This window comes from Rhodamnia argentea, chromosome 3, assembly GCF_020921035.1.
Source record: "Rhodamnia argentea isolate NSW1041297 chromosome 3, ASM2092103v1, whole genome shotgun sequence".
Classification (NCBI taxonomy): Eukaryota; Viridiplantae; Streptophyta; class Magnoliopsida; order Myrtales; family Myrtaceae; genus Rhodamnia; species Rhodamnia argentea.
The window spans coordinates 10,887,174-10,957,785 of NC_063152.1; the positions used below are offsets into that span (position 1 = coordinate 10,887,174).

At 39.4% G+C, this 70,612-nt stretch overlaps 5 protein-coding genes and 1 pseudogene across 9 annotated transcripts; 2 read left to right on the plus strand and 4 right to left on the minus strand.

Moving 5' to 3' along the window:
• Positions 1-3,407, minus strand: part of LOC125314085 — a 19,898-nt pseudogene extending 16,491 nt beyond the window's left edge.
• An 18,203-nt stretch (positions 3,408-21,610) lies between these two features.
• Positions 21,611-26,044, plus strand: LOC115756624 (transcription factor VOZ1). Of its 4 annotated transcripts, none has more exons than XM_048276099.1 (6): positions 21,611-21,739; positions 21,774-21,801; positions 22,224-22,473; positions 22,938-23,087; positions 24,384-24,906; positions 25,050-26,044. In XM_048276099.1, the coding sequence occupies exons 3-6, from the start codon at positions 22,246-22,248 to the stop codon at positions 25,601-25,603; spliced, it is 1,455 nt and encodes a 484-aa protein (XP_048132056.1). In that variant the 5' UTR covers positions 21,611-21,739; positions 21,774-21,801; positions 22,224-22,245; the 3' UTR covers positions 25,604-26,044. The 4 variants fall into 4 exon arrangements, with proteins under 4 accessions (XP_048132056.1, XP_030552335.1, XP_048132057.1 ...); XM_030696475.2 differs by having other exon boundaries at positions 21,626-21,739; positions 22,221-22,473; XM_048276100.1 differs by lacking the exon at positions 21,611-21,739 and having other exon boundaries at positions 21,789-21,890; positions 22,221-22,473.
• A 2,155-nt stretch (positions 26,045-28,199) lies between these two features.
• Positions 28,200-30,661, minus strand: LOC115756630 (transcription elongation factor 1 homolog). The gene is made up of 5 exons (XM_030696483.2): positions 30,505-30,661; positions 29,594-29,731; positions 28,856-28,926; positions 28,610-28,631; positions 28,200-28,528 (listed from the first exon to the last, which is right to left on the minus strand). Exons 2-5 carry the CDS (start codon positions 29,704-29,706, stop codon positions 28,468-28,470), a joined length of 267 nt encoding a protein of 88 aa, XP_030552343.1. The 5' UTR covers positions 29,707-29,731; positions 30,505-30,661; the 3' UTR covers positions 28,200-28,467.
• A 4,592-nt stretch (positions 30,662-35,253) lies between these two features.
• On the plus strand, positions 35,254-39,296 carry LOC115756629 (28 kDa heat- and acid-stable phosphoprotein). The gene is made up of 8 exons (XM_030696481.2): positions 35,254-35,605; positions 36,530-36,567; positions 36,683-36,760; positions 36,878-36,961; positions 37,050-37,084; positions 37,333-37,418; positions 38,910-38,975; positions 39,062-39,296. The coding sequence occupies exons 1-8, from the start codon at positions 35,539-35,541 to the stop codon at positions 39,094-39,096; spliced, it is 489 nt and encodes a 162-aa protein (XP_030552341.1). The 5' UTR covers positions 35,254-35,538; the 3' UTR covers positions 39,097-39,296.
• Positions 39,297-44,713: 5,417 nt separating this feature from the next.
• LOC125314086 (disease resistance protein RML1A-like) lies at positions 44,714-47,388 on the minus strand. The gene is made up of 3 exons (XM_048275540.1): positions 47,326-47,388; positions 47,155-47,230; positions 44,714-45,204 (listed from the first exon to the last, which is right to left on the minus strand). The coding sequence occupies exons 1-3, from the start codon at positions 47,386-47,388 to the stop codon at positions 44,714-44,716; spliced, it is 630 nt and encodes a 209-aa protein (XP_048131497.1).
• Positions 47,389-62,424: 15,036 nt separating this feature from the next.
• Positions 62,425-69,350, minus strand: LOC115756620 (disease resistance protein RPV1-like). Of its 2 annotated transcripts, none has more exons than XM_030696467.2 (7): positions 68,825-69,350; positions 67,104-68,250; positions 66,712-67,011; positions 64,462-65,066; positions 63,885-64,338; positions 63,389-63,673; positions 62,425-63,302 (listed from the first exon to the last, which is right to left on the minus strand). In XM_030696467.2, the coding sequence occupies exons 1-7, from the start codon at positions 69,292-69,294 to the stop codon at positions 62,451-62,453; spliced, it is 4,113 nt and encodes a 1,370-aa protein (XP_030552327.2). In that variant the 5' UTR covers positions 69,295-69,350; the 3' UTR covers positions 62,425-62,450. The 2 variants fall into 2 exon arrangements, with proteins under 2 accessions (XP_030552327.2, XP_048132054.1); XM_048276097.1 differs by having other exon boundaries at positions 63,885-64,385; positions 64,437-65,066.
• Positions 69,351-70,612: the final 1,262 nt, after the last annotated feature.

Sequence of the window (70,612 nt, forward strand, 5' to 3'; positions counted from 1 at the left end):
AACACCGCTTCTATGATTCAAAAGTTAAATCACAATTCCAATTCACCAAGCCTGCAAAACAAAGGGTTAGCCGATCACTCCTCCCCTTATAACTCCCAATCCGCAAAAACATTTAACACCTAAGAATGAGAATTCAACCAAAGTTTACCAAATCAAGTGATTTCTTTTTCATGAAATTATCTGGCCTAAGTCCTCTTTGAGTCCCCGGTGGAGTCGCCAAGCTGTCGCGACCTAAAAAAAATAAACACGTTAATTTTCGGGCTAATGGATTATCAGGTTAATTAATTAACTAACCTAACTCGGACTCTCCCAAGTCCATACCAAATCGCAACTTATGGTTCATGTGATTATCTTGCAAAAGATTTTTCATTTTTTGGAGCCGCCACTAATCATTTTTGGTAGGTTGATTAGAAACCTAAATAAAATAGCGGGAGAAAACTATCTTATTTCCGCGAACCGGAGATTTTGAATTCGGGGATTTGGTTACGTCAGATTTCTCTAACGCCCTTTCGGTACCATTTTCATGAAAAATATTTGATTTGGCTATTTTGATGGATTTTGCTTGAAATTCAAAGATGCAATTTTTTTGGTTTTTTCTTCTTTTTATGGGGATGTAAAACATTGAACTTTGTACGATATACACCATGGGTGATTTAGAAAGAAAGAAAACGCAGCCGATCACGAGTATTTATAAAAATAAATTAACATGTAATAATGCTAAAATTTGGAACACGTGGCATGTCTAAAATAAACAAACAAATGTTCAAACCAAACGATTACATTTTTGTAGATCGAGATGGAAAGGATTACCTTCTATTACACAAAATCTTACTCACATACACGTTATAGTTCCCTTCAAGATCTCGGAGCTGGAAGAACGCGGCTGTCGTCGAAAATGGCAAGCAATGGCGTTGTTGGGTTGCAAGGGGCGAAATATGTGTCGGGACTCGTCGAAGATGATGCTCGACTAAAACTCTTTTCTTCACTCTCGAATTTTCTCTTCTGATTTTTCTCAAGAACTCTCTTTTTCCTCTCTAAAAATTCCTTTCAAAAACTCTCTCAAAACTCTCTCAATTCTCTTCCACCTCCCTAAAAAACTCTCTCAATTCTCTTCTACTCTCTCTCTCAATTCTCTTCCACTTCCCCCTTCTAAAACTCTTCTCAAGAGCTCTCTCTTTTATAGGCAAAGTTCTTCATCCTTCATTCTTCACCTTCATTTCTTCACCTTCCATTTTCATCTTCTCTTCTTCATCTTCATTTCTTCACCTTCCATTTTCATCTTCCCTTCTTCATCTTCATTTCTTCACCTTCCATTTTCATCTTCCCTTCTTCATCTTCCCTTCATCATCTTCCCTTCTTCATCTTCTTTTCATTATCTTCCCTTCATCATCTTCCCTTCTTCATCTTCTTTTGGTATTTGCAATACAGTCCCTGAAGTTCCAAGTATTTGCAATACGAGTCCCGAAATTTTAAGTATTTGCAATACAGTCCTTGAAGTTTCAAATCTTCTCGGTGTATTTTTCCATCCCGTGCCTAGTCTAGACGCATGCTAAATTAAGTGTTCTGCTTGCCCAATTATATGCCAATGCAATGTACGCTAAAAATAAATATGTGAGATAATTTTTTATAATTTTTATGCAAAAAATAGATTAGTTAAAATTTAGGCGTCAACAATGATGCATGGCTTTGTTCCGAAGGAAAACGTAGTGAAAAATATGGAACGAGCAGAAGGAAGAAAACAAATCGGACACCGGATTTACCAAAACCACTCTATCTCCCCCTCCCTATATAATGCTGAAGGTGCTCCTCTCGACGATTAAAATTATGTGTGAAGGCAAACAAAGCTCACATGCTTTTTGATCTTCCATGCGTGACCATATTCTATGGATCCCTTCATTTAATGCACATATGATTGTGGAGCAAATTGTGGAAGTCCGTCTTTTAAAGAAGTCGGCGCATGAATCCTTCAACGAGAAATGTGGCCAGCGTGATAGATCACACCAACTCGCCACTTGCACATCAAACAAAGGAAAGAAAGGCAAGCTTCTCGTATCCCGAACGTGAAAAAAGTAAGCAAAGAAATAAATAACTCGTGTTTCTCTCTTTTTGGTGCACACCGTCAACACTGGGGTTGGCCCATAATTATGTCGACTTGGCCAACTTCAAAAATGTGATCGACCGTCCGCATGTTCTCATTGTTTCGAGTTTCATCCGGGCTCAAACTCGAAAGATACGTTAATATAAACTTTGATGACCTATCCACGACTTCATTTTGATAATAGTCGGAAAAATCTCCTAGTTGTATCTGGCTGAGTCTACCCTCATGTGAGCTGAATCAAGGTAAATTTTGCGATGCTCCAATCCGAAGGTTGACGTAAGACCGAATGGCTAACAAGACACAAGTTTCAATTAGCAATGTTGGCAAGCTTAGATCTAATAACTAACAAACATTTCAACAACGTTTTTCATGCATAAAGTAGCGAGAGGATAGATTTGTCCCGTGTTGTTGAAGAAGATTGACCTTTTGACCTCTTTATGTTTTCATTTTTGTCTATGATTAGGTATATTAGGTACCGAAAATGTTGACGTGAGTATACCGCAAATTACTTAACATATAAAAGTAATCATTCAATAGACTTATGCAATGCACAACTCTACTATGATCCTTTTATGATTCATGTACGATTCTATTATAGTCAATTGATTGATTTTACCATGAGAACATCTATTTCGATTGGAACAACACCGACCAACAGTTGTCGGTTCACTACGGTTTATTGTAACATACAAAAGTAATGACATTTAATTTGTTTCATAACCGCATTGTGTAATTGTCGATTTGTCTAGTTCATGTTTATGAAGATGATTTAATTTAAAACACTAACTTATGTGCTATACCTTAATGACACGATTCCCTTATTGTTCATACTTTTTTTTATAAGAAACATTAGTTATATACTGTGGGCAATACTATAGTAACAATTTTGATGTCGAATTAAACCGGTATAAGGTTATTTGGATCATAACAGCTTATAAAATCAATTTAACTTTCCCTTTTTGATTTTGATCTAGGGATAAAGGAGGGAGATGTTATGTTTGTACGCGGAAAGTAGCACCATTTTGGTGTGGCAAAACAAGGATAAACCCGGTCTGCAAAGGGCTCAGAGACGCATACGTAAAATAAACTTGAACAAGAAAGAATCTAGAACAACTAGCATATGGCCTAAATAACATAGAAATTAGACCTAAAAAAAGTATAGTGCCCTCAAACATTAACAACTGATTATGAGATTGAAACCATTGCGGACGGGCGATCCCATCCGGCCATAGTAGAGTTCTAGGACCGAGCTTTTGGAAATAGTATAGGGCTAGGAAGCACCAACACTCTGTGGAGGCCTTCGTGTCATGTCTCACACTCTCCAACGTGTAACCGACACATGGTCAATGCTCCAGACACTCTAGCGACACGTGAGCTTAGTATCACAACACGCCGGTTCGACACTCATAGGGGCAATTTTAAGCATTTGTAATAAATTAGGGGTCAAAATGTAAATTTATCAAAAATAAATACTTAAGTCATATACCCAATCACTCCAAAATTAGTATACCCTACCAATCCAAAAAAATCCTAATCATGAATCTCTAACAGAAGAAAAAGAAGAAGAAGAAACTCACCGCTTATACATGATAAATTATCACGTATAATAAAAATACAACGTGTCTCACCTGTGTCGAATTCTCTATTTTTTTTATAAATGATGTGTCGGCTTGTCGTGTTGTATGTCGCGTGTCGATTTCGATGCTATTTAGGTATAGGGTGTATTGAAGATATCACCGCCTACTCTATAATCTTCAATAGCGTGACTCTTCGCATTCTTATGGTTATTGATAGACTTTTCGGTTTCCGACGGACGTCTATCCGACGTGCGTATTTAGTGTCATTATTGTTTTGTAGTTTTTTCAAGAGTCATTATTTGTCGTGTGTCTCGAGAGTTTTTTAGTATTCCGATGTGTAATTCTTACTATGTATCTATACGTGTCTTTTCATGTACCTTGGATATGTCAAGAGTCATGTTTTTAAGCCTATATAAAGGTGAGTCTTGTAATCGTTTGGGTAAGAAAGTGTAATGAGGGTGAAAGTAAGGTGAATAAAGTAAATTACAGAGTCCATCCATCTCCTCCCTTGAAAACTTCTCTTGTGTGAGAATCTTTCACCTTCAATAGTCTTCGATCATCTTGAGGATTGACACGTGCTTCGCGACTCTAAGTTTCAACATGTGGTATCAGAGCACGATTATTAGGGACCGTGAATCCAGTCATCGAAGCGTGGTTCGTGAAGACGGTGGTCGGGGACCATTGTACGTGAGCAAGCGGTCGAGGACCAGAGTACGTCCAAGTTTTGCTAGAGTACGATCGGGGACCGTGATCAATTGATCGAGACCAAGTTGGGCATTTATCTCCAATTAGATGGCAGACGTATCAAGTTCGACGAATGGTATTGAGAAACTCAACAATTCCAATTATAATAATTGGAGTACTCGCATGCAGTTTTATTTGTTGGATCAAGATTTGTGGGATATTGTTGGCGGCAAGAACACCATGGCACCCACAAACGATGGTGAGCGAAGGAGATGGAACATCAAAGCGGGTAAGGCTCTCTATGCCCTTGCTGTGACTGTTGAAGATGACCTGTTGCAGCATATAAAGAGTGCGCAGACTCCCAAGGAGGCATGGGATAACTTGGCAGCATTGTTCGCGAGGTCGAATGATGTCAAGTTGCAAAGGTTGCAGAACGAGCTATTGTTGATGTCACGGTAAAATATGACGGCGAGTCGGTATTTCTCTAAAGTTAAGTCTATTTGTGATGAAATTTCAAAGCTGGATCCGAATAATGTCATCTCCGAAACGAGAATGAGAAGGATTATTATTCATAAGTTAAAGCCGAAGTATAATGATATTGTTCTTGCTACTCGTGGATAGGTAACTCAACCGATGTTGACCGAACTGGAAAATATTTTGGCCAACCAAGAAACTTTAGATAATCAAATGTCTAAGCTTTCGATTAAGGGAGGTGAGAGTGCCATCTTTAGTGATAAAAGAGGGTTCAAGGGCCAGAGGAGAATCGGTGCTGACAATAGATATAACAAGCGGGGAAAAAGTCATGTCGAAAGGTAAACGCAGCCAGCTCATGGAGAATGGAAAAAGCGTCCGGGAGAGACGAACCTTCGATCAGGGGGAGCGTAGCGAAATCGCTATGGCAATGACAAAAGACGATGTTACGCCTGTGGTAAGGAAGGTCATTTCGCCAAAGATTGTCGAGCAAAGAGAGTTGAAGAAAATGTCACAGCATCATCGAAGAAGAGTGATTTCGATGACAATGTGGAATGGGATTTTCATGCGTCTGTTGTGATGGAGGTGCAAGACGAGCTCGCTACCTCGTCCATTGCCGAGTTGAACTATTCGATGGCTTTAATCACTGTAAATGATAAGTCGATTAATTATGATGTTAACTGAATTGTTGATTTAGGGTGTTCGAATCACATAACCGGAGATCAAAGCAAGCTGTCGAATACGCTTGATTATACCGGTGGACATGTAGTTATTATTGCAAACAGCTCGAGGTTGCCAATTTCTCATATTGGTGAGACAGTGATAACTCCTCAATTCAACTCACAGCAGGTTGAATTGAAAAATGCGTATCACGTGCCGGGGATGAAGAAAAATTTATTTTATGTGTCCCAGCTCACGGACTCGGGTAATTATGTTATATTCGGTCCACGAGATGTTAAGGTGTACCGAAGTGTGAAGCCCACTAGTCGACCAATCATGGAGGGACGTCGACTAGAGTCTGTTTACGTAATGTCTGCACAAACGGCATACGAGAACAAAACTCGAAAAAATGATACACCCGACTTATGGCATGCACGGCTTAGGCATGTAAGTTATCATAATTTGAAAGTGATAATGCAGAAGAATATGCTAAAGGGCCTCCTCCAGTTGGAAGTTCAAGAAGATGTAGTTTGTGCCGGATGCCAATATGGAAAGGCAAATCAGCTTCCTTACGAGGAATCATCATTCAAATCTCTACGCCTCTCAAGCTCATTCTCTCGGATGTGTTTGGTCCAATAAAGCAATCGTCTATTGGTGGATCAAAACATATGATCACATTTATCAATAACTTCTTCGGGTATGTTTGGGTTGATTTTATGAAAAATATATTTGAGGCATTTATCAAATTTAAGGAGTTTAAGGAGAAGGTAGAAAGTGAAGTGGGCAAGAAGATTCTTTGCCTTCGTGCTGATAATGGGGGAGAATATACTTCTAATGAATTCACGAAGTATTTGCGAGAGTGCAAGATACGTCGACGGTTTACTTGTCCATATACGCTACAGCAAAATGGAGTTGCCGAAAGGAAGAATCGGCATCTAGCAGAGACATGCGGGAGCATGCTACATGCGAAGAATGTTCCACCAAGATTTGGGCCAAGTGTATGAAGACAACGGCTCATGTGATTAATAGATTACCACAAGCAAGGCTTGGTTCTATGTCACCATACGAAAGGCTATGGATTTGCAAGCCTGTGGTAAGTCATTTCAGAGTTTTTGGATGTGTATGTTATGCATTTGTGCCAGAACACCTTCACAGCAAATTCGACAAGAAGGCGGTTCGATGTATTTTCGTGGGCTATGATGATCAACGAAAATGGTGGAAGTGTTGTGATCCTACAACAGGGAGGTGCTATATTTCGAGTAATGTGGTGTTCGACGAATTGTCATCATGGTGGCCACCTCAAGCTATCGAATTGCCGATTCACAAGCATATCGAAGAAGAGTTTCAAGAAAGGCTAAAAGAATTCGATGAGGATCAGCCTATCGAAAAAGATGTCGAAAAGGATGTCAAAGCACAACCACAAGGTTCAACAAATTCATCCGGTGAGCATCGAATAGTAACAGAAGAATTTTGACCAAGTCGGATAGAGGAACTTGAAGAAGAGGAGCCTCAACTTCGGAGATTATGGAGGCAGAGGAGGCCAAACCCCAAGTATGCTAATGCGGCGTTGACTGAAGACGTTGGCGCGGTGGAGCCGTCGACATATGAGGAAGCATCGAAGGATGCAGAGTGGAGGAAGGCCATGGAGGAAGAGATCCTCGCACTAAAGAAGAATGAGACGTGGGACTTGGTGCCGAAACCCGAAGAGGTACGTCCTATATCTTGCAAATGGGTTTATAAATTGAAAACTCGACCGGATGGGTCGATAGAGAGGTATAAAACATGTCTAGTCACTCTAGGTTTTTTGCAGAAGTATGGCATCGATTATGAAGAAACCTTTAGTCTAGTGGCCAAAGTTACTACTGTTCGAGTTCTATTAGCACTTGCAGCAAGCAAGTTATGGAATTTATGGCGGATGAATGTGAATAATGTCTTTCTTTATGGAGAGCTTGATCGAGCAATATACATGGAGCATTCGGATAGTTTCAAGAGCAAAAATCATCCAGAATATGTCTGCAAGCTAAAGAAAGCGTTGTATAGCTTGAAACAAGCCCCAAGAGCATGGTATGGGAAGATTGCAAAATTCTTATTGAAAAGCGATTATTCTGTAGCCCCAGCAGATTCGAGCTTGTTCGTGAAGGCAGAAGATGGAAAGATAGCAGTTATGTTGGTTTATGTAGATGATCTCATCATTACTAGAGATAATGAAGATGAGATATGTCGAATTAGAGCCAACCTCTCTATCCATTTTCAAATGAAGGAGCTTGGAGAGCTAAAATACTTTCCGGGACTCGAGATTTGTGACATCCCGTATTCCAACTCGTTTTTGAAGCCTTGAATAAATGAAAAATCTCATTGATGTATTTCAGTTTAATCTCACTCAGAAATGGTCCATTTTGAGCGGACTAACCAAATGGGAATGGCTAGTTAGGAAAATCAAATCCGTGAATCTAAGAACTTGATTCTAGGCTGACTCTTTGATCATGAAAATTGTCGAGAGAATATTTTGGACCAATATAGGCCGATCCTAGAATGATTAAGGAAAGATTTGGATAATACCCTATGCTTGGATCACGGGTGATTCCGCTTGACTTCGTATGGGTTCCGAACGTCCCTAAATTATTTTCTAACGATCGTGTCAATCGGGACTAGTGATTGACCATCGCAATTGAATAACAACCAAAGTCGCAATGGCTCGAGAAATTCTTAAACGTGATATTAATCACGGGTCGATATGCGTAACTCCTAAAAGCCGCCCGTTAATTTGAGATACGCTGAAATTTCAATTGATCGAGATTGATCGCGAATTGAGCTTCGGAATTTGACGTCGAACCTTTAGGGGTTTCAATAATTAAATTTTGGACGTTTCCTCATCCAGTGTACGATTTCTTTGTGGTTCGCCTAAAGGGTTCCAGAAAAATAAATTTTGGATTGGAAATGGGAAAAGACCCATTTACCCTTGAAGGATACCCAATTTTTCACCTTGGGTGAAGGGCATTTCGGTCAAAACACCCATTGGCTGAAATTTGACTAGTCTTGGATGGGGGAAATTACCTTTTTACCCTTCTTGACTTTTAGACCAAAATATCCAACCTTTTATTAATCAATTTTCTTAGTCTTCTTCCCCATTAATTCAAGACCACTTTCTCTCTCTTGCTCACTCCCTCTCTTGGCCGAACTCACCATTGCTCACTCTCTCCCTCACCGAAAATTTTCCAAGCAATCACCGGTGTCGCCTTGAACCGCCAGAGCTCAATCCTCCACCATGAACCGCCTTGAACAGCCGAAGTAACTTGAGTTTTAGCCGAGCAAGGGGAGTCGCCGAAGCTGCCAGTTGGAATCAAATTTTCTCTTGACTTTCTCGCCGGAAAATTTGCTAGATTTGTGGTAAGTTGATTCCTAACCTTAGATTAGGTATCTAGGTTGCTAATGGACATTAGGTTGAGAAGATTTGGTGAAAATTTGGTTGAATTTGTGCTAGTTCTTGCTATGGCCGAAAATGAAGAGGAGGAGAGAGAAAAAAGATGTGTTCTTGCATGAATAGTTAATATGCATGATTGATAATGGATAGCTAGGATTTAATCTTACCTTTCATGCTTTAATCCGACGACTTATACTGAATCTTGCTTAGGAAGATTGATCGGACGGCCGAGATTAATTCCCGCTTAGTGTAGAAAAATCGTGTGGTGGAGAATTAATGCACGTGAGAATATTTTAATCGGATGGCCCATATTAATTGCCATGTTTCTATAGTTTATTTCTATGGTACGTATTAAATGTTTGTTAGCGAAATTTTGATCGGATGGTGATTATTAATTGATATGTTAGTATTATTCAGATCGTGTGGCTTAGATTAATTTTTGTAGTGACAAAAATTAATCGTGCGGCCCGATTGGCCAACGACTTGAGTGTGATTTAATCGGGTGGTCCCGATTTATTATTTATTCAACGTGAGTGAATCACGTGGTTCCGATCGAGTATTTATATAGTGCAATTTAATCGAGTGGTCTCGATTGGGCGATTGAGGAAAATTAGAAGGATCGTGTGGTCTCGATCTTTATTTGAAGAAATATTGGTGAGATCGGGTGGTCTCGATCCGCTAATCGGGAAGTTTAGCAAGATCACGTGGCGAAGATTGATCGATCGGAAGGATTTAAGAGATCGTGTGGTATCGGATGAGCGATCGAGGAATTATTGTTGTCATATGGTCTTAAGAGGAGTAATTGAGAGGAAGTGTGGAAATTTTACTCCGAAGCGTTATGACGCGGGGTTCGTATTTTATAAGACCATAAATTGCCCGAGGCATTATGATGTGGGCTCCATTATTATTATTTTACCCCGAGGCGTTAAACGAGGGGTTGTGCTTATTATATTATCCTAAGGTGTTAAACGCGGGATAGTAACTTGAGGCATTATTACGCGGGTCCGGACTATATAATGGCCCGAGGCATTATTACGCGGGTTTGTCCATTTATAATATAGTCTGATGCATTAAACGCGAGCTTTGGATCCATGTGAAATATTTATATTATGGCCTGATGCGTTAAACGCGGGCTTTGGAGTACGTGGAATATTTTTTATGACAATCTGGGGCGTGGAACGCCGATATGAGAGTAACGTGGAATATTTGTGAAGATGTGACAATTTTTGGAGAAAGAATGAAATATTCGGGAATTTATTTGTGGAATTTTTTATTGAAGGAAGAATTGTTAAAAATTGCTCACATAGGACATGTCTGGAGGCACTAGCGCCCTAACCTAGAATTAGGAGCTTTCTTGCTGAGATTTATTCTCACCACGTCGTGGGCTCTCTCTTTTTCGGACCCTCCGCCGCAACAATGAATGACCCACCTCGGAGGTTCAACATTCCGTGGGATATGGAAACGGTAGTGACAGAGTACCCGGTTGGGGAAGATCGGGTGTACTATAGGCACACGACAACTATTTGGGTGGACACCGGAGAGCTCTTTTGGAAGACCCATACATACTTAGCGTGGACGTACCGCTACGGGGATTTGATAGTGGATCCGCTGACCGGCTTCGATATTTCCTACGATGGTATTGGGAAATGGGACCACACTAACGCTGCACCTCCAAATGGCGTAGTAGTGCACCCCGACGCTGGTCCCGATGACGTGGAGGCCCAGCTCGGAGGTCGTGGTGCCCGAAAAGGATGGGGAAGTTGTGGAGCTTTCGGATGCGGAGCAACTACCAGAGATGGACGAGGATGAGCTAGTAGCTATAGATGAGATAGTACCTGATAGCGGGGACGAGGCGTAGGGTAGTTGGCCTCTTGACTTTTGTAGAGTGTTTATTTTGAAGTGTAGTGGGCCTCGACCACGTAATCTTTTTGTTATAGGTGGTCACAGGCTTGTACGGTAGCCTCCAAAGCCCTAGGTTTGAGAGTTGTAACAACATGTATATATGTACATAAGTTTATTTTTTTACCATCCCAAGTTATCGTTTTTGTTGTTGGTTTCTGTACGGGGTTTTGTTTCTGCTTCCGCATATGTTTAATTTTTGTGGCCTTTAGATACCGGAGAACTGTACATAAGTGTGGCCAGGTGAGATGTCGACAGCTCGCAAGGTTCGGGTCGTGACAAGATTGATCGGACAAAGGAAGGATTATTCCTATGTCAACAGAAGTATGCACAAGATCTCTTGGAGAAGTTCGGGATGCTCGATTGCAAGCCTATATCTACTCTGTTGGATGGGAATGCAAAGTCGTGTGCTGATGACGGTCGAGAGTTAGAAGATTCGACCATGTACGAGCAACTGGTAGGTAGTCTAATTTACCTTACTATAACTCAACCTGATATCGCTTTTGCAGTGGGAGTAGTAAGTTGATTTATGGAGATACCACGAAAGCCTCACTTGGATGCAGCCAAGCTTATCTTGAGGTATGTAAAGAAGACGTTTGATTTTGGCCTTTTGTACAAGAAAGCCTCATCAAGTGGGTTGGTCGGTTATTGCAATGCCGACTTTGCTGGAGATCAATACACAAGGCGCTCGATCATCGGATACTCGTTTAATCTTGGATCAGCAGTAGTATCCTGGTGCAGTAAAAGACAACCGATCGTGTCTCTGTTGACCATAGAAGCTAAATACAGAGCAGCAGCAATGGCAGCTCGGGAGAGTTCGTGGCTAGTGCGGTTATTGAATTATCTCCATTAATCGATAGATTTTTTGACAACATTGTTTTGTGATAATCTATCTGCTATAAGTTTGGCAGAAAATCCAGTTTTTCATGCTAGAACAAAGCATGTGGAAGTACACTATCATTTTTTGCGAGAGAAGGTCTTGCGGGACGAGATCAAAATGGAATACGCCAAGACAGGTGATCAAGTTGCTGATATATTCACCAAAGGTCTTGGAGCAGCAAAGTTCGATGAGTTTGGAACTCAGCTTGGTATAGTCGCGAGATCTATCCTAAGAGAGAGTAGTCGGTGAGGGGGAGTATTGAAGATATCACCGCCTACTCTAGAATTTTCAATAGCGTGACTCTTCGTATTCTTATGATTGTCGATAAACTTTTCGGTTTTAGACAGACGTCTATCCGACGCGCGTATTTAATGTCATTATTGTTTTGTAGTTTTTTCAAGAGTCCTTATTTGTCGTGTGTCTAGAGAGTCTTTTAGTATTCCGATATGTAATTCTTGCTATGTATCTAGACGTGTCTTTTCATGTACCTTGGGTATGTCAAGAGTCATGTTTTTAAGCTTATATAAATGTGAGTCCTGTAATCGTTTGGGTAAGAAGGTGTAATGAGGGTGAAAGTAAGGTGAATAAAGTAAATTACAGAGTCCATCCATCTCCTCCCTTCAAAACTTCTCTTGTGTGAGAATCTTTCACCTTCGATAATCTTCGATCATCTTGAGGATCGAGACGTGCTTTGCGACTCCAAGTTTCAACAGGGTGCCGTGACTTTTCTTAGATCAAAGTCATGGTTGTTTTATCGCGCATTGCATGAATTCTTATTCCGGCCAGCCCACTAATCTTTTGCCTATCCCAACGCTCCAGAAAGTCACTAGGAGCCTTGTTCGTGTGATTTATCTGTTGAAAAACCAACATGCAACAAACCGACCTAACACTAAGCTAATTTCATCTACTTACCCATAGAGAAAACTCTAATGCCATCAACAAACCCTAACCCCATCAACTTATCACGATGTCTATAATTATCACGTTACCATGCTCCTTGTTTTTGCCACCAATTGCTTCTTTGCATTTTCTCAGCACCTTCACAGAGTCCTCATCGCTCCAAGTATGTAACATCAACTATGACCAACACTTAAATCCAATTTTTGTGAGAAAACACGCAACAGAAGAAGTCCTTTCCATTATTTAAGTTAACCTAACTTTAATTTCTTGAGATTAACGTCATCAGCCAAAAAAAATGTCATTTGTGAATGCGACGTTCGTCCACAATGGCATACAAGAATTTATGATGGAGGCAAGGTAAATATTTTGTTTTGTCTCGTGACAGTAAAAGATCAAATAATCCATCTCCGAATGACCTGGGACGAAACAACTATAACTATAATTTGCTGGAAGAGATTTACATAATTTATAGAATAAACAAATCAATATATGCGCATGTATAGATAGACCTAATAGTTGGTCTAAAATAGAAGTGATTACAGCACAAACAGTAGATTTTTACATGCAAACGGCGCGGAGTTGCATTTTCAAAACATTAACTCAAAAATATCCATCATTGATAGCGCGGATCATTATCCATAGGAGGTCATTTTCTTATCAATTTTTCAAAAATATTTTTTGTTATTTTTCATGCGCATTCGAATTGATATGATTTGTCAAAAGGTAAATGAAGAAAGGCAAGAAGTAACCCATTTGTAAAATTAGGGTTCCTTTAATTATTTTTAAGTTGTCTATCTTGTCCTAAAAATTCATGGAATTATATGGCCGCGGTTCCTTAAAAATATAGAGCAACATGTAACCATGTTTTCTTTAAGACGTTAACCTATACTTCAGGTGAATATTGTACGTGCCCATGAGATTTTACTGATTTGTGATTCAATTTTGTACGTATATCTTAGTTTGGATCGGAATTTGGAGATCAGGATAAGTCGAGAACGTGTTTGGACGAGCTGGAGGTGCACTGGTGCAGGCTGCTGGGCGTTCGAGAAAAGGCCAGTAAGCCCGGACAGACAAGCCCAGTAGCATTTAGGATCCTTATGTTTACCATCTTTGTTATGGATTCGTTTATTTTTATGTTTAGTTTGGTCAAATAGATTCGTTTATTTATTTATTATTTATAGGTCGAATAGATTCGTTTATTTGAAAAATTATTTTCTTGTTATGTGTTAATTTCTATTTTTCCCCCTTTTTATTTGTTCTTAGCTGGAAATTCGGAAAGGAAAAGCATCCATAATTCATGTGAGCGAAGCAAGGACCCCAGAAATTAAGTTCGGATCGGGGTCCATGCCAAGCTAGCTCATGCCTACCCAGTGATAAGTCTATGCATATCAAACAAAAAGAAGTAATTAGATCTAATCGCATTAGAAATTTGAGTTTATGTCAATCAAATGGAGATGAAAAGAACTTACATTCTTGAATTCAATGACAAATTGTCTTGTACGATTCAGTACTTGCGCTCACCTAACTTTTGTATGGAAAAATAGCTAAATACCCTAGAAAATCTCTAACTTTAGCTCTCATCCCGATTGTATCTTTTGTCCCATAAAAATCTCCAACTTTAGATGCAATCTCAATTCTACTCTCAACTCTTTTTTTGTCTCGTGAAAAACCCCAGTTTTAGGCACAATCCGAATTTTATCCTAAACTTTTTTTGTCTCGTAAAAAATCTTAAATTTTAGATCAAGTACCAATTATACCCTAACTTTTCTTGTCTCATAAAAAAAATCCCATCTTTAGGTCCTATTTCAATTTTACTTTTTTTTTTGTCTCACAATAGACCATAAATTTTTACTTGAGTCATAAATCTGCTCCATTGATCCTCCTTCAAAATTTCCCATAGTGATTTTGTGCTCAATCTTCGACGTCTCGTGCTTGGGAATGTTCTACCTCACGATCGGAGAGCTTGCGCTCGGGTCACTCAAGTAGTTCGTGCTTGGGAGTTTTTCATTTTTTTTTTTGTCAACTAGAAATTTTGGATGGAGGGTTAATGAAGGTAGATTTTTTACTCAAATAAAAGTTTGTGGTTTCTTATGAGGCTGTAAAACTTTTAGGATAAAATTGGGACTAGACAGTAACATTGGGACATGACCTAAAGTTGGGAGTTTTTCATAGAACAAAAATAAAGTTTAGGATAGAATTGGGATAGAACCTAAAGGTGATGATTTTTTATGGGACAAATAAAGTTTCGTGTAGAATTAGGACTAGACTTAAAGTTGGAGGTTTCTTATGAGATAAAATGTAAAATTGAGACAAGAGTTAAAGTGAAAGGGATTTTTTTTATGGTATTAGGCAATGAAAAAATATAGTACGAACCGCCAATAAAATGGAAAAACGAGAAGACAACAAAGAGGGACGAAACAACCAGACAGAAAAACTGAGAAGAAATAGTTTAGGATGCGTGTACCTGCTTTTAGGGGCGAGTTGGAGGAGAAATAGTTCCCACTAGAGTCCGTCTATGTAGATTGAAGTTCTATGAAACGTGAAGTTCAAGTACCTTATAAAGGTCCAAATACTCAATATTGTCGAGTTTATCTACAATTTCAATTGTAGCATGAATAACAATTGTCAATCTGTGGGGCGATCATCATTGCTTAGCGGATCATAATCAATGGCCAAAGATTATGGCTTGTTTGTTTCGTGGAAAATAAATAATTTAGAAAATATTTTTTCTAAAAAGTATCGCTTGTATCGTTTGAAATAATTAAGTTATGAAATTATTTTCATTATCAACAAGAATTTTTGTTAATATTTTCCTCAATAATGAACAAATTTTCTTTCATTCATTTTTGTACCTCTAGAGGTACTTTGGGTTAAAGAACTTTTGCGACATGTAACTAATTTTTTTTCTTTTAAATTTGTCACCTTAGCTTGCCGCCACTAGTCACCGTCGCCGTTGCCCATCGCCACCAGCCACCCACCACCGCCCACCGATCTTCGCCCGACGCCCATTGCTGCCAATCACCACAGACTGCTGTCCATCACCGCCGATTGTTGCCGCGTGACCGCCGCCGGTCGCCTCCGATCGTTGCCAGCCGACAACCGCCAACCGCCGCGCCCGACGACCCCCAACCACAGACGACCGCCACCGCCCACCACCACCGCCAACCGCCGCCACCACCACCCACTAATCGCCACCGCTCGTCAACCGTCGCCGCGGCCCACCATAGATCACCGTCACCAGCCGCCATCGCCGCCACCACAACCAATCTCCGCCGCCTCCTACCACCGCCGACAACCGCTTTTTTTTTTTTTCAAAAAGTAAACATACTTTACGGAATTCATTTTTCACCAAACAACATTTACGTTAAACTTATTTTTCAATATGTTTTTAAAATACACTTTATCAAACACTACTTGTATTTTGAAAAAATCCTTTAGCCCGAAGGTGTTTGCATTTTCTCAAAGTCTCTTGGCCAAATCTTGAACCAAACAGGCCCAAAATCTCATGTCCTATTGAATTTTTTAACCTCGTAATGTTTAATGACATCTTTTCTTTTGGTTGTTAGGATGTTCCCGCTTTCTGAACCAAATCAAGTTAGCTCCTCAATCAATAGTTTCATTTATCCACATTCATTCACATTTGGTACGAAAGGATAGTCTCGAATTAATTTCTTATGCAGAGATAACACTTTTTCCAATCTCACACCGAACATCTTTGAGAAAATTGAAATAAATAACACTCTTTTGATCTCATTCCGAACGGCTTTCAAAAAATATAATTGATTTTGTTGTATACCACGGATACAAGGGTGGTCTTGCCGTCTTCTCCTATCCTTCAACAACTTGTTCACCCTTTACCCATGGAACCATAGTACCTAACTTCCCTTCGCTCATGTCCCCTGTTGGATCGATATCCAGATCTACTGACGGCAGAGATAGTTGGATAGGTACCCCAGAAGTTGCTTCACTGGTAAAGCTACAGCTGCTTTTGCTTCTAAATTTACCGACACCAAACTTTCAAATGACTTGCATATCTCTATCTATTCCAACTAAAATCATAGTCACATCTTGCTCATCCACTTTCAAGAGTTGCCAAAGAGAGTTGCCAAAATCTGGAAATTACGTTTTTAAGAAGTCATTAAAGATGTCGTTTCTAGTCTATATCTTCCTATTTCTATATATGAAAAGTTAAAAAAATCATTGTATAACAACTCAAAAAAAAATCGAAATAGAAAAGAAAACAAAAAAGTAGGTTTGTGATGATTTTGAAATATTTTCTACTAGGTAATCCAATATCTCATATGCGAAGATATTAATTTTGGCCGTTATGATCATACTCTATTGTGGATTTCTGACCACATTCTCCGTAGAGCCATCTTATCTCACTGTATCTATCATCCACTCACCCACTTGGCCATCGCAAGTCATCGTAGGGAGAAACCCAAAAGAGATGTGGAAATGGTATGATACAAATACGTGCCACATTTTCGACCAAAAAAAAATATATATGTCCCATATTTATAGTTAAGTCCCTCTAATTATAATCGTACATCTCCTCTTAATCTAAAGGTGAAAATCCAATATTCTATCTACCAACTACCCCAGTTAGCTACATAAACTCTAGAATACAGGTCTACAGTACCCATAACACCCTTGATATTTTGACATTTGAGTCTCCTTTTGGTTGTGAATACTAGCACTTGAGGTCTTTTTTATGGGGGGTCGTGGGAAATCAATCTGGAAAATGCGTTGGATATTCATAAATCAAGTTGGATTTCCCATATATTAGCATAGAAACACGTCTCTCACAAAATCCTTTTTCTCCTGCGCATCATGCTTTCACGTATTGGGATAGTTGAGACTATATTGGTTTTGGATTTGACAAAATTAGGTTTCCGATGTCCATATGAATGTATTCTGAGTCAAATTTTCATGTCTGTTTTGGAATTCAACCAAAAGGGGTTGCCTATCTTCATGCTCTTGCAGTTGTTTTTCATTGAATTGACTTAGCCAAGAGTACGGTAACAATGTGTGCGTGGACAAAAAGAGGCGTCGGCATTTTCTGTTGCTAAGATTGAACGAAATTAGAGAAGTTATTTGATTACATCAATTTGATAAATGTTAATGCTTGAATATACTTTTTGAAAAGTCATAGAATTTAATTCCATTTCCACGACAAGATTTAGAACCATATCTTAACTTTTTTATCTTAAATAACTTGGGTGGGACTATTGCCACACTTTTCTATGTTTTTTTATCTAAATACACCTCTTTTTTATTACCAAAGTGCCCCTCAGTTTCACGATAATGTACTTTTTCTCTCTCCTCACTCGCAATCTCACTTCATCAGTCGCAGAATCTCTTCTTTTCTTCCCGCTTAAGTCTTCACTCTTCGTAGTGAAGATTTCTTCTGGTCATAAGTTCATCTTTTGATTTACTGTTGATACAAATAATGTTTTCTGTTTGGTATAGATTCCTTCAATTAAAGAGGCATTTTCTCCGAGTCCCCAAAGCCACATCTAGAGCTGTCAAATGGATAATGTCGAAAATGGTACGACTCATATTGATCCATTTAATCCGTTTTAACATATTTTCATACTATACAAATCTAGCAACTTATAGCCGGCCCTACCCATATTGTTAAAACACTTCAATATTACATCCAGTTTAGAAAAGACTCATTTCTTATAAGATTCTAAAAATATATATTACTAAAATGCTGTAGACAATTTTCATAATTTAAAAAAATATTATTTTTTTATATTTTCTCGTTTCTTTCTTACTTTTTTTTTCTTCTACGTCCAATGAGGGTTGCTAGCTAACCGACGGCCAGCAAACCTTGCCGAATTTCGTAGAAAAAAGGAAAAGAAATAAATTTTTTTATCAAAAATCAGAAAATTAAAAAAAATTAAAAAAAATTACTCATTTTAGACTCACTTAAACTTATTAGATAACTAATACATTTAAGATCTATTAACTTGTTAACTAACCATTTATGACCCATTAAGCTTATTTTTAAACTTAAAGCAACATATTTATGACAAAAATTATTAAATATGAATTAAAATATGAAATCTAAACCCATTTTGCCACCCCTACCCGCACCCTATTAACTATGAAACATTAAACCTATAAACATTAATGGTGTATTTATTTCGGGAAAAAAGTAATGATTTGAAAAATATTTTTCTAAAAATGATTATTTGTATTTTTTTAAAATTAGTTAGCGATAAAATTTTTATCATCAATTAAATCGCTGGGACATAAATTATCACCGATAATGGAAGGAAAATTTCATCGAATAATTCTAATTAACGATATAAATAATTATTTTTAAGAAAATATTTTTGAAATTGTTCCATTTCTGTGAGATAAACGCTTTTTGAGCAAAAAGAAAGAAAGAATACCATAGTATCCTGGAGTTATTTTCTCTTTCTTTGCCATTTTAATGCAATTAGCTGGAAAATTGAAAATATACACGTAGTCCATGTGGACATAGCAACGCCCCAGAAATTAGGTCCGCCCCAAGTTAGCTCATGCCTACCCATTAATCTCCCTTTGCATATCAAACAAAATAGAAGTACTCATATTTAATATTGACAAGACTCCGTTTGTTTCACGAAAAATAACTTATAGGAAAACGATTTTCGGATTTTCCGACATTTGGTTCGCGAAAAATAAGATAACCTAAAACATTTTCCACCCATGAAAAAAAAATCCTTAAAAAATGGAGAAAATGTTTTCCTCTTTTCGAGAAAAGAAAAATATTTTCCCTCATCTTTGTTCCCTCAATACCTTTACATTCGTTTTCTTTTATACTATTTTTTTTTTTTATCTTTTCTCCTTCTTCCTCCTTCCTCCGCTAGTGGTTTCTTCCTCCTTCCTCCGCCAACAGCGGACTCGATGACAGCCTGCAGCCTAGCGATCGGCCATGACGCGGGCTCGTGAACGGGTGGCTCAACCGGTCTCGAGCTAGCCGGATTTGGGTGAGCTCGAGCTTGTCCAAGGACGGCCGGTCCCGGCGATCGCCGCCTCTTAAATAAAGAACTTTAGAAATGCAGCAACTCCTCTTAAATACACTTGCTAGTCTTGAGTCATTTCAAGTGATTTGTATTTTCTTTCAATTAGGAGTTCAAGAGGTCGTGTGGGGGCGTGGCGTGTATGATGTGCTCAAACGCGGAGTAATCAATCTTTGATTACGGTAGAAACTGACGCTATACCTAAGAAGCACTCTTGCATAACTGCCGTTCGTCATTTTTCTTTTTCCCTCTCGGCATGATTTTGTTGGTAAAAATTATTATCAACTCGCAACTGAAAGATGATGATATAATTATGTTAATCAAATGCACATAAAAGGAGCTTCTATTCTCGAATTCACAGACTAATTGGTTTGTATTATTAGGTGTTTTTTTACGTGTACCTAATTTTTAATGGAAAATAGAGTGTGCTTTTTGCTAATAAAATGGGAAAACGGGAAGGAGAGAACAAAGAGGGATGGAACAACTACACAGAAAAGGAACAATTATGAACAAAATTCTTAAACTTATTACACGACGGCCAATTCGGTCCTAAATTACTTAATTGTGCTAATTTAGTTATACACCTTTTGACAATCTACCAATTTAATCATAAACTTTTCAATTATGCTAATTTAGTCCTAAACCTTCTGATGATTTGTATTTTTTTGATGATTTGTTAATATAGTTCTTTTGGCCTTTTTATTTATTTATTTTGGTCAGAAGCAATATTTTCATTTTACTCTGAAGAGAGGTACATAGCATAAAGATGAAAATCGTATAAAATAAGTAAATCTGAAAGATAAATCAACTTGGTACAACGTGTAGAGACTCGCTCATTCCATCACAAAGACGGGTCTGTCATAGCATCAAAGCCCAACCGGCGGCCAATCACCGAATCTTTCATTAATGATGAGCACACGTCGAGATGTCCTTCTCCACTTATAATTTTGCCAAAAGGCGGTGCATGCCTAGATCTCTAGAGATATGGAATTCTAACATCTCTATCTACCAATTATCTCATTGATTACCAGAATTCTCTAAAATACCAGTGCACGTTACGCCATAAGACTTTTGACAACATCATTGAATACTCATGCTACCCTAGATCCCTAGAAATTTCCAGGCATGCCCGGTCAACTTAGCCGCTTCATCGGCCTGCGGTGCTTTGAAAACCTCCCCTCCACAACGTTTTTCGATACAATTGAGTGATACCCTTAGGGCCTCCACTTGCTTGATCAAATCCTCATCTTGGATTATCGGCTTCCTCATAGGGTTGCGATTCTTCCATCTCCTACGCCGTTCAATCTTGATTGCACGGCTCTTGAATCCCAACTCGTCCCACCAGCTTCTCCGAGCTAGCCCATCCATGTCCCAGCGATCAATCTATGCATATCAACCAAAAAGTACATGGATCTTCTGCGGATATTAAATTAGTGATCTAAAATTATATTAATCACATCAACATCAAAAGGGCTTCTATTCTCGAATTCAGCGAATGAATTGGCTCGTACGGTCAAGTGTTTCTTACGTTGACCTAATAAATCTACAACACTAATCTTTCAACTGAATCCGAATGTAACATACAAATTAAGACACGGTAAGCATCTTTAGAACTTCAACTTTTGTCCCATACAAACTTTCTCTTTTTAATTGGAAAGAGGAACGTGGGGAGTTTGATCCTCACCTTCGAGAAGAGCGGGGTGAAAATTCGTGAGGAGGAAATAGGGTTTCGCAACCCTGCATGCTCCTTTTGTCTCTAAGGAGACTTCCACCGCCTTTCTATTTTTTTATTTTTTATTTTTTTGGAGTTGGTCTTCCTAACTTCTGTGCGAAGTTCCTCCATTTACTTAGCCGTCAAAATGAACAAAAGGCCACAAAAAGAGAAGGAAAAGAGGAGGAGGAGAAAACGTTGGACAGAAAAAGGAGCGACCTTTATTTTCCTATTGGGAAGAAGAAAGAAGACCCGGCAAGGCATCCCAAGGAAAACACTTTGCGGTAAGAAGGCATCTCCCTTTACTCGATCAATCTCGTCCTCTCAGAATATTTTTGCTTTTCCACCCTTTTTCCCCTCCGCATTCCCCTCGCACTTTCTTGCCCCGCCCCCCATCTATCTCGGCGCCTCTCTCTCTCTCTCTCTCTCTCTCTCTCTCTCTCTCGTGCTCTGATCTCCCCGGATTTTTTTTGGTTCTCTGGTTCGTCGAGAATCGCTTCGAGGATTTAGGGTTCTCAGCACTCCAGTTTGGACCTCTGTGCGGGTGGTTTAGCTCGCGACTGTTTGTGGGTACTGGTTTTGTCTGCCATATTTTTTGCTTGATTGCTTGTTGCTGCTCTCCGAGGTATCGTGGGCATGTCTGGGTTCTGCTCTTTCTGCTTTGTCGTCTCGATTTTTGCGTGAATTATACTTGAAAACTACTCAGGTGCTTCAGGGATTTAAGCTATGCTTGTGAAGTTAGATTCTTGACTAAAGGTTTGGTATATCCGAAGTTGTGTGGCACGATGCAGTGGCATTAGCAAAACCTTGTGATTATGATCTGTGTGCTCTGGTTGTCCGATTGTACCTCTTTTTGGCGGCAATCTGATTGAAGGGTTCTGAAGATTTTTTGGGTTGCGGCAGGACTTGAGGGGGGACTGTTGTGATGGGGAAGGGCTCGAAGAACTATTGCAAGTCGGCCTCTCACAGGCTTTTCAAGGACAAGGCAAAGAACCGAGTGGACGATCTGCAGGGGATGTTCATGGATCTGCAATTTGCTAGGAAGGAGAGCCGCAACGTTGATGTTGCGGTCCTTGAGGAGCAAGTCCATCAAATGCTTCGTGAATGGAAAGCTGAGCTGAACGAGCCCTCTCCTGCGTCGTCTTTGCAACAAGTCAGCTTCTCATCTGCATCGCCCGTTTTTACTTCATATGTCACCTTCCTGATCTTGTCCATTTAACTTTTCATGTTGAAAATTCTATTGATTGATGCAAATGTGTCAAAAGAGTTCAAATCCAAGTTAAATGAACTGGGATTATTGTTCAGTTGCTTTTGACTTTCATTGGAGGACATGCAGTCTAATTGCGAGAGAAAACAGTTTGTGCATGATCCTGCGAAGAATTGAGTCCTGGTAGGGGCCCTTTATATTTCCTTTTGGTATAAAACCAGAGAGTCATTAAACCTATATCTTTGGTGCACGACAAATTTTGCAAATGGAACTGGGTTTTAATGCTGTGTCCTGATGGGCTGTCTGGCAAGTTATGCTGAATAATTGTATTTTGATTGCTTGCTTGCAGTTTGCTGCATCCATTTTTGAAATTATGTTGAGAAGCTGTCTCCTTTATTTGATGGCTACAGGGCGGTAGTTTTGCCTCCTTCTCATCAGATATATGTAGATTGCTGCAACTATGTGAGGAAGAAGATGATGCAACTAGTGCATTAACTGCACCCAAGCCAGAGCCAAATGATCAAAACCTAAATGTTGGAGATGGCACAAGCTTGCCAGAGGTGCTTCCTCCTTAACTTGTTGTGCAGTAAGCTTTTATGTTGACAATATGCTCCATGTAAGTTGAAGTGTTACCCTATCAATCACTCCTTCAAACATAGTAAATATCTTTCAACAACATGTTCCTCTTATGCTTACGTCTGCTGAATTTACTGAGGTTCATGTGATCCAAGAGGATCTTATTTCACTTTAGTTTATTTTTGGCCCTGCAACTTCTGATGTGACTTTATGCTCATCTGCCGAATGCTTCCTTTTGTGGTTCACTTTGTTCTTTTAATCATTTGTTGCTTTGTTAATATCCTGCTCCTTTGCATAACCTGCTTGGAGACTTCATTGACCAGATCACTGAGATTAGACGATCTAGATCTCTTCATCTCATTTGAAGCACTCGTACACTGAAAGCTCATTGACAATTTGAATGCATGATGGGCTCCGTTTGATGTTATGCAAGAAAATACATGCAGAGCAGTTAGCCAAAAAAAGGTTTGCAAACGTCAGTCAAAAGAAATTTCATGTTTTGTAAACCTCCCAAAGAGGGATGATGGATTATGGTCACTTGTTATATACTAGTTTTCTTAGAATTCATTGTTTCTCCGAGAGTTGGCACAGCACTAAATGGGAATAATGGGAGATAAAGGGGGTTCATGAGGCACTTCTTGCATAAGCAGAGCAACTTGTTAAAGTTTGCTCATAAGAAGTCTTTTACACAATTGAGCGCTCTCTCTCTCTCTCTCTCTCTCTCTCTCTCACACACACACACACACACACACACACACACACAAAACACTCACACATGCAAAACTTCTGCTGATTTTCTGGCAAATATTACACACTCAACCTTACCTAATTAAATGTCTCGAGTTCATTTTAAAACTGAAGTTATGTCTGGTGAGATTAAAGTGACCCTCATGTTTGATCATAAGTGATCCTGCAGCAGTGATACCTATTTGGAAATCGTGAAAATGATATGAACAATTTTCTACTTTCTAGATCTCAGGGATCTTCCAATCCTAAGTGCCAGATTAGGATTTTAAACAATGCTCAAGATTCTATGTCATGCTTTGTAGTACTCCTTTTGTTTTACATGCTAACTTGCTGAGGCTTGAGCATCATCTCAGGCAGTGTTCATAAATGACCAGTTAAAATCATTGTGTTCTTATCTCTGTGCCATGAGAATTCATGGTAGATTCTGATTGGGGATAGTAGTCGTTCTTGATGCAGTCTATTGCTGATTTTCACACTGAGTTCATCATATGAAATGACTTAAGAGTTTGAAATGGTGTATTCATCTTTTTCAGGGATTTAATGGCAAGCAGAGGCCACAGAAACGCTGCTTCCCATCTGCGGATCAGTGCAAGGACTCCCATCTTGGTATTGGTGCTGCAGCAATAGACAATGTAGATGGCATCGGCAGCTTGGAACAGCTTCAGTTTGGATTGAATCAAGGATTCAACCAAAGTTACTATGATAACTACAACGGCACAGGTTTTGGTGGAGAGGATACAATGCCTCATGTTGCCAACTGTCTACCAAGTATTTGCCCTCCACCTTCAGCCTTTCTGGGCCCCAAATGTGCTCTCTGGGATTGCCCAAGGCCTGCTCAAGGTTTGGTATGGTGTCAGGACTACTGCAGTAGCTTTCACGGTGCTCTAGCGTTAAATGAGGGCCCACCGGGCATGAGCCCAGTTCTCCGACCAGGGGGAATTGGTCTAAAAGATGGGCTTCTTTTTGCTGCTCTTAGTGCCAAGGCCCAAGGGAAAGATGTTGGCATCCCAGAATGTGAGGGAGCTGCAACTGCTAAGTCTCCTTGGAATGCACCTGGTAAACTCATAGTTCGTGTTTTTCTCTCATTTAGTTTTGTTGCGGTTCACAGTTCTCTTCTGGGGCTATGTATTCCCAGGCGATAGATGATGTACCTTTTTTAGGTTTTTTAATTGCCTGGATTTTGTCTTTTATGATTGCAGATCTTTTTGACCTCTCGGTTCTTGAGGGTGAGACTATTAGGGAATGGCTATTTTTTGACAAGCCTCGCAGAGCATTTGAAAGTGGCAATAGAAAGCAGAGGTCTTTACCTGACTACAGCGGCCGTGGTTGGCATGAGTCTCGGAAGCAAGTCATGAATGAGTTTGGAGGGCTGAAAAGGTCTTATTATATGGATCCACAACCGCTGAATCACTTTGAGTGGCATCTCTATGAGTATGAGATCAACAAGTATGATGCTTGTGCCTTGTACAGATTGGAACTGAAGCTTGTTGACGGGAAGAAGAATCCAAAGGGTAGGGTAGCAAATGATTCTCTTGCTGATCTTCAGAAACAGATGGGAAGGCTGACAGCTGAGTTCCCTCCTGACAATAAGCGCTCTGTTAAGGGGAGAACCAAAGCTAATTCAAAGGATAGTGTTGGATACATTTATTCGGATCAGAATCACGGTGCAGCGGCAAATGAAGTAGTTGACTATGGATTGGTTTCTCCATATGATTATCTTGTGGAGAACAAAGGTGAATATTACGTGACGTAAGGGAAGGTGGACGAAGAAGCTGATCTTCTCGGTCTTTTCTGCATTAGCCTAAGCATTTTATCTTGGGCTGCAATGGAGCTAACTCTTTTGCTGCTTGCACCAAGTCTGAAGTACCTACAGACAATAAGATCAACTAAACCTCAAAATTTTTTTGGGGTCATGCGGAGAGATCCATAAACTGATGTACATTCTAACCTCTGGAATATTAACCTGTCCTTAATCTTTGACCAAATATGCTGCATCAGAGACTAGAAAATGGATGGTGGGCACCTTAAGGTTATGGATTGGTGGCCATTCCTTGATATCTTGCTCAAAATCATTTTATAGATCTGTTGAGAAATTGTGCTTGTGTTAAGATCTATAGGATACATCATAGTACATGTTCTCCTACTGTCGTGATTGACGTTCTACATATGAAATCTATCATCATTTTCAAGTGAATTGCCTATGCGATTTGGGTGGTGATCTATGTTTCTGAAGCTTTCTATTTGTGGTTTTCTACATATACAGATGTATGTTCTGTCGCGACGGTCCATGTTTCGTATAGTGAACAGGTAACTACGGGCGATCCAAATAGTAAAAGCATTTGAGATAATCTAGTAAGCAATGAGCACAGCCTCGCATGTGAAGTGAAGTGGTCGGAAGCATCTGATTCCTTGTACGATTCTCTCGTTCATCTTGTTTTGTCTGTCTGTCTATGTGGTGTGAACTCCCAAAAGATTATTCAGAGCCAGATAGAGTCTTAGGAATGAGAATGATGGCTGAAGCATCGCCTTGGGCCCTTTTCAAATGTTGCTTCTTTCTTGAGAATATTAGGACACTCTGCATAGGTTTTCCTCTGGGTCCTGTCTTACCATATTTTAAATTCGATGCGATTGGTTGTCCACATGGTATGAAGATTGGATGGTGGAATGAATCCTGCAGGTTTCTTTTCAGTAAATGGCATCCAATACAAACTCTTGTCTGAGATATATGTAATTTAGTGAATCTTAGTATACAAGAAGGTGGGAAAATCCCAAAAATATATATATATATATATATATATATATATATATATATATATTAAACATATTGCAATTGTGTCAATTGAATTCTAAATTTTTTGCATTTGTGTCAATTTAATCCATTTGACCGGTCGATGCTGACGTGGACGTTAGCCGATATTAATGTGATAATTTTTAATAATATTTTAATATATTTTTTAAAATGTATTTATTTATTTTTTAAAAATTTTAGTTTTCTTACTTTCTTTTTTTTGTTCTCCTTGCGCCAATCGGATCGGCGAGGGGCTGCGGGCCATTAGAGAGGCCAGCGCAATTGTTGGGCGAGCTCGGCTTCGCCTAGCCAGGGCGAGGTCGATTTTGGCAGCTCTTGCCTCTTGCTTGCTAGAGGAAGGAGAAGAAAAAGAAAAAAATCAATAAAGAAATAAATAATACAAAAACATCAAGATATTATCAAAAGTTAGTCACATCAGTGCAGCCAACTCAAAGTTAGTCCGATGAACTAAATTGGCATAAATATAAAAGATTTAGAATTAAATTGGCAAAAAAAAAATTAGGACTGAATTAGCATAATTACAATAGATTTAAGACTTTTTTTTTGGTGATTTTCCCCTTAAAAGATAGTATTGCTGTTCTCTTTGGGAATAAGTCCATGCAAATTAAAGGGAAGCCAAAATTATACGAGGCAATGACATGGGCGGTCTATGAATTTTTTTTTTTTATTGCTCGATGTGATTGTTGAACTTTTTATTGTTTAGCGTTGTCTTTAAACCTTCAAATTCAAACAATGTAGTTCGTTCGCTAAAATTTTCAACAGCATCAGTTACCACCGCCATAATCCTTGTTTGTTCTTTTTTTTTTTTTGGGGTCGGAAATCCTTGTTTGTTTATTAACAAACAAATAAATTCTTTTTATTCACTTGTATTTTTCATAATTGTTTGAATTCCCATTTTTTTTCTTTTGTAATCACTCCATCCAAACTAACTGAGTTTGGCTGAAAACTGTAGCAAGCCATGTGCCCTAGTGGACAGTCATGCGGCTTAGAGTTGCGTTGCGCGATGGGCGACATCGTCGACGGCAAACGAGCACCACCTGCGGCAGCTCTCTTCACCCTCTCTCTCCTCCTTCGACACTTTTCTGTTTCTTCTCTGATTTTCTTTCTAATGTCTCTTCCTTTCATCACTCTTTAGGTAGTAATCAAGCCGGGAGTGTTTTAGATCCACCAAAACCCACAGGTAGTTGGGCTATAATACATCAACCTATCTTAACTTACTCTTAAATTTTCAGACAGCCCGTAAATCATTCACCCATTCAATTCGAGTCCAATGCCCAATTTTAATGCATTCACGAGTGCACAGGCCAGCATGTAAACCAATTCAAGCCCTAGAAGCAAACTCCTTTACTCTTTAAATGTACAGGAAAAAAATTACCTGTCTTTCGACTCTATATGAGAGAAACCAAGCGTCCATCTAGTTGCAGAGAATATTTTCAAGTTTCGTGACCTGAAAATTTTGACAGAACTACTCACTTTCATTGGAGTGCGTGTGCATCAGAGAGAGATGATTTTCACGACCTAAAGTGTATGCACCATGAACTTTGTAATCTCAACATCATAACAGTTCGTTTGGCATATACGATCAGAGTATTGGGTCAGACGAGTAATGCCTGCAGTTGGCGTCAGTTAATTGCGCCAATACACCCTCATCATGGTGTCCTTAACTCGGATAATACTCTGGAACAACTAAAACTGTATGATACGGACATGGTTCATATGTAATGCCACTGGGAACCTAATTACAGACTGGAAGGGCTACTAGTCATTTGCATCAGACCCTGAATGCTCCTGGGCATCAAAGCTTCAGCCTAAGCACCATCATCTTCCACGTTGTTGACCCGTTCGCATTCATCGATCCATTCGCTGTATCTGAAAGTTTGCAAGGTGTGTATAAGACATGAGAGAGACATTTGAAAGAACTATAAAGGGATTCTGGGCAAACGAACTTACATGTCTATTGCCTCGGTTAAAGCTGCAAACACAGAGAGAAGACAATAGAGTCAGTACAAATTCGGGACGCCCCTCAAAGCACATGATCAGTCACTTTCACGACAACTCTGACCAGATGAACTACAACCGAAAAGGCTGTCCTAACAAAGAAGCAAATTAAAGGATTTGCATAAGTATGGGGAACACTATAAGTTCCCACACCTGTCTTATGCTTACCCATACAAAAGTATAGGCATGAGACATTACCTGTAATTGTAGTGCTAAAACTTTCTTGGCATATCCCGCATACAGCTTCACCAATTAAGTTCTTCATATCACTGAAACCACAAATATGCAGAAAGTCATAAAATCACTCTCGCCAAATCATACCTCATTGTAAGCAGCCTTGCTTATTGCAGTTACAATGAATTCTGAATCCAAAGTTTCTCATAGCCTATTCCTATCTTTCTACCTCCCACCTATAAGTCCTAGATTTCAATGATGGATTCACTTCTTTCAAAGAAAAATGTCTTTTGCATCCCTTCTCTATGAGAGATAATATGACCTATTTTTCTTCTACTTAAGTTTTTCTGACAAAAACAAATGAAGGTTGTAAGGCAACTGTTTTATCTAGCATCTCTACATAAGTAAGCTGAACATAACAGTTGATTCTATGCACTGCTATCACTTTGGTTTTAGGCTCTATAAGGACGATTAATATTCCAACAAAACTACTTGTAGAAGAACATTCCACATGGTACTATCAATGCAAAACATCACAGATGAGAGGGGCTCATCTGATACTCCAAAGGAAATATCATAACGCACTTCAGCAGGAAAATGGTCTCAAATCTATAAAAAGTTTCGTATGATATGAATCATGCAGTGTTTCAAACAACCAAAATACATCGCATAATGGAGTTAGTGCTCAAAGGATAAACCTATAACAGCCTTATTCCTATGAGAGGGGGAAAAAACAGAGACACAAGGAACTTAGAAAGTTACAGGCGGCACTCCACACTTGTGCCATGGTTGCAGAAAGGGCAGCTGAAGACTGTATCAAGTCTATCCGTCCTCTTCTTAGGAGGTGGCTTTGCCCGAGACTTTCTCTTCCCCATAACTCAAGTTCCTTCTGCCTTTAGTCTGCAATCAAGCAAGCAAACAAGATAAAGCCACAAATCCCGAGTTCAATGCTCATACATGCCTAACCCTCGCACCCCATGCATTCAATCTATGCAGTCCAGGTCAATAATACATTCCAGAGTTACTTATCCCATACAATTTTTGAAATTTATAATCCAGCATAAAAAAGGACATGCAAAAGTCCATTTCAGCAAAGAAACATAAAAATAGAAACACAGAAACCCTGGAAAGAGTAATCTCAACCACATAACAAAAACTTAACTGAGAACTCTCGCCATTATGGCGAACGGAAAATATGCCTCTGATGAAATTCTTTCTGATTCTACTCAAGTTCGTTGGGAGAGATAAGGAAATCGATGCACCAAGCGAAAACATGAAAAGCGGCCTTTTCATTCAGTTTCACTCATCTAGAAGATCACAGGATCAAGTGACAAAGGTCTTCCACTATCATGCCATAACAAGAGTCAGACTACCCCTCCACAAAAAACCCTCAACAACCCAATCTAATCTCTCGCAATCCAAGAGCGCGAAGGAAAGCCATCGTATAGCCCAACTTGGGACTATAGCTAGGGCAATGATTCGACTGAATTACCCAATCAGTGCCTGGTTTTTCACGAAAAATCGAAAGAAAAAGATAACCCAAAAGACCGAAACTTCCCCATTGGATCGTGAACAGAGAACGAACTACGCATTCTACGAAGAGGTCAACAATGTATCAACGAACAAAGGAGATCGAGTTATGCAGAATCAAAGGAGAAAACGAGAATACGTACCGAGATTGATGAACGATGTTGTGTTCTTGAAACGAGAGCACAAACCCTAGCCTGAGAGAAGTTTGAGAGATTTCGGAATGCAATGATGCAGCGCGGTCGGTATTTTATAAGATAGGGTCAATTTTTTCCCCTTTGAGAATGACTTTGAATGTTGGACTCGCCCCTTTGGATCTTAAAACTTTAATCACATTAAAGTTTTAAAATTTTTTGTGATTTTTTGGAGCTGGTCATTTCGTATATTCCGTCGCCTTTTAGCGGATGGAGCGATCCGAACTCGTATTTTTCTCGTTGACAAGGGCCTTAGCATCACCTAATAGTGAGCGTAGTCGTCCGATTGGTACTTTCTTTCGACGGCGAGGGCTTGCTTGCCTCGCCTCGATCTGACGAGGGCAAGGGGCCCTCACCTGGTAGTGGTTGTAGCGGCTCTCGTTGCCATTGGGCACCCATGAAGCCATGGCAAGCAAATCCTCATTATGATCACTATAAGGGCTGGCGCTAGGACTATCAAATGGGTGGGTCGGATTAGTTGGGTTTGAATTGGATAAAAAAAGGCTTGATCCATATTGATTTTATTTAACCCATTTTGACCCTTTTTCGTGCAATGTAAATTTAACGAAGATGCTAACTTGAAAAGGACGACAAGTTTTAGGACTTGAATGGCCTAAAAGAAAGTTTTAAGACTCAATTAATTGATCAACACAAGTTTGTAGTTTTTCGCTAAAATAATCTTTTTTTGGGCAGCACTATTTACACCCCTATGTTTGCTAAGATACTCGTTTTCTTTAATTAGCTCGCTGAAATATCATTATCTCTCTTCAATTTATTAATGCTGTTTCTTACCAGGCTTACCAACATAAAATCATTTATTTCTATTTTTATCAAACTTTATCTAACCAATCTTGATAAAACACCAAAAATAAAAATTGATCAAAGTATGGAAACTGTTTATTTGTTTGAAAGCATGATCAAATGTTAAGCACACTCACATTGAGATCACAGCTAAATATTGACAAAAGATAAGCGCAAAAAGGAGAAAAAAGGGAAATTTCTTGTTGTTCTACTCCCACCATGAAGAAAGTAATAAATGCCGATTAAGAATTCAATATCATAGCAAGTTGATAAAAAAAAAATTTAAAATATGCCTCCAACTTTCTTTTAAAACAATCTAATGAGAGTTTGAAAGTGAAGAAGGTTCAACTAAATTTTTAACCCCCATATTGCAATTAATATGAAAAGCTAAAAAAAAAAATAATAAACATCGTTGGACTTTAAAAACATACAGACTTACTCTCGACATAGCATAATCCGAGGTGAGATGATAACTTGTTCAATATAATTGGACATTTATATTGTGAAATTGATTAGAACAACGATAGAAATAAATGCAATTTTGTTGGTGAGCCTTATAAATAAAGGTGCACCAACGGTCAGTTAATTGAAAAAAAAAAAAAAAGGATTGTATTAATCAACATATGGGTGAAAATAGTGCCGTGCTTCGTTAAGGTGGAAAGTTCTAATAAGTAAGAGTTTATAAAAGTACAAGAACTTTTGTTTTTTTTTCCCTTCCCTTATGTTTTATTCTCTTCTATTCATTTTGAAGATATTATCCGGAAAAAGACATTAACGAAAAGATTTGTGATTCACCGGTCATCCAGTTTAAAGCTTTTATACTTGAAAAAAGAATCGTAGTGGTTTTTCTCCTATATAAATTGTAGTATCGGGACACATTTTAGGCGGGCGAGTGATTCTCAACGAATTGCGTGCAAATAGAAAGAAATCATTTTCCAAACAAATAGAATGATTACTTGATTAACTGAATGTATATTAGAGAGTCACTATACAATAGTCGTGTTGCGTGGATTCATTGTATTAAATCTACGACGGAAAAAATCATGTGTTATCAATGCTTCGTTGTGCTTTTGAAAATAACTGTCCGAACAGGTTTTCCATAACATAAGATGATGTTCAAAACGAATGCTAAGGAATATAAATATTGTCATATATGTAGACGCATTTATCAAAGGCTGACCACTAAATTATTTACCTTGATATGGGAAAAACATACCATACAGTATACAACAAAGATGAAAACCATCAAAGCGACATGCTCTTTTTACAACAGAGATTCTTGGAAAAAAAAGTTGTGAATGAGTGCTTTTTCACAGTGAATATGTCATTTTTCCTTCGAAATATTTTCGATTTCGAAAAGATTATTCTTATGCCTCGCAACAAATTCATATATTTGCAATAAGAATGAGATTTTTTATAATAATCGATCTTATTGCAACCCTCAATTTTGGTGTATTCATTTATTGCCCTCACATTTTCGAGCTACTAGTTTAATTCCTTTTCTAGAGTTTTAACCTGTATTAATTTGCATTCACTGCTCAATTATTCGTCTTAGAAATACTACAAACATTTCCTAGTCATCTGAAGTTTTCTCAGAAACACTTTTTCCTAATTATCTGAGAATACAAGCTTGCTGTATTAAACCAACCTTTTACGATTGCTTAATGAGCAATCTTGGTTTGTCCCAAAAAAAAATGAGCAGTCCTGGGGTTCTGTTACTTTTCATAAAGAAACTTTTCATTATAACATTTCCAGATTAATTTCTTTGTTTTCTACAAATTTCATGCCCTCGCCCAGGGGCTGGCGAGGGTCACCGGTCCTCGGCCGGGATCGGGCGGCCATGCCGGCCCCGTGAAGAAAAAGAGAAAAAATTGAAAAGAAAATAACAAAATAATAAAAAAGGAAATTTTTTTACAAAGATTGAAAAATTTCCACGTCGGTGCCAATCGCGCTATGTAGGACGCCCAACGCCGACTAGATCGTCATGTGAGCGGTTTCCAATCCAAATTATTTGGAAAGGCTGTATCGGTAATTCGTTAAAAGGTTAAGGACTAAATCGACAACTTTTTAAAAGGTTTGGAACTAAATTGAAACAATTAAAAAAATATTTACGGAGTTGGTAAAAGTACAATAAAATTAAGATTTTTTGGACAATTTCCGGAGGTAACATGCAATGGTTGGAAGAGAAATTGTTGTTGAGAGAGAGGGAGGAGAGAAACGCGACCTGAAAGCATATAGAACACTATATTTAACTATAATGGCAACTTAACGTGAATAATTTACGAATTGGCTAATTTATCGGATTTTTCATTGAGTACACATGCGAAGGTTTGGGTTACTTAATCTTTTTTTTTTTTTTTGGTCGAAGGTTCGGGTACTTAATTAAACAAAAAGAAATAGTTGAGGTATCACAGGTAATAATAATCAAAGTATGATTACCTATAGGGGTAAGAGGTTCTCGATCTGGTCCAGTTCTCCTTAAGAATCGAGAATCGGACCGGTGGTTCCGATTTCCAATTTTCGAAATCGGAAATCGGATCGACGATCCTATTAACCGGACCGAACCGAACCGAACCGAACAGATTGGTTCGGTTTGATTTTCGGACGGTCCAATGGAACCTGTAAAACTGTCGATAATCGAGGGAAAAAGAACATCAAATGAAGCAACAAGATTATCGATGGCAAACGATTTTCTAGATAGAAGGTATGGCATGATCTTTGTATGTGCAGAAATAGCATCGAAGTGTCAATACATCTACGTTCCAAAGGTAATGACTCGAGTAACGACCAAAACTCCAAGAAGGATTTCCTTTAGTAAAGCTCCAACCTGTTACATATTTTCTGCCAGACCATTACCTACCGAGTTTATCCACAAAATACCTCCAAGAATGAGGAGATAGAATTATCGGCAGTTGATCACGGTTTGGTATCCAAACCAGAGTAGTTCCTGCCTTTCTTAATATAGCATTTACACCAATACCTCAATGCTGAATCGTCATAAGAAGATAAAATCGATTGGTCCGATCCAATCGTATATTCCTTGGAACCGGAAACCGGATCGCCTAGTCACCAGTTTCAATTTTAAGGATCGGAAATCGGACCGCCGCCCTTTGGAACCACGAACCGGGTCATCGATCCGGTCCATGCGATTCCCGATTCGGTTGATTCGACTTGTTCACCCTTAATTACATACATATCATTATCTTAAAGGTAAACGGGTGAAGGTTCTGATACTTGATGAGCTAAAAGAAATAGTTGAAGCACCAGAGGTAGCAATTATTAAGTATAATTACCTACATATCATTATCTCTAATAATTTTAATGCTTATGGAAAATAGGGATGATGTTAGTTTCGGTCAACGTCAACTCAAGTGCTCTCGACCAATGTTAAAAAGGAAAATAGACAAGAGATAATTACATAAATAGCCCATTAACTTTAACTTAATGTGTAGTGTGATCCATGAACTTTTAATTTGACTAATACGATTCCTGAACTTGTAGTCCTTAATTTTTTAATTTGATCAATATTATACCTGAATTTTTAGAATATATTCAACTTAGTCGTTGAACTATAAGAAGATGTTTATTGTAATTATTCCATTAATTTAAGTTCAAGAATGATATTGAACGTTTTCTTATAACTCGGGGACTAAGTCGAACATATTCTAAAAGTTCATGAACCACATTGAATAAATTGAAAGTTCATAAATCATATTGGATATTAAGTTAAAATTCATGGATTATATTAGTTAAATTAAAAGTTTATGAATCACATTACATATTAAGTTAAAATTTAAGGACTATTTATATCAATTTTTTTTCCAAAAAAAAAAATGATAAAAATCCAACGTCAAACTCCTCGATAAATATCTGAATTTTGCGACAGCACGCCAATGCCATCAACGACATTTTTATATAGACCGCAACCCGACCCAACCCTACCCAACTAGGGTTTTGTGTTCGGATTCCGATTCCGATTCCGATTCGGAGATAGTGGGGAGGTGGAAAGGTCAGAATCGATTCAGCTCCATCTCACGTCGGCTCTTCATCGGAAGAAGATTCTTGTTCCTCGCGAACGATAACCACTCAAATCTCGTCGGGAACAAGGCCGATCATCTTCCTTTTAGATCTGGGTCGATCTTGTTCTTCTGCCCGAATCGTGTCTTGGGGGAGTGTCTCTGCGCCATGGGAAGAGGAAAGTTCAAGGGCAAGCCCACGGGTCGCCGCCAGTTCTCGACTCCCGATGAGATGAGTAAGCTTAAAAAAAAAAAAAAAGATTTTATTTTTCTTCCGAGTTTCGTGTACCCTCTTTCATTTGGTATATCGCTTATGATTGTTGGAAATAGTCCGTTCGTTGACCTTCAGTTAGTTGTTTTGTTCGAACGAATTTGGGTGTAGTTCTGTTTTGCTGGATCTTTTGGTTTTGAGATCTTGGTGATTGAGGGAATTAGTGAAACTTGGGTGGTGGTGGTGGTGGTGATGATTTTATTTTACAATTTATCGGAAAACGATGTTTTTGCTCGCAGTCGACTTGTGATTTCATTTTCATGAGGATGGTAGTCGGATTTAGACTGTTAGTATGATTGTCCTGTTGCAGCAGGTGGCGATGCGCAATATGATCTGAACCTAGATTCGAAAACAGTTTTCGGCTAATGAATTCTCATTTTCCACTAGTAAAATTTTTCAGCAATGATAATGGTATGGTGTGTTATTTGAAATTAGAACCGAATGCCTTTTCTTTCTAAAAGGTCTTCCTAATGGGACAAGCTGGGTTGTTTTGTCAATTTGATTTTTAGGATTACTCGATGTCCATAGCAGTGATTACAGTGAGGGCCCCCTTGAAAGGGACCCCTCTGAAAGCAATGAATACAATGAGAGGGAGAGGGAGAGGGAGAGGGAGGGAGAAGTAAGTTTTGAGTTTTGTGCTCTCTTACTTGTAAAAAGCCTAAAGTCAACAGTCAAGGAGATTGCACTTGGCAAGCTCTTGCAGTTGCGGAGAGGGAGGGAGAAGTAAGTTTTGAGTTTTGTGCTCCCTTACTTGTAAAAAGCCTAAAGTCAACATACAAGGAGATTGCACTTGGCAAGCTCTTGCAGTTGCTATCTTCTGGGGAACCCATTGTGCTTTTGGCTGGCTTTATACTGGGCTAAGTTGGCTTTTTTGTCTAAATTGTTGCAGTTGCGGGTACTTCCAGTCGTCCTCGCACATTCAGACAGGTCTCTCTTTTTCTCTCTCTCTCTCTCTTTCTTGATTGCCGGAGGGATTTTATTTTATTCATTCACACTATTTTACATGATAGCATGCTACAATAAGTGTATATTTTGTTCTCAGGAAGAAGCTGAGCGCGTAGAAGAAGAATCTGAAGAAGAATCGGAAGAAGAATCAGGAGAAGAATCTGAAGAGACTGAAGTGAGTAATGCCCGCCTGCCTTTTTCAGTTGAATATATCATTTGATTGCCTTCAATTTTTTATGGCGACTCTTGATTTTTTTAAACTTTCTGCTGTATTTGTGCCAAACAATTGCAGAAGCGGAAAGGGACTGAAAGTGTTATTCAAATTGAAAATCCAAATTTGGCAAAGGCAAAGAACTTGAAAGCCAAAGATGCCGATGTAAGTGCGTATATCTTTGTGTGCATTTTAGTGTTGCCAAAACATTGGAGACCCGCTTCGTAAAAACCCACTGGATGTTGTCTTTCAGGCAAGCAAGACAACTGAACTTTCAAGGCGGGAAAGGTTCGTAGATGCTTATTTGCTATGCTCTAGGAGATTGCTATTTGCCAATTGCATTACTGTTGAACGAAAGTTTTGGTGTTTTTTCAGGAGAGTTGTTTATTCTTATTGGAATATGACAGTTTTCTAACTTTCTTGAAATCTTAATATTCTAGGCATTCTTGGTCTTTTTTGCTTGAATTCGAAGTTTTTTGATTTTTTTTTAATTATTTGAAGAAGCATTCTTCTGTTAATTGTCCTTACATGAGCAGGGAGGAGATAGAAAAGCAGAGAGCTCATGAACGGTACATGAGGCTACAGGAACAAGGAAAAACAGAGCAAGCCAGGAAAGATTTAGGTAAGCAGTGTTTGGTTGAACAGAAACAAGATTTCATGTGTCCATGTATATTTGAATTCTTAGTTTTCATTAGTCATATGGTTGATTCGTTGTTCACATGTTCAACATATTTGGGTATTTATTGCCCATATCATGTAAACTGTGGTGTTATTGCGCTCTTCCTCAAATGGTTTCGATAATTTTTATCATCTACTACAGGGGGCAGCAGACTTTCTAGCTAACCATGATATTCAGGTTTAATAGGATAGTCATTCGTCAGTATTTTTACACAGCAACAATAAAGTCGGTGGACTAATAGCATGTGAGCAAGCAAGCCAGTTTCCTATGGCTATGCTTTGAAGTTAGTCATCTTGGTGAGTTTGGATTGCATATTGCAATGAGTAAGTTTATCAGGCTGATGGGATAAGTGTTCATTTTGATGAAGATGGAGGGAGAAGTCAGGCAAGAGAGAGGTTGGTAGACAAGTTGTTGCCTTGTTGGCGAAGGGGAGGGAAAGTAATAACTTAAATTGTAATCTGTAAGATGTAGTTAAGTCGATCAATAAAACAAATACAGAAAAAAAGAAGGATAAGCAGTGTCGTGTCTTTTGTCTTTGTTGATATGCCAGTGAAGCCTAACATTACAATCTCATTGCTAAATTTTGTTGCCAGAAAGTTTAATTTGAGCCCTTCATTTTGGACCTCCTATCGAAGTGTAATTTTGAAATTATTCACTTTTAGTCATAGTCACTCATGATACATGATATTAAAATGGAAACCCGGATATCATAACTCAAAAGCTACAGCAAGTCTTAGGTTATTTCAAGTGAACACTTAGCTAGCCAGGGTCAGGTTTGATATTGGTGTCTAAATAAGTGCTTGCGCATATTATGTCAGTGGCGTCGAGCTTTCTGTATGAATCTTATCTGAGACAAATCCAACTAGGAAGAAAGGGACCAGACAATGGGAAATGTTATTATCTTCTCTTTTCTTTTTTGTCCTTCCCATATAGGTCAGAAACGTGCATCGCTGTCTATAGTAGGATGTAGAGTTGCCTCCATAAGACCATAAAGACTAGTATTCTTCTCATTGTTGGTTCACAATTTAAACCGTACAATTTGATTCAATTCGTGTATAAACCGATTTGTTGCATTTTCATTCGAGGGTGTGAACAAAGTTAAAAAAGAATCGTCCAATTTAGTCGTGATTCATTTATGATTCGGCTGCTGATGGACCAATATATTTATGAATGTTTCTATCAAGTGTCACTTAATATTAATAAAAAATCTAGTGGTCTAGCAACTTGAAACCCAATTTGAGTTTCTTTTTATTTTTAACCCAATTTGAGTTTGATAGGTGTAAAAACTGACTGTTGGAAAAGTGAGGATATTCTTATTACGTTATAATCATGCAAACCACAAAGTCAATCTTGACTATATATTTCGCACATCCATTCCCTTCTGCTTTCTAGTTTTGTTTTCGGTGCTTATTATCGCACTCTTATTTCCTGCAGAGCGTTTAGCCCTCATTCGGCAACAAAGAGCAGAAGCCGCCAAGAAGCGAGAAGAAGAGAAAGCCGGTAAAGTCTTTGAGGCTGCTATGTTTGTCGTTCTGGTTTCACCCTTATCACCAAAACTGATTCAAAAACTCTCTTTTCATCCACAGCCAAAGATCAGAAGAAGGCAGAAGCTCGCAAATGATCCATAGAAAGCGCGCACGGAGGGGCTTTCTCTTGCAAAACAACAAAAAGAATATGTGAAGATTAAAGACATTACTTTCCTATTTTAGCAACTGTGCAAACTATTACATTTTTTTCTACCTGGCGTTACTACTTAAAAGTATGTAGTACTGTTCTCGATTGGCCTTCCTACGAGTAAAGGCTCCTCTGGTAACTATTTAGAAAAATCTACTACGCTTCAGCTTTGTTTTTTTTTTTTGGGTCAGAATGCGCTTCGTCTTGTTTGCAGAGCAATGTTTTGCTCAGATGTTGCTATGCATCGCCATCGGGTGATCTCTCTTTCCCGTGCTGGTATGGGCTACGAGCTGTGCGTGTCGACGGTCCATTAGTGTATGGATAATACTGTGGCCGGCTGCTGCGATAGGTTGACGCTGCTAAGCATCTCAGCTCAATGTACCAAAGTTTGATGATGAAATTGGAATTTGATTTTTCAAGGTTAATTCAATTTCCTATGAACAACTCCGAGAAAAATTGCTCGGACAAAAACGACCCACTTCTGAATGGCACCAGGTCATACAAACTCAGCCCCTGGTAGTCGTAAGGTGGGGATCATTGGATTGGTATGTACTACTGAACTAATGTGATAACAATCCTTTACTTTTTTTCTTGCTGCTGATAATAGCCCGATGCAGAAAAAAAGAGAACAGAGAAAGGATATAAAATTGCACACGAAAAACTCAAAACAGATTTGAGACACATAAGAACCGAGAACAACTGAAGTGACCCCTGCCAATCGAAATGTTTCCAGTCTTCCAAATTCAATTTGACTGAGCTTGTACATAAGTTGAGAATTATCAGGTTTTCCATTATGAATGCGAACAACTTAGATTTTTTTCTCATGGCATCCACGCCAATCAAGCCATACTAGCTTCGGAAGAAGATTCTCAGGATTTCCTTTAGTACCAACATCGTCCAACTCAAGAAACCTCAGATTCGATAAATGATGAAATACTTCGCCATCAACTTGATTAAAATCACGGGTGACACGAAGAGCTTCAACCTTGCTGATGCCCTGCCAATTCGTTGAAAAAGTGGAAATGTGAAATTCGGACAAAGACCTGTGCAATGAAGCGATAATATAATCATCGTATCTACAAGGAAAACTTGGCTAAAATACCGGAGAAATCTTAGCGTGATCTTGTCTTCTTTTCATGCAATGTTGTTTGGACATCTTTGTAATCCCACAGCCTACTGCGCCGCCTGGGGTCTTGATCTTCCTTCTTGAAAATTTCTCTTCCTAGGATTTTCAGTTGGTTGTGCAATCGAAACTCATTTTCTTCTCCAATTTTAAGAAAAGTAAGGTCTCACGAACACCTCCCTGTGGGTGATATCCACAGACAGCCCGCATGTAATAGGGGTTTCTCTTTTTGACAGCGGTAAAGAAACATGCTATATCAAGGAATATTTCGTTTGTGTTTTTGCTCAAACGGTGCAAGTATCCCTCCAACATTGGTCCCACTCGTTCTTCCAGCCCACATTTTAAGTGATTCAAAGTCCCCAACCACATTTCTATGCTCTCCCCCACACAAATGTTTCCCCACAGTTTCAACAACAAAAGGGAGATTTCCGATAGCAGAAGTGATTTCCCTTGACATTATTGGATGGTAGCCCTCTAGGGGATGATCCAGTCCAAAAGCATGCTTACAGAAAAGGTTAAGAGCACCATTTGCATTCATAGGCAAGACCTCATGTTCACACAAAAACCTTACATTCGTTTTCTTCATGTTCGCCGTTTTTTTTTTTTTTCTTTCTTTCTTTTTAACCTTGATGGCATTTTTTTTTAAGCTCAGCCAGTGGTTTGATTTGCTCGAAGTCAACCATATCGTCCAGAACAATAAGCGCTCTGCTTGTTTTGAATAGATGTCGTATTATTCTGGCATCTTGATTGGAGGAATTCACCGTTAGACATTTTCCTCCTCTCTTGAGATCACTAATCAACTTATTATGCAGAGATACCACTCTTTTCTGTTCAATATTGCCCCGAACATCTTCGACAAAACTATAACAAGAGGTGCCTGACCTTGTTGTACATTAAGTAGCATCGATACCGACACGTCATTAGTAAAAAATAAAGAATTTTAACACGTTATATATTAAATATTTATTTTTATATGTATACGATAAATTATCATGTAAATATAAAAATATCAACTGCAAGTTTTTTTCTTTTTCTTATGTTAGAGATTCACGATTATTTTTTTTTTTTGGTTGGCTGGGTGTATTAATTTTGGGTGGCTGGATATATGACATAAGTATATATACTTTTGATAAAGTTATATTTTGAGTCATAGTTTATTGAAAATATTTAAAATTGATTTTATGCTTGTCGAAATGGCACATTAGGATGCTGGACTCTTGTGTTGCTTGCGTGGCGAGAGTGTTGATTATGTGTCGGTCGCACGTTGAAGAGTGCCGGACATATGAGACGATATGACGCGAAGGACCGTGCCTTGGAACGCCACGATCCATGCTTGAGACGATTTGACGATACGATCTTGTCATCGATCCTTTTGCCGTACTCGATCTCATTGCAGTCTTGGAACGCCACGATCCCCGTGCCTATGAGTAGGTCATAGAAGTACTCGAGGGAGCTGTCGTGCACATCTTGTCCTATGAAGCTGAGGAACACTTGATAGCTGCAAATAGCCATTGGAACACCCATTTGCATGCACAGACTCTGGCTCGAATGGAGATCAAGATGATCAAGCTTAGAATGTAAAAGTTGCTCCAGTTCACAAATTTGAGTCTGGGCATTAACCAAGTTAGTTAGCTCGTGAATGACAATCATTATGTTTTTTTTAGACTTATTTCTGGAACAGTTTGCAACAAAAAATCCATTTAGCAAAGTAATTTCATAATTGCTATTTCTGAAAAAAAAAATTCTAGAAATAGATTTTTAACACAAATAAGAAGTTTCTAAAACATAAATGAGAAATAAAAATTCTTCTCATCACTCACTCACTCCCTCTCTCTCTCTCTCTCTCTCTCTCTCTCTCTCTCATATTTCGATCGTCGGTCCTTTGGTCCGCCGATCGCCAACTTACTACAAATTTCATCTTTTTCTCTTACATAACTCCTCATATTAATGGATAATTGATGATTCAAGAATATGCACAACGGAAATGCGCGCGCCTAGTATCAAATACAGGCCCCCGTTTGCTCGATTCCTCCTTGCCATCAACTTACTACACTCCAACTGTTGCTTTAATTAGTCTTCTATTATTAAATTACTAAAAAAATTTAAAAGTCTCAAGAAAGACTTGCGAGTAACCTTAAAAGAAAAAAAAAAAAACGAGCATGCAGTATTAGAGGAAGCTCAGATGCTTTGAAAGGAAATATCAGCAGAAACGATAACAACCGGATATGCTAAAAGTTATTGAGCATAGCCAACGCAAAGTAGAACAAACACCGTTTCAGTGACCTTGTTATCCAAGTTACTACTAGAGTACATAACAAGTATCAAAACTTGTGTACGGCGCTCACTTTAGTATCAAATCTTTCAAAACGATCACTTAAGTGCCAATTTTTTTGAAAAATGCTCACTTTAATCCCAATTCCGATTTAAGCCGACTTAGCTCGCTGGAGTTGGCATTGAAGTGAGCCTTTTTCAAAAACTTTGGCATTTAAGTGATCGTTTTGAATGTTTTAGCATTGAAGTGATCATTTTTTAAAAAATTTGGCACTTAAGTAATAATTTTGAAAGTTTTGGCACTAAAGTGAGTGTCGTACACAAGTTTCGACATTTGTAGTGTATTTAAGCCTCCAAGTTACACAATGCAAAAATGTACCCCGGACGTGATCTCAAACTACCAGCACCAGCAGGGACAAGCACCAACTCTTCGAAACAAAGACAGATTCTAAAGATTAGACCCCTTTTCCTTCAAATGCACATTAACCAAACCAGAAGGGAGTGCTGGCAACCTAGGAAGCATGTCGTAGTGAAGTACACATCAAGAGTCTCCAGCTTGGAAATTTGCTTGATTTCAGGAGGTAGGCTGGAAATAGCAGAACATCTCAGCGTCAAGATTCTCAGATTAATTAGCTCCCCTAATGTCCCCAGGAATCCCCACTTCTAAATTCCTGCACGAGGAGGCATGTATTTCTTCAAGGCTACATAGACGCCAAATAAAACTGAGAAATTCGCTTATGAAGCAATAGTCCATCTTTAACACTCTCAATCTCTGCAAATTTCCAAAGGAATCTGGCAATTCTGAAACGCCTGTTCGCGAAATATCCAGCTGCTCTAAACAGCTTCCCAATTGGCCAATGCACTCTGGAAGTTCTTGTATCCAACGTCAATTCCTCAATGACAAGGGTCGGAGTTTCCCCGGCTCTCAAACTCCATCGGGGTGTTCGGTAATCTTTGAATTATCTACTTAGAGAATTGAAAGGGAGGTCAGGTGTTCAATTGAATGGGGCAGGAAACTCAATGACAGGCAATTGGAGGCAGACAGCGTTTCAAGTTTCTTAGAATAATCTCCCAAGGGGATATGACGCACAGAAGTCTTGTCGACGAGGAGCTCTTTCAAAGCTTTCAAGCCACCCAGTTTCGCAGGCAACATGCTGAGTTCATTGCAGGACTTCAAATTTAGGCAGAGCAAAATTTTTAGACCACCAACTGAATGGATCTAAATGGACCAACCGAGAGCATTGCTCCAAATTTGGGAAGGTAGAAAATGTAGGACTTATCAGTAAGTCGGTGAAACCGGTGAGATTTAAGACTTTCAGTTGCTCCATCTGTAAAACAGGAGAGCAAAAATCATAAGGTCAATTGCCAGATAATTAACAGAATAAATGCACTAGAACAGTAAATAGGAAACCACCTTGATTTTCCCCCAACTTCCCCAGTCTTCAGTGACTTCGCTCCATGAACGATCAAGAATGACCAGTTCAGTCAGAGTCAGTTCTGTTGCTTCAAAATCACTTAGGTGGCACCCTTACCAGCGAAGCCACCTTAACTTTGAATATACGTTTGCGAAATTTCTACTAATTACTTGCACGATCCAGTTTCAAGAACCTCAAGGTCGGAAAATTTTCCGTAAATGTATGGGGATGAAGATTTATAGAGACCAAGAAAAGAGCTTCCACCCCTTCCATTCTCTACATTTGCCAAGAGAAAAAGAAAAATCTTAGGATCTAAAGATGATGGGATAATTTCGCTAAGTCATATGGACTAGGGTGCTTAAAGACAACATACACATGGTAAAAAAGCAAACTATTGAACCAAAAGCCTCTACCTCTTCTATGTTGATTACTTTCAGGTCTGGTTCATGCATATATAGCCTCTTGCAGAATGCAGGAAACTTAGATTCTTCGAAGATCTATAGTTCTGCCGAGGCGCTTCAACAGTTTATGCATCCACAGCATGGTGTCTTATCCAGTTTTTGGTAGGGGCACCAAAACTTGGTAAGAAGGCAAAAGATCTAGATCACGCCACATATATGATGCAATTCAGCTATCCACGCCATTGGCAGACCATGTTATGTCCCAAAACATATGTTTCTGCTTTTCATCTAATGCTTGATAACAGATTATCGAAATCTCCCTACAATCCTTAAAAATCTCAAGAGAGTGTAGTTTTATAAGTCCTCCATCTTCCTCCTATCCTCTATTGTTTTTCCACAGAGAAGCGAACCGATAACTGCAATAACAAATGGAACCCGCCCCGTGGCTTTGACAATGCACTTCCCAATTTCAGGATACCAAGGTATTGAAGCATGCTTGCAAAAAAGTTGAAGAGCTCGGTCATCATCCGTCTCATTCACCTCATAGATATCAGCTCTTCCTCGAGAAACACATGTTTCGAGAATTCCACGATTTTCTGACGTAACAATTATCCAACGTCCAGGACCAAACCAGTCAAGCCGGTTACCTACAAGATCATCAACATGAGACTGTTCTTCCACATCATCTAGGACAACAAGAGCTTTTATGTTGCTGAAGACATCCTGGAAAAACTTGATTCCTCCTTCAGAAGAAGCAAGATTGCCATCTCGATTAAGAATATCACGTATCAACTTAGTTTGCACAAACCGGATACCGCCAACATTTTGCGCTTTTTCTCCAATCTCTGCGAGAAAGCTACGACTATTGAAACAAGAGGAGAGTTGGTTGTATACGGCCTTCGCTATAGTTGTCTTCGTTATACCAGTCCCTTCTCCTTTCTAGTTTTGGTTTTCGGTACTCATTATCGCACTCTTATTTCCTGCAGAGCGTTTAGCCCTTATTAGGCAACAAAGAGCAGAAGCTGCCAAGAAGCGAGAGGAAGAGAAAGCTGGTAAAGTCTTTGAGGCCGCTATTATATTGTCTTTCTGGTTTCACCCTTGTCAGCAAAACTGATTCAAAATCTCTCTTTCATCTCCAGCCAAAGATCAGAAGAAGGCTGAAGCTCGCAAATGATCCCTAGACAGTGCGCACGGAGGAGGGTTTTCTTGTAAACAAAATTTTTCGGAAAGTCAATTTTTAGGAAAATGATTATATTTTTCAATGTTTGGCTGAGACTTAAAAATTAATTGAAAAATGATTTCCGTCTTTGGCAATGAGTTGATTTTCCTAGAAAAATTTATTAAATAATTTTTTTTATTTTTGAATAAAAAATTAAATTTTTAATTATCTTTTTATAAAAAAATTTCTCCTCTTTGATTTTTTTCTTCTTTCAGTTCTTCCACAGCACCACGGGTGAGGGCCGAGCCTCGCCGGATCCAGCGAGGCAAGCCTCGCTCGCTTGAGGCCGAGCCAGATCCAACGAGGCTTGGAGTCGCTCGAGGCCGGCGATGCCAAGGCTTCGCTTGGGACGGTAATGCATCCACCGTGCCTTGACAATATGCACTCATAATCGGTCGATCTCTATTCGCTTTGTTAAACGCAAGAAAATTTCGAGTTCAACAATGCCAACACAACGCACGAGAATTTCAAGTTCAACAATGCCAACACAACCAAATTCTTGAGTAGTATGGAAATGAAAGATGAGTAAATGGGATGATACATATTTCAGGAAGGAAATATAATTGAAAGTCGTTATACCTGATAACAACTCTCAGTTCTTTCAGTTCATCTGAGAAAATTGGTCTTTCTTTGCGAGGAAAAAAACATTCCAAACATGAATTTGTAAACTTATTATATACGATTCTCTGACCATAAATGGAAAATCGTGCACCGGCCTAAGTGTTAAGGCAAATATTTCCGGATGTCGGTCTCGGGTTCAAACTCTCTTTGAGACACCAATTCTGGAACTAAGCCCAGGGTGGAGCATAGAACTCAAATGCTTCACGACTCGGTTAACCAAATGGGTTGTTACTGTGTCTAGGATGACATTGTATTTTGGACATGTACTCTGAATATTGAGACTACCACTATGGCCCTAAATTTTCTGGTCCGAATTAAGCAAGCACGCTATGGACTTTGCGATCGGCAAATTAACTAGGCCGCAGGCACGATGACAGTCCTAACCTAATGCGGTTTTGTCTGTTCCAGTTGCATCTAATGAATTCTTGTAGACTGTTGATCTAGTAATGGTACCTAGAAGCGGCAAACTGGAGAGAGAAAGTGGAAGAGGATGGAGCATGAACCTATCAGTATAAAGAAGCCGGAGGAATAGAGACCCTGGAAGAGTGTGCCGAAGCACAAGGCTGCCCGCCATGCACAAGTTATCTGTACATTGGTACTTCTCGAAAGGTTTCTGAGCATTACTGATTTCAGGTGTGAAGGTAAGCCTTGGACTTCAAATGAGCAGAGTCAAGAACCTACTGGATCGAAACCGCTTTTCTCTGAGACATTTCGGTTTTTAAATGTGAATTTTCCTTTTATGAGGAACTTCTGATTTTCGCCGTCATCCAGGTTCCAGTTCGACATGGATTTGCAAATGACTGGCATGTAAGCTTACAACCACTCCACTCTTTGAAGTCACTGGAACCAAAATCGTTTGGATTCTGACGGACGACCAACAATCCTCATAGCCTAACCAGCTAGCTTGTGAATTTGAGACTTCAGCAGGGATCCCAGTGAGAAAAATCTTAGCCACTTAAGGCCATCAGTTCACAATCTGCCACATTTTCAGCAATGTAATAAGCCCCTGCTGCCACGTCATATGCTTCATCCTGCATTGTGCATGTACAATATCAGTCCTATGTTATACCGATGCCCCCCAAAAAGACTTCTCTGTCAGCCGCTAGGCGGGCTTTTACTCTCCAACCAGAACAAGAAGTATACCAAAACGAGCACCAGAACTGTTCATCTCTGGAGGCCAGGACCCCATGCATGTTCAGCCCACTAAATGCATGAGGGACAACTTCCCTTTAATATGTAAGGTCGTGAGTGAATTCATGAATTTGCAAAAACCATTTACGGGAAAATCAGAGTGAACGACAGGGCAATACAAGCTTCTATGCAAAGATGACTCAGTCCTTGCGTACGATTGTCGACAAACCAACTAGAGAGAATATGCGCTGTAAGTATTAGAAATTTAGAACATGACAGAACTAGCTAACATAATATAAAGCAACCATGTCTTGAACTAGGAAGTCCAGTTGGGTTTTGCAACAGCTTGCAGAGTTTCCTTGAGAGTTGTTTTGCCTCTAAACACTTACGCACAACCCAATTTGAATCATAGGATTCAGTAAGCAGCAAACCAAGTAAATAGCATTAGGTCATTCCAACTGAAGTTCTTGAATTTCCAAAGAAATCCCCTCACCCTATGCAGAGAAAGGGAAACAGAGAAAGGAAAGAGAGAGAACAAAAAAAAAAGACGAAATTACACGCAAAAAATTCAATAAATGGAGACACATTAAAAACAAAAACTACTAAAATGACCCCTGCCAATCATGTGACCACAAGGAAGAGAAAAGAGAACCAGTTGCATAGATGATGGAACAAGCTAAGACGAAAATGCTCACATAGTTTACGATAAAATTCAACTTATAAAGATCACAAACACAAGGAGTAAACTGCAAAGAGTAGCGTCTTTCCAAATGCAAGATCTCTCTTTCTTTGTTGAATAACTTGTGTTTCAAACATTCCAAAGACGCTTCAAGTTCAAGCTCTTTAGAAACATAGCTTGACATCATTTATGCACAGTGATGCAAAATTCAATGGCTCTGACATGAATAGATATATTTCTGAAGAGCTTGAACTCGAAGCATCTTTGGAACAATTTGAAGTATGAGTTGTTCACCAAAGAAAGAGAGATCTTGTATTTGTAGAGAGACTACTCCTCGCCCCCTTTTTTTTTTGTTCTGGCCCTGGGAGACGCAACTATTCTTTTGACTGGTCTGAGTCCGTCCTTTTCTTTTGAGATTGGGGACACTAGTCTTCTCTTAACCAGGCCGAATCTGCTGAGTGACACGATCTTCTAACTCAAGGATGTCGAGACAAAATTGCCACTCATATCTGGTGAGTTCTGTAATTCGTGTGCCTTTTAATCTCAAGGTTGTCAAAGAAGACAATCCTGTAATGTCGCAAGGTCCAATCAGATATCTGCAGTTGGTGAAATCCAACTCTTTGAGCTCCTCAAGATGTTTTATGGCTTCAGGAACTCCACTGAGGAAAGTACGAGCCATCTTTAGGACTTGAAGTTTTCTGCAATCCTTGACACAAGGAGGCAATTCTTTAATGGAGGTGAAAGACAGGTCCATTTTCTTCAGCTGAGCAAGCTCTCCAAAGACATGTGGTAGTGTTTTTAGCAGATTGCAACTTCTTAAAGCAAGCTTCCGAAGATTCGTTAGAAATTGAATGGACTCAGTGACTTCACCCAATGCTTCACATTTGCAAGCACTGAGAGTTTCAAGTGCCGGCAGAGAGTCTTTCTCGAAATGAAGTCTTGTAATCCCAGTTCCATCAATGAGAAGCTCTTTCAATGCTGTCATGGAACACGATGCTATTTTTCGCGGCAACTCTTTAATCCATTTGCAATGCTTCATGCTTAAGGAAACTAAATTCTTAAAGTTCGAAATAGTATCAAGCTTTATATATAAACAACCTTCCAGGATCAAGCATCTTAAATGCTCTGAGGCAGGGATTTCGAGAGATGCATTGATCAAACTACAATCTTTTAGGTTCAAGACTTTCAAATTCCGAGCCTTCTGCAAAAACAGCATGATCATATCTTTATTTATTACTTCAACTGTAACTCTAAAGATAAAGTATAGGGCACATTTGTACATAAAAGAAGTGCACAAGCACAAATAAGTCTTACCTCCATCAATTGTCCCCAGTCATTCAAACTCAATTGGACTGAGCTTGAACATAATTTGAGAATTACCAGGTCTTCCATTTGGAATGCAAACAACTTAGATTTCTCTTGGCATCCGCGCCAATCAAGCCATTCTAGGCTCGGAAGAATATTCTCAGGATTTCCTTCAATATCAACGTTGTCCAACTCAAGAAACTTCAGATGCAATAGATGATGAAATACTTCACCATCAACTCGTTTAAATTCAGGGGGTACACGAAGAGCATTAACCTCGTAAATACCCTGTCAGTTCGTTGAAAAAGAAAGTGTGGAATTCAAACAAAGATATATGGAATGAAACCATAACATTAGCATTGTATCTAGAGGAAAACTTGACAAGAATGCTGGAGAAATTTCAGTGTTTTTACCGTCTTTTCCCGCAATATTGTTCGGACATCTTTGCCATCCCACAGCCTGCTGCGCTTCCCAGGATTATGAAGATCTTTCGATTTGACAAGGTTTCTTCCCAGTAATTTTAGTTGGCCGGGCATCCAAAACTCTTTATTTTCTCTAACTTGTAGAAGAGACATTTTTTTAAGCTCATCAACACCTCTACCATGCCCACGTGCAGCCCACAGGTAACAGGGGATTGCCTTTTCAACTCCCGTAAAGAAACATGCTACGTCAAGGAATACTTCTCGTGCCTCAGAGCTCAAAAGTTCATAGCTTTCCTTCAATATTTTTTCGACTTTATCTCCTGGCTTTTCTTGTAAGTCACCCAAAGTCCGCTCCCATTTTTTTCGGCTCTCCCTGTACAAGGACCTTCCCACAGTACCAATAGCAAATGGAGATCTAATGACAGCAGAAATGATATTCCTTGACATTTCCTCCCATTCCTCTGGGGGATGTTCCGATCTGAAAGCACACTTAGAGAGAAGTTGAAGAGCATGATTTTCATCCATAAGTTTAACCTCATGGTAACGGCAAATGTGAGGATGATCCTGCTTGTAAACATGTTTTGTTTTGGTTGTGAGGATGATGGTGCTTCCCGGACCAAACCAAGTTAGCTCCTCAGCAAATGGTTTGATTTGGTCGAGGTCATCCACGTCATCTAGTACAATGAGAACTCTGTCTTCTTGGAATAGGTGCTTTATCATTGCGGTAGCTTCGGTGGGCGATCCCACTTTTGGACATTCTCCTCTCTTGAGGTCACTAATCAACTTCCTCTGCAGAGTTAGTACTCTTTCCTTTTCATACCCAAGAAAACTGCAACCTTTAAAGAGGTGCCGGATTTTATTGAATACCTCCTTTGTTAGAGTGGTTTTGCCAGCCCCGGGAAGACCCCACACCACAAGCATCCATCTCCCTGTCATCTCGCGTTCTACAATTTCTCCATTCGGATAAGGAAAACCAAGCTTTCGCATTATCTCTCGCATGTCTCTCTCTATTCCCACTAAATGTTCAGTCTGAAGTTGCTCATCCTTCTTCAAGAGTTTCCAAAGTTCAGAAATGAAAGCCTCTAGTTCTTGAAACCTACAAAATGAGATACGGAGTTTGCCTTTTTTTCACTTTTCGCACGCTAAATAAGTAAAGCAAGATGAATCGAGCGATCACACTTACCAGCTGAAGAGATCCGTGTAAAACTGTCCGCCAGTCTTTGCCAGGGCAGCCTCCAGAGCAGCATTTTTTGGACCACCATTCTCAATCTTTTCCAGAGCAGCATCCAAGGCAGCCTCCAGAGCAGCGTTCTTGAATTCCAGTCCCTTTATAGCACCAATGTGTGCCAGAGCATTCTTCCAATCTGTGATGGTTGACTCCTCAAATCTGTCGCTGCTCTTGTGCGCGTCGAAGGACTGTTTAAATGTTCCCCGCTGGTATTTAACATCGCTGGGCTTGACGAAGAAGTAAATGGGACGAATTCTTTTACCCGATTTCACCATAAGGTCCACTTCCATCAGGCAAGATCGGCTGGAAGCGAAGTCCAGGGAGAAGACTGGGACGCAGATGTCGGAACCCTGGATGGCTTCCTTGATCGTGGAATTGATCTCGTCACCATCCTTGATCTCTTCGCTGTCTCGGAATGTCGGAATCCCCAACCTGTGGAGCTTCTTGTAGAGGTACTCGACTAAGTTGTTGCGTGTATCTGGTCCTCTAAAGCTGAGGAACACACTATATTTAACCATTGGAAATTGCTGACATAGACCGTGGCTCAAATGGAGATGAAGATGATCAAAATGGAGATGAAGATGATCAAACTTGATTGAAGCCGTTGGAGTTCACAAATCTGAATCTCTAGCCTTCACCTCACGAAGACCTGTTGGTCTTGGTCTTGGTCTTGCCCCATGTGAAGACCTATTGGTCTTCTTCTCTCTATCCTTCCAACGATGGGGTCAGGATCTCCAGAAGGGAAATTATTACGCTGAGTACGGCATTTAAATGGAATTTGAATGAGCTAACAGTTATGCGGCTATATATATATAAATAATATAGGTCAAAATGCACCGACAGCTTACTCGCTACTCCACTTTTTCTTGATGTATGTATTTCGATTGTATTTTTTTGTCCTTCTTCGATTGATAATTAATTCATGTTCAAGATTAGCCGGAACTCTCAATTCCACACTTTTCAAATTCATACCACATCACGAGAGGGGAAGAACTGGAAATGAGACAAATTCTGCTTCTCTAGGCCAAGAGTTCACTTGGAGCAATGACGTGAAGTCTCAAAATGGTAACTAAGGCCTGCATGAGAATCATTCTGGTTTTCTGATTATGTTTCCTTGAACAAAAAAAAGATGAGAACCTGTTTGATAACATAAATTATTCTGATTCTGATTCTGATTCTGTTCACGGAATCGGTTTTAGAGAATCAAAATTAATTTTAGAGCAAAATCCAGAACAAAGAAAAAAGTTGGTTTTGAAAAAAAGAATCACTTTTGATAATCACAAAACATAATGAAGTTTCACATCTCTCACCTTTCCATTTCGGTCCTCTCGTCACTTTTCTCTCAACCTAATAAAAATGAAATAAAAATCGAAAAAAATTGGAAAATTTTTTAAAAAATCACAACAAATAGAAAATCCCTAAAAATAGAAGAAGCTTAGATTAGGCTAGTTTGACCTTATTTTCGTAAATTTGGGCCTAAATTTCCTAGATTTCATAGATTTTACTCTTATGCAAAAAATGTCGCAGAAGATGATGGCATCCAACATGCGGATGATAACATATATATACCCGTAGCCTTGCATCACAAAATGTGACCATTTGTACATGAAAGTGGAGCCAAACACCCACTGGGATTTAGGACAGAAGCTGCAAAATGATAGTAAAGGACTTGTACTTCGTATCAAGGAGGATAATTTGATTTTTTTTTTTTTGTTAGTGAATAATTTGATTATTCGGTTGCTATGTTTATATGTATTTTGGATAACGCAACATTTAAAGAAAAAAATGAGTTCTTAATATGGGAACTGTCCCATGCTTCAATCAAACATCAAACGTCATGTATTAAAATTTATGTTTCATTTATGACATGCTAAAAAAATAATGTATTTTAAATTATTTTAATGTGCATTGAAAATTAGTCTTCAATTTATGATGAAATTTTACGAAATAACTATATAGTTATTTGACTTAAATGGAAAAAAAATTAGGAAGAGAACCAGTTTTCAAAATAGAAATTTTGTGCAGTTATTAAACGCGTTTCTATTCCAAGAGCGGAAATTTTGGGCAGTTATCAAACGCGTTCTGATTCTCTAAAACTCATCTAGAAACACAATCAGAAAAAGTCATTTTAATCAGAATTAGTTTTTTAGAACAGAATGGTTACCATGCGCAGCCTAATATTGCGGAGTTCTGTTTGAAGTGTGGATCTAATTTGAGAAAAATAAAAATTATGAGATGTTAGTGAAAGGCCAGCCTCGAGCTCGTCAGTGGGTGCTGCAGTTGGTGGCAGTGGAGGAAAAAAGGAGAAGGAAAAATAATAATAAATATAATAAATATAATAATTTTCTCAAATAAAATTATGAGATAACGCTTTCAGTGAAACAAACGTACGTAGGACAAATTATTAGAAAACAGACTTGAACATTTCCTTTTTTTTATTCTTTTCACGTCCTAACGAGAGGTTACAGGCAGTCCGAAATGTCATGCGCGTCCAAAGAAAGAGCTTGTTGTTATATGTTTTTATGGATATTCTTACTTAATAGGTGCCAAGTCAATATTTCAATAGATTAATATTGGTGGTTGACAGCTTGTTGGTCAGATAGACGGAAAAGTCGCTGCCAATGTCACTCCCACATCCACCTACTCTCACTTTCGAAACTTTTTTCTTTTACCTTTTCATGTAATTCGTCATTATCTTTCTCTAAATTGTCTAACCCTACAATTTCGGCCTAATTGCAACAAAAAAAAAATCAAACTTTAGGTTTAGTCCCAACTTTACTCTAAACTTTTTTTTATCTAAAAAAAGCCTCAACTTTCACTCGAATCTCAAATCTACTCTAATTAGCCCTCCGTAAAAAAAGTACTGTTAGTCAGCTTCGTAAATAGGACATAGAAGTCAATCCAGGAACCAAAGTATTTGAGAGATTCTTTTTATGGGTTTTGTTGAGTTGAAAAGTAGGTTTTAGCAAACATCACTAGCAGCTTTGGAATCCAATATTTAGTCGGCTCATCGTTCATTAATTAGAGCTCGACGAAGTACAAAATTTCTTTAATTTCTCTAATCTCGGTCGCTTCCTCACCGAGTGCGAGCTTGTGCGAGAGTCGATTCACAGAGTAATTCCTCTTGTCCGCGATCAATTCCTTTGAATGAAACGAATCAAAAGGTACGGAAAGCACAATGGAGAACCTTGCTCGCTCCGCTTCGTGGCATACATAAGAGGGAGTCGAGTATGAGTTGAAGAAAAGAAGAAGCATGCCCTAACTTTGTTTCCCAGTATTCACAGCAAGAACGTCGACGTTTTTGTTAAGTTTTTCCACATCAGAAACCGACGTGGATTTTATGCCGATGTGGAAATGCCATGTCGGAAAACTTCTTGATGACTTTTTACGGAGAGCTAACTAGGACAGATTTGGGACTCTAGTGAAAGTTGAGGGTTTTTTTTAAAAAAAAAAAATTTATGGTAGATTTGTGACTATAACTAAAATTTAGGATTTTTTCTTGGAATTAGGACCTATAATTTCTAAGTACTTGTCAAAATATTATTGATGCACCAAAATACAATACGTTACATTAAATCATATGAAATAACTTGATCATAACATTAAATAAGCAAATTTGCAATTTACACTAATCGTATTAATGTAATATTTTTATGAATTTTTTTAAGAATTCTTTATTTTTTTCACTTTTAGCCGAGGGTCGATAGGGCCGAGACGCCCTCGTTGGCCACATACGAAGGTGTGCGGCCTTGCTCGGGGCCAATGAGGGTGTCACGGCCCTCACCGGCCCCAGCATTAGCAAAGGCGTCAGGTCTAGGTGAGGGTCAATGTGACGCCCTTGCCTAGGGTTAGCAAGGGTTGGTCGACGGCCCCGATCGGTCCTCAGCCAAAAAAAAAAAAAAACCAATAAAGAAAATAAAAAAAGAAAAATATAGGAAATTTGAAAAAGAAAAAAAAACTATTGAAATTGTTCACTTTCATAACCAATCGTGCCACGTCGGCCAGCCGACGTCTACTTTAGCAATTTTCGGCCAAAATTAACCTTATGGACTCAATTGCCAATGCGAAAAAAGTTTAGAACTTAAATTGGTATAATCAAAAGATTTATGACTATGTTTAAGACTTTTTTTTGGTACTTTTCGCCAATTGTGTATAGTATTAGATGGCCCCAAATGCTTCTTTATAGTCATAGTGGATGTGCAGGGTTGGAATCTGGTCTAATCTAAAGGTGCTTGCCTAGAAGGGTGGGCAACGGAGGTAAATGTAAAGCAGAGTGACATTGGAAGTCTCGGCTTGGCAGCTGAAACACGTTCGAGAAAAGAAGTAATTTTTCTTAACATATAAGAAGGTCCATTAATTTTTTTCTTTTACTTATGCAAATTATCAAACGGAATAAATTACACCCGTTACTTTGAAATTACAAAAATAGATATTTGTCTCAAACATGCATCAAAAGTTTTAAGAAAAATGTTTGCATTGCAATTCAGTTAGAAAAAAAGATCATTTTATGTTTGTCTTAGTTTTATTTTTTACTTTTGGAATAGACTTAATTCAAATAAGGATTTCATTATTATATATCAAAGGTCAATTTTTGTGGGAACGAGTGCACCGGAAAACCGAATCCCCAGAACAAAGTACCAAGAACAGAACAACATCCTCAAAAAGTTGGCTCTTTTTTCAACCTTTGAAGCTGTTGAGAGAAAGCGATGCGAGAAGTTATTGCCGAAAAGGAATGATGCGAAGAATGGTGAACCCCTCTGCTCTTCGTCCCCTTGCTCGACCACCGTCTGTAATCTCACCCTCTCTCCTCCCCGGTCTTTGCATTGGCTCTTCCTCTTCCTCCTCCTCCTCGCAATGTCGATTCCGAGAGGCGAGAGGGAAAGAGGCAGAACATAGCGCCGAGAGCGAGTGGGCAGAGGCAGAGTAGCGAGCCATTATGATTAGGGTTAAACACTTTTTGCAAAGTGGCGTATTTGTCTTCACGCTAAACGTACGTGTGTGTATATATAGATTACCCAATTTAAAAAAGTAGGATCGACAACTTTTTTAACCGATGTCTCACATAATAGAAAATTTCTGTCCAAAAGATTAAAGAAAAATATCATGCTCAATATGTATACACCAACCTCATTGACACAACATTAAGAGTGCGTTTGTTTCAGACGAAACTTCGTGATTAAGTAAAACATTTTCTGGAAAAAATCACTATTCAGAAAAAAGATTAGTTTTCATTTGTTTGGTGAAATGTGGCTGAAAATGTTCTCTGGTGTTTGAATCTTATTTAGAAAATAATTTCAACTTCATGACTTTATATAGGAAAAAAAATCATATTTTAAAATTATTTTCATTTTTTTTCCCTTCTTCTTCAGCCGGCCGTTGAGCCTCGATGACGGGCCACGGGCGTGACCGGCAAGCTCGAGCTCTAGATCCGTCGACCGCGAGGCTAGATCCGGCAAGCTCAAGGCCAAGCTTGTTGAGTCGCGCCAATGGCTTGTCATCGGCTATTTGTGGGCCGGTGACCGGCCAAGGGAAAAGGAAAACATAAAATAAAATAAGATATTTAATATTGAAATGAAAAAAAGAAAATATTAAAAGAAGAAAACGTAATATAATATAATAATAAAACAAAGAAATAAATTATTAAAAAAATTTAAGAGGAGAATTCCGGAAAGTGTTTTCCATTGGCTCGTCATTTTTTACGAACAAAACAAGTGAAAGTCCGAAAAATCAATATTCAAAAAATACTTTCCCTAACTATATTTTGATGATAAGTTACAACAAAATACCAAACATTTTCTCGATTAAAACGATAAAATTATGAAATCATTGCACACTTGAATTTCACGTCTTGCCTTCACTAGCTAAGCCAACAAGGAACACTGTCAAATATAAAAATTGGTATGTAAATAATGTGCTAGATTATAAGGATGCGCATGAAAACACTTCTCCATGAGAAATCAACTTCTCATCAGAAGTTGATTTCTCTACTTCTCCTCATAAGTAGAAGTTAATTTTTCTACTTCTACTCCGGATTGACTTCTGATTAGAAAAATTATTATTAACAAAATATTCGACGGCGATGGTCGACGGTGGCGGTGGTCGGCGGTGGCCGCGGCGGCTATGGTAGGTGGCCGGCGGTCACAGTAATGGTGGTCGGCGGCGGTGATGGTCGCGGCGATTGACGGCGGTCGACGGTGGCTACGGAGGCTGTGGTCGACGGCCAGCGATCAAAGCAACGATGGTCGGTAGGGACGGGTGTGGTCCAAAAAGTGATTCCGGAGCCAAGAAGTTAAAATTTTTTACTTCTCAAAATTGACGAAAAATCATATCAGAAGTGAAAAATCATACTAGAAATTAATTTTTTTATCAAACGAATTTCTATTTTAATCGGATTTTTATCAAACACATTTCTCTATCGGATGAGCTTACGGTAGAGAAATGCAATTTCTAAAGTATTTTCATGCGCACCCTAAGTGAGCATTCGAATATGGAACTCATATTTGACAAAAAAAAATTATAGTTTGTCACGTAATTCAATTTTGCGAACCAATTTGAGTATACCTAACATTATCTCTTGGCCATTCACACGTTCTCAGGGATCCGGAAAAAGCGCAGTTTGCTTTTAAGAAACCTCACAAAGCTCCCTCATGGGCCAACTTGTCTGATGTGGGGGAGGTTAATGAAAAAGAAAACCGGGGAGGCATGGAAGTGAATGCTTCAGTCTTGAGTTTCTTGAGAAATTCTTTATTGGAGTTTTTGATTTTTTTTTTTTTTTGGGTGCCGTGTCCCGCGCCAAACTGTCCTTGTGAGTGGTTGCTTTCCTAATTTTTTTTCTTTGGTAAAACGACAAAGATGATTTATAATGGAAGAGAAGCGAGTGTTATCCTAGCGCTCGTGACGGACGGTCTACATTCGATTTCTATTTTATTTTTATTTTTAGGGTTAAGTTTAGGTCTGACAAATTAATTAAATAACGCTCCTTTTCACTCACGTCATTTTCATATGTGAATTTGAATTAAATTAAATTAATTTGATATAATTATAAAAATATTTATTTGATTATTTTTTTATTTTATTTTTTTGAGATGACTTGCCAATAAATCCAGATAGAGGTAATCAGTTCCGGTTCCTAAAAAAGATAGAACCGCCGGTTCCTAGGTTCAATGACTTTTTTCCTCGAGCCTTCTATCTTTCTTTTTTCTTTTTAAAAACGAATCGAAACCGTGAGCTTGGTCAACAGATTGATTTCAAGCTCCGATTCCGGATTGGCCATGTCTAGACCCAGACTTACAAGGTGTGAACACGTGGATTTATTTTTATTGAAAACCGCGTACCCCGGCGTTATTCGGCCTGTCGGAGTGACACGACTTTCTCTGTGGCCGACAAAAGTGGTGAATATTGTAGACGAGTGGGACCCCATTATCGCACGAACCGACAAACGACTTTGTGGTGACGGATTCTCGTGATCTAGGCTGGCTTCCTCGAAACTTCGTCCCCAGCCTCTGAGAAGTTCGTTGTGTTTTTTTGGGAAAATTCCAATTAAGAGCATCAAGTGACCTAATTTTTTCAAAAAAGGGATCAAAGTGGACTTCATTAAGGGCCTGAAGTGCTCCTTTTATTTCAAAAAAGGGCCTGACCGAAGGGTATTTCTGTCTTTTACTCTTTTTTACAATTTTATCTTCTTTTTTTTCTGCTTTCCTTTTCTTTTCATTTTTCCTTTCCTTTTTTTCTTTTTCCCCTCCCCTCCCCTCACCCAGCCACGGTCCACCATTGACGTCCACCTGCAATCCTCCCAAAAAGAAGAGCATGGCTCGAGACAACACCCTCCTCTGGGGAAGGGACCGTGCCGGGGCCTTTGAAGATATCCCGGCAAGCGAGGAACAGATCTTAGAGGGCCATCGGGAACTGCACAACGCGGTGTCGCTTGATCCTCCTGGTGCACCTCTTCCTCCTGATAACCCCATTGATATACCCAACCCTGCTATGATTCACGTGCCCGACCAACGTTCCGTTCATGCCCTGATCCACCAACGTCGCCCCTATCCTCATTCGAAACTCGTTTCCAATCACTACCTACCTCTCTCAGAAGTAATGTCGCGAGCTGGTCAAGAGCAATCGCAAGAGGTTCTAGAAACCTCGATTTTCATCTCGATGCTTCAACTCAAGCTGAGATTTTTCCCGCGTCGATCAGCTGCAGAAGACTATTACGAATTGTTCAACGATACAAGGGACTAAAGAACCGTGTTGAGTCGAACCAAAAACCAAAGTGATAACTTCGTTAAAACACGTGGACCCACAACGTTGAAGACGACCCAGTTGCTTAGACGAACGTACGTGGAGCCTCGTCTCGTGACGACGATCAATGGGTAGGCGACGAATCGGATGGAGGAGGAAAGAGTAAGCAGAAAAAAAAAAATAAAAGGAAAGCTTTGAGATGAGATGGAAGTTGGGGGAGAGAGAGAGAGGTGGTGGGAAGTAAACAGTAAGAGGAATAAGATAGATATACAGGCGCTGCAGGGGAGAGGAAAACCAGGGGCCATCTCGGGTGGGCGCATAGTCCTCCGCACGCGACGATCACCTTCCTCCTCCACCCTCCCATGTGTGCGTCGTCCTCCTGCTCCCCCTGCTCCTCCCGGTTCAGCGCTTTGAGCAGCATGCAGGCCCTACAGATCAGGTAGTACACCACCAGCATCGACAGCACCATGACAACGCGCACGAGCACGAGCACGAGCACGAGCACGGCCATCACGATGCCGAGGAGCAGCTTCTCCAGCAGCGTGAGCTCGCTGTGGCCCATGCTGTCGTAGGCGTTGCGGTGGATGTACGCAGCGAACCGCTTCTTGAGCTCGGCCAGGTTCTCCGACGTCAGCCTCCGGCTCCGGCTTGGGGAGCGGGTAGTCGTCCTTGTCGGCAAGGCAGTGGGGGAGAGGTCTTTGAGCTCGCTTTTCATGGAGGAGGGGAAATGCTGACGCGGCGGGGGGCGTTTCCATGGAATCGGAGCACCGGTGGCAGCGGTGCACTATGGAGGAGGAAGAGAGGAGTGCTTCGTCAATGGTGGACCGTGGCTGGGAGAGTGGAGGAGAGGGGAAAAAGAAAAAAAGGAAAAGAAAAAATGAAAAGAAAATGAAAGCAGAAAAAAAAAAGATAAAATTGTAAAAAAGAGTAAAAGACAGAAATACCCTTCGGCCAGGCCCTTTTTTGAAACAAAAAGAGCACTTTAGGCCCTTATTCGAAACAAAGTCCAATTTGGGCCCTTTTTTGAAAAAATCAGGCCACTTGAGGCCCTTAATTGGAATTTTCCCTGTTTTTTTTTTCCTTACTGTATGGTAATTTACAACATGACCACTCAAAAGATTTACAATTACTCACACAATTAAGCGCGCCAGCAGAAAATGGTGTTAGATCTATTAATAACATGATGCTTAATCGTCCACGAAAATATCTAATAGGTACTAACCATATCCCACGGCATAATTAACAATGTTAGAACTTTGAAAAATCGCAGTACTTGAAGTCCTGTTTGGTAACATTTCTATTTCAAAAAAGAGATTTTGATTATAATCAATTTTTTTAATTCTATTTTATGGAAGAGTTTAGAGAATTAGAACGCGTTTCATAACTATATAAAACTTTTATTCTGAAAAATCATTTTTCTTCCCAATTTATTATTTAAATCAAATAATTACATAAACACATTTGATGACTTTTCTCAGACTTTACAATTGTGATCCTCTTGCATCATGACATCTTTCCGGCCAAAATAAAGATGCTTTAGATTTATTCCTTAAAAGGGTAATATGCTAAAGTTATTGTTTTCCATGCTTCTCATGAGGTTATTTATATGTCAAGGATTAAAGAGGTAACTTTTTTTTTGATAATCCAGGATCCACCAGTCGTAATCGAGTCAACTCACCACCACCCGAAGGGCGGCGAAGACCCTTTCCGACGGCGACTATACCTGGAGGGAGGCTAGCCCCGCAGCCCACCAGCAAGGGCCCCCCACTTAAGTTCAAGAAACGCATTGAGAGAGTTTTGAACCTTCGACCAGCTTACGCCTTAAGGCCAAAGAGCTCAAAGCTCACCAAACACGACATGCCCGTGGTGGGTTAAAAGAGGTAACTTTGATCTTTACCAAAAAAAAAAATAAATTTGATTTTCTTTTATTGCTCAGAATGAATATATGAGCTTTTTTGTGGTGATTTTGGATTAGCACATAGGACGATCATTTTCATCACACTTCATTGGATTCGATTTGTCTCATTGGAAGTCTTGGTCCGTTCCTTAAGCGCCCCCTTTTTCCAAAGTAATAAAAAAAAAATTACAGAAGACCGGGTCCCACCACGTTGTTCGGACAGTCCAGAGTGACACCAGCTTCTCTGTGGCCGACAAAAGTAGCGAAGAGTATAGATTAGTGGGACCCGATTATTGCACGGCCACGAACCGACAAACAACTTTTTAGGGCGGTGGATCCTCAGGATCTAGGCCATGGGGCTCGCTGCTAGAAAAAAAGATCATTTTATGTTTGTCTTAGTTTTATTTTTTACTTTTTGAATAGACTTAATTCAAATAAGGATTTCATTATTATATATCAAAGGTCATTTTTTTGTGGGAATGAGTGCATCGTAAATCATAAACGTTGTCACAAAAATACAATTCAATCCTAAATCTTTTAAAAAGTCCAATCAAATCTTAAAATTTATCACAAAAGTTCAATTTAATTCTAAATCTTTCAAAAATGCAATCAAGCCTTAAAGCTTGTCAAGTTGATGCAGTAAATTCCTAAAATTTATTAGCATTATTTATTTGTCAAGATGAAAGGTGTTAATTAAAGAAATTGATTACACTTTTTAAAAGCTTTAAAACTCACTAACACTTTGGCAACACTTTTAATACATTCATCCATTTTTATGGATATTTCATGTTCTCATGAAACTCCATATTATGGCATTCATTTATACCACACTAATCTTAGAACTTCATAAGATATGACACTTTTCACAAATTTATAGAACAAGTTATGCATATCTCGTCTTTCTCGTACATAACACCTTATATTAATGGATCATTAATGATTCAAAAATATGCAAAATGGAAATGCCCGAGCCACCAACTATTTGCTTTAATATGTCTTTTATTATTGAATTGCAGGCGGCCTCTTTTCCATTTTCATTAAAGAGTTCTTATGTCTTTTCGTGTGCGATTGAGACTCCGAAAAATTCCTTTTTCTTTTCTTAGTAACATATACAATATTCATCACTACAAAAAGGATAATAGTAGCCTCCATTAACTAAGTTTGTCATGAATTTCATAGTAATATAAATACTTGTCCTACAGAAATAAAATTTGTAACTTGCTATCTTCTTGACTAGCAAGCAATGATCTACCTCCCGTATCAATGCGCTTCATGTTTGCCTGGAATTCGATCATAGAAACATAGCCATCCCTACCACCTCGCAAGACCAATTTCAATGACCTTGTCATCCAAGTTACACAGTGATGAAACAACACCTCCCGAAACGGTGAGACACCTTTTCCTTCAATTTTGGACTCAAATGCACAATAACCAAACTAGAGGGAAGTTTTGGCAACTCATGAAGCATGTCGCAGTGAAGTACATCAAGAGTCTCCAGCTTGGAAAGAAACTCGATTTGACGAGGTAGGCTGGAAATAGCAGAATTTCGCAGCCTCAAGATTCTCAAATTTTTTAGCCTAAAAATGTCTCCAGGAATCCCCCCTTCCAAATTCCTACACAAGGAGGCATGTATTTCTTCAAGGCTCTGTAGAAGCCAAAGAAAACTAGGGAATTCGCTTATGAAGCAGCTGTCCATTTTTAACACACTCAACCTCTGCAAATTACGAAAGGAATCTGGCAATTCCAAAATGCCTGTTCCCGAAATATCCAGCTCCTCTAAAGGGCTTTGGCCAATGGACACTGGAAGTTCTTGTATCCAATGACAATTCCTCAATGACAAGCGTCGGAGTTTCACCAGCTCTCCAACTCCATCGAGAAGATTCAATGACAAGCAATTGGAGGCAGAAAGAGTCTCAAGTTCCTTTGAATAACCTTTCAAAGGAATTTCTTCCACTGAAGTCCCATCAATGAGTATCTCCTTCAAAGCTTCCAAGCCACCCAGTTCGGCAGGCAACCGGTTGAGTTCAGTGCAGGACTTCAGATTCAGGCAAAGCAATTTTTTGAGATCACCGATTGAAGGATCTAAATAGACCAACCGAGAGCATCGCTCTAGAATCAGTATCTCCAAATTCAGGAAGCCAGAAAATTTCGGACTTATCAGTAAGTCTGCGCAACCGGTGAGATTCAGGACTTTCAATTGCTCCATCTGTAAAATAGGAGACAAAAAATCACAAGTTCAATTGCCAGATAATTAACAGGACAAATGCATTAGAGCCGTAAATAGAAAACCACCTTCATCAACGTCCAACCTCCCCAGTCATCAACGACCTTGCTCCATGAAAGATCAAGAATCACCAGTTCTGTCAGACTAAATTCTGCTGCTTTGAATTCCCTCGGGCACCCTTGCCAACGAAGCCACCTCAACTTTGGAAATACATTTGCAAAATTTCCAGTCATACTTGCACGATCCAATTTCAAGAACCTTATGTTCGGCATGCTCTTGAAAACGGTTTCCTCAAATGTAGGGGTATCAAGAGTTTTTAAGTCAAAGCAAAGGGCTTCCACCTCTTCCATTCCCTACATTTGCCAGGAGTAACAAATCAATCCGAATCTATTTAAACACAATGGGCAAATTTTGCTAAGAACTAAGGTGCTTTCTTTTCCGTTCATGCAAAGAAGACCTATAGATGGCAAAATAAGTGGAAAACTTGATAACAAATTAGACCTCATACGTCAAGGCTTTCATTTTACAGAAGGAAAAACAAACCATTGAACCAAAAGGCTTAACCTCTTTCTTGCTGAACTCTTCCAGGTATGCAACGCGCATGTATCGTCTGCTGCGACTTCCAGGATCGTTAGCACCTTCTTGATGCATAGTTCTGCTGAGGTCCTTCAACATTCTATGCATCCACAGCATGTTGTCTCCTCCAATTTTTGCAAGGGGCATCAAAACAGGGGGAGAAGAGGAAAGATCTTGATCGGGCCACATATACAATGCAACTCGGCTGTCCACGCCATTGGCAAACCACGCTATGTCCCAAAACATTTCTTTCTGCTTATCATGTAATGCTTCATAACAGATTTCCAAAATCTCCCTACAATCCTTCAAACTCCTCCCAAGAGAGTTCCGTGGTTTTATCGAGTCCTCTATCTTCCACCAATCTAGTATTTGTTTTCCACGTAAAAATGTACCAATGACTTCACTGACAAATGGAACTTGCCCCGTGGCTTCGATAATGTGCCTCGCAGTTTCAAGAGACTTATCAATGTATTCAATAGCAAATCGATCCTGCCAAGTAGCTTCCCTAACGTGCTTAATGTAGGGAAAACCAAATCCAACCGGCCCCTTAGGTTCCCCAATGTACTTCTTAAATTGAAGATAGTCACGTATTGAACTGTCGATTGCTGAAGCATGCTTCCATAAAAGTTCAAGAGCTTGATCATTATCCATCCCTTTCACCTCAAGAGTATGAGCGAGGCCTCGAGAAACATATTTTTTGAAAATTTCACCATCTTCTGAAGTAACAATTATCCAACTTCCAGGACCAAACCAGTCTAGCTGGTCTCCTAGAAGGTCATGAAGATGAGACTCGTCTTCCACATCGTCGAGGACAATAAGAACTTTTATACAGCGAAATACATCCCGGAAAAACATGATTCCTCCTTCAAAAGAAGCCACATCGACATCATCTCGCTTGAGAATATCAGATATCAACTTAGTCTGCATAAACCGAATACCACCACCATTTTTGGCTGTTTCTCCAATCTCCGCAAGAAAGCTACAACTATCGAAATACGAGGAGAGTCGGTTGTATGCAGCCTTTGCAATAGTTGTCTTGCCCATTCCACTGGTTCCATGGATTCCAATAATGCGCACTCGCACCTTATCGTCTTCTACTTGCAATAACTTGATTACATCCTTCACTCGATCGTCAATGCCAATTACATGTTCAACAGTGGCAACTGAGGTCTGCAATGACTCCAAAGGGAAACCAGGAAAGCTTCAACTCCTGGAGATGTAAAAGTGCGACAGTAGGCGACGTCGCAAGTGAAAGACTAACCCACGTGTCATGCCATGTGCGAACTATGGAAGCAAGGTGATAGCACGTGACAAGCAGTGGAGTGAACATTTTCTTAATTCCGATTTAGACTACATATAATAGCTATCTCAAATTTTCTTTGAAGCCATGCAGAGACCATGAAACCAAACTTGGAAAAACATTACGCGGAAAAATACATCCATCTATTTAATTCACAAGCTCTTGAGCACTCAGCCAGCTACTCCTTGGGTGTCTTTACTTTTATACACGTCCCGTTTTCAATTCCTTTATATTCAATCATCGTACAATTTTTGTATGAAATTACATTAAAAAAAAAGTTATATGAAAACAACCGACACAATCAAAATTAGGGATGATCGGTTCACAATCCGCTCCGGTTCCTCTCAAGAACCAGGAACCGGACCGGTGGTCCTGGTTCCTATTTTTCAGAACCAGGGACCGGACCGGCCATCTCGGGAAAAGCGAACCGGACCGAACCGTCGGTCCGATCCGGTTCCCTAGCAGTTGCAAGGAACCAATGACAAATCCTCAAGCCTTCATCTCTCCATACTAAGGCTCTACTGTATCATTTTCCTCTGTTGTTGAAAGGGCAATAGACATCATTCAATTTTTTTATACCACCCTAGGAAGCCATGTACCATGAGGCGTTGATTTATCACTTGTGCCAAGAATGCGGCTCGGTGGATGGTGAAATGAAATTGAGAGTTCATTAAGAATTATTGACCAATAGACTTGGAATCAGGTAAAAGAATCTGATAAACTATGAGAGTTAGGAACTATAGGAATATCCAAGTGGAGAGCAAATTAAGTGGGCTCTTTCCAGTACACGAAATCGACTTACATCAGGATGCTCCACGGAAAATTTCTGATAAAGGCTAAAGCTTGTAATGGGATCCTTGTACAATGACCCCAGAAGGTTTCTGCCATACAATCCCATGAGGTGTCCCGGGGTTACTTTAAAAGAAAAAAAAATTTAATCGGTCCGGTCCGAACGGTCCGGTCTGGTCCGGTTTTATGCCCTTGGAACCGGGAACCAGACCGCCCGGTAACCGATTCCAATTTCAAGAACCGTGAATCGGATCGCCCCTCTAAAACCGGGAACCGGACCACCGGTCTTGGTCCAGCCCCGGCAGCCCCGATCCGGTCGGTCCGATTTGTTCACCCCCAATCAGAATGAAGTGAGAGACTGCTTTCATAGAACATTTGCATTTTGAATTTATTCACTAGGTAGATTTGATTTTATCGATTGTTAGAGACATCCACGGACAGAGACATGAAATTGGTTACTCTATTTTATCTCACATATTCCACTATTAGAAATTTAATGCAATGAGTTAAAAAAATAAATCTTCAGATATCTGTGTCTCCACATATATTAATATATTTTCTTTCGCTTGTATACTCATGTTTACTTATGTTGTTTAAACTTAATTTTTCAAATGCCGATTTTTCTGCACGTAAAGATATTTGTTACCCAAGTAGGTGCACTAGTACATACAATACGTATATACTTATACAAATGAAGTAGATAATAAAAAATGTGTATGTACTCACCTGAGATTGTTTTGGCACCACTGTGATCGTATCAAGTCCCATTAATTCCTTTCGTTTTTTTTTTCGGTCGGACACTAGTTCCTTTGGATAAGAGGAAAGTTCTGGAATCGAGGGAGCCCAACCAGCCCATTCAAACAATCTTAGCCCATTAGGAAGACACATAGGACCTTGAAAAGAATTATGCACATTCCGCACGATGAGTAATTTCAAGCTGCTCATTTTTGTAAAAGCATCAGACCCGATATGTGTCTTTGTTGGCTCAGGTGGCTCCAACACTATGGCTTTTACAGCACAATCTTCCTGTATATACAAGACTATTTAGGATATGCATGTTCAGTAATTAGAGTCGAAAAGACAAGGAGAAGAATTTTGATTTTCTTTGCAAGTCTTACCATGTCTTTTGACAGAACACGGACAACATCATCATATAGCCATAGTCTGCTACGTCTCTCGGGATCATCGCGACATTCATGTTTCACAATATCCATACCCATGGATTGAGCCGATTCAAGCACTCTTATGATTCCACACTCATCAATGCTTATAAGGGCCATGTCAATGAGAACTCGTAGTCCCTTATCAATGAGAGTTTGTAATTGTACTTCTGGCGGGAAACAGCACTGGAGAATTTTCTTTACGTACTTACTATTCCAACCATTAAAGAAGCAAGCAATGTGAAGAAAGATCTCTTTATCTTCTTCCCTTAGTTTACCATAACTTAACATGAGCACGTCCTTAACGGTTGTGGTTGTCCAGGGACTCTTAAAAAGTTCCTCTAGTGTACTTTCCCTTTTATTAGCTGATCTTTTACTACGTAACAGGAACGCCAACACCTCAAGGGCCAAAGGAATGCCTCTAGCATAATTCATAACATAACCCATCAAATCTTTCCCGACATCCAATTCTTGGCGAGTCCTATTGAAAACATGATACTCAAGCAGCGAACGAGCTTCGGTGTCACTCAGTGCTTTAACTTCATACACATGATCTTGAGCAATCCCATGACGAGTTAGCAAACGTTCATCTCTTGTAGTAACAATGATCCTACTGCCATTACCAAACCACATGCCTTCTCCTGCTAAAGCATTTAATTGGCGCAAGTCATCCACATCATCCAGGACAAGGAGAACCTTTTTGTGGTTAAGTCTTTGTCGTATTAGATTAATACCTCTATCGGGACTGGACACTTCTGATCTACGTTGCAGTGATAAAACCTCAGATAGTAATTTTTCTTGCAACAGAACTAAATCTTTGGAATCTTTTGAAGCTTCTCGAACATTTTCCAGAAAACATGAACCTTCAAATTGTCTAAAAATAGCACAGTAAAGAGCTCTTGCTAAAGCTGTCTTTCCTATGCCAGGCTGTCCCCATACTCCCACCATGACAGCATCATCATCAGACTCTAGGTTTAACATCGATTTCAGCTTATCCACTCGTGAATCTATCCCAACCAGATGCCTAGCAACACGCAAAGGTGTTTGGTTTAGACATCTGGAGATTTCGTTCACAATGTTTTGTAAAAGCTCTGATTCATCATCACTGACAAGCCAAATGACAAAGCAGGGCGTCAGATTTTCACATAGTCACAGCAAAAACAAAATGTATTCCCATTCAGTCCAATAATAGCTCCAGGAGCTCCACACCAATCAAAAACAAGTTCAATTTTCAACTTTTAGTCATCCAAGTGATTCATATCCTTTTAGTTTATGCACGATAATTTACTTATTATTCCTTTTGAATGTTCTATGTGATTTATCCACACACTTCATCGAAAAGAGCTATTAGGACTTTGAGAGAAGGTCAAAATTTCGAAACTATTAAATACCCCGAAGCACGAGGTCATTGCCTTATACGGCCTATCCACGCGAATTACCGTATATCAAGCAGTGCGCACATTGTTAATCCTTCCAGAGAAATGGGGTAAGTGCAATAACACCACTTAACATTTTGTCCATTGCTAGATCAAGTTTTAACCATTTATACTTGCAACCATGCGAGTGTCGATTCCTTCCTTCTTTCTTTCTTTCTTTCTTTCTTTTTTTTACAGAGAGCATTTATACTCACTTGTAAAGATCAATTTCTTGCACAAAATATGAAGTCCACTCAAACTTACCTAGGTCGAAAATGCCATCCGGACAACCTTCTCGCGTCAGAAAGAGCTTCCTTCCATCTGCTCACTTCCAGCGAATCTTTCCTGAACTTGGATTCATGCCTATGCATAGCTTCCATGTACAGTGACATCACTTCACTGGGGTCCATCAAGCAAAACACCGGAAAGACTCTGAGGCCTCTTTGCTCCTTGCACTCCATGATTTTTACCACCTCTTCCAAACAGCAAATCGACGAAGCGAAATCCCCGCGGAAAATGATGATCGCGATGTGCGATTCCTCGATCACCTTCGCAAGCGCCGGCGGCATGTGCTCTTCCTTCCCCAGTTCCTTACTACTACCAAAAGTGGATATTCTCGCCCCGTCTAAAGCGGCGGCGAGACGAGAGGAAAAACCGGGGATCTCGATCTCATCATATCTGGAGCTCGACAAGAACACGTCGTAAGTCCTTTTGGGTTCCGACGAAGAAGCCATTGGACGATGGACTTCGACGATCGGCAACGGCTATCAGCTTCAGATTTGATAAAGAACTCTCTCAGGTCCTAGTTTTTTTGCAATCTCTTTGGATCGTTGAGTAAAGACCAGCATCAACATCATACCCGGGCAGAACTCCAGGCGCTCGTTTTTAGCTGGTAAAGACCGCTCGAGAGAAGGAGAAGCCCGCTGTACCTTTCTTTGTTTATCTCAAGGCTTCGTTATTCAAGAAGACCCACCTGATATTCTTGTTGATTTATTCTTACACTGGAGAACAGAGACGCATCACCTTTTTTTTTATTACTTCGGAAAATGGGGGTGCTTAAGGACCGACCAAGACCTAAGAAGCACCGACACTGCTGCTGCAGGAGAACAACCTGTGTCGGATACAACGCGCCGGACACGTCATCAGCATGCGTGTCTGCCGACTCGGACACGCAGGGTTCCTTAAAAAAAAGAAGAAAACCGATCAGACTGGAGGCGAAGTTAGAGTTGGGGATGGCGAGGACACTGACGGCAGACTGTTGGGCCAGATCCCAGGCGATGCTAGTTGAGAAGAACGATGAAGGCAGAGAGTTCTGGGAGACCGTCGGGTTGCAGGGAGGGTCGGCAGGAAATCATAAAGAGGACGCAGATCGAAGAAGCAAGCCGACGAAAGCAACCGACGGACCTAACACATCGAGGATGAGGTCAAGCGACTCTGAAGTCTAGGGTTTGGCGTTGCGGGAGGGCGGTGGTTAATGAAAAAGAAAACTGGGGAGGCAAGGAAGTGAATAGTAAGTAATACGATGCTTCAGGCTTGACTTTTTCGTCACGCGTGATTTGTCCTTTTCTTGTGAAATTCTTTATTGCAGTTTTGATTTATTTTTTTTTTGGGTGCCGTGTCCCGCGCCAAACTTTCTTGTGAGTGGTTGCTTTCCTAATTTTTTTTTCTTTGGTAAAACGACAAAGATGATTTATAATGGAAGAGAAGCGAGTGTGTATGGTAATTTACGACATGACCACTCAAAAGATTTACAATTACATACACAATTAAGTGCGCCAGCAGAAAATGGTGTTAGATCTATTAATAACATGGTGCTTAATCGTCGACGAAAAAATCTAATAGGTATGAACCATATCCCACGGCATAATTAATAATGTTAGAACTTTGAAAAATCACAGTACTTGAAGGCCTGTTTGGTAACATTTCTATTTCGAAAAAGTGATTTTGATTATAATCAATTTTTTTAATTCTGTTTTATGTAAGAGTTTAGAGAATTAGAACACATTTGGTAACTACATTAAATTTCTATTCTGGAAAATAATTTTTCTTCCC

Coding starts and splice junctions, on each gene's coding strand:
- LOC115756624 (XM_048276099.1), top strand. CDS start 22,246: ATGGGGAAGGGCTCGAAGAACTATTGCAAGTCGGCCTCTCACAGGCTT. Junction 23,088..24,383: donor ATGGCACAAGCTTGCCAGAG/GTGCTTCCTCCT, acceptor CATCTTTTTCAG/GGATTTAATGGCAAGCAGAG. Junction 24,907..25,049: donor GTCTCCTTGGAATGCACCTG/GTAAACTCATAG, acceptor TTATGATTGCAG/ATCTTTTTGACCTCTCGGTT.
- LOC115756630 (XM_030696483.2), bottom strand. CDS start 29,706: ATGGGGAAGAGAAAGTCTCGGGCAAAGCCACCTCCTAAGAAGAGGACG. Junction 28,632..28,855: donor TTTTAGCACTACAATTACAG/GTAATGTCTCAT, acceptor CTGTGTTTGCAG/CTTTAACCGAGGCAATAGAC. Junction 28,529..28,609: donor TTAACCGAGGCAATAGACAT/GTAAGTTCGTTT, acceptor GCAAACTTTCAG/ATACAGCGAATGGATCGATG.
- LOC115756629 (XM_030696481.2), top strand. CDS start 35,539: ATGGGAAGAGGAAAGTTCAAGGGCAAGCCCACGGGTCGCCGCCAGTTC. Junction 35,606..36,529: donor CTCGACTCCCGATGAGATGA/GTAAGCTTAAAA, acceptor AAATTGTTGCAG/TTGCGGGTACTTCCAGTCGT. Junction 37,085..37,332: donor GAACTTTCAAGGCGGGAAAG/GTTCGTAGATGC, acceptor TTACATGAGCAG/GGAGGAGATAGAAAAGCAGA.
- LOC125314086 (XM_048275540.1), bottom strand. CDS start 47,388: ATGGGGTCCTGGCCTCCAGAGATGAACAGTTCTGGTGCTCGTTTTGGT. Junction 47,231..47,325: donor TTGGTATACTTCTTGTTCTG/GTTGGAGAGTAA, acceptor TGCACAATGCAG/GATGAAGCATATGACGTGGC. Junction 45,205..47,154: donor TTGTGAACTGATGGCCTTAA/GTGGCTAAGATT, acceptor GCTTTCTCGCAG/AGATTGGAGAAAAAGCGCAA.
- LOC115756620 (XM_048276097.1), bottom strand. CDS start 69,294: ATGGCTTCTTCGTCGGAACCCAAAAGGACTTACGACGTGTTCTTGTCG. Junction 68,251..68,824: donor GGATGGCATTTTCGACCTAG/GTAAGTTTGAGT, acceptor TTGGCTTGTCAG/TGATGATGAATCAGAGCTTT. Junction 65,067..66,711: donor TGGTGCCAAAACAATCTCAG/GTGAGTACATAC, acceptor GAGTCATTGCAG/ACCTCAGTTGCCACTGTTGA.